Source organism: Syzygium oleosum, unplaced genomic scaffold (assembly GCF_021117445.2).
Source record: "Syzygium oleosum isolate NSW1041296 unplaced genomic scaffold, Sole_v2.1 Sole_v2.07, whole genome shotgun sequence".
NCBI lineage: Eukaryota > Viridiplantae > Streptophyta > Magnoliopsida > Myrtales > Myrtaceae > Syzygium > Syzygium oleosum.
The window spans coordinates 8882917-8953621 of NW_026607491.1; the positions used below are offsets into that span (position 1 = coordinate 8882917).

Consider the following 70705-nt stretch of genomic DNA (forward strand, 5'->3'; position numbering starts at 1 on the left):
CAAATATTTGATGGGATCATTCTCAGTTACGAGTAGGATCCGATGATGGAGTGTGTATTGGCGTAAGCGGTGTAATACCCACACCAAAGCCGCACATGTTTTTTCAACTCCGGGGTAATTTATTTCGGATGAAGTAAACTTCTTACTGAGATAGTATACCGCACATTCTTTGTCATCGCTTGGTCTCTTCTGAGCTAGCAAGGCCCCTAACGACTCATCATGAATAGTCAGGTAGAGTATTAACGGCACTCTAGGGACGGGTGGCACCAGGACCGGCGAATGAGAAAGATATTGTTTTATTTTCTCAAATGCCTCTTGACAATCAGTATCCCACTTAACTTTGGCATTTTTCTTCAAGAGCTTGAAAAAAGGTTTAGCCGTCTCAGACAATTGAGAAATGAATCTCGCCACATAGTTGAGTCTCCCTAGCAAACTCCGAATCTCTTTGACAGTTGAAGGAGGCTTCAAATCACAAATGGCCTTAACCTTTGACGGGTCAATTTCAATGCCTCGACTACTGACCATGAACCCCAATAGTTTCCCAGATTTTGCCCCAAACATACATTTGGCGGGGTTAAGTCTTAGCTTGAACCTTCGAAGTCGGTCAAACAACTTCCGCAACACCTCGATGTGGTCTTCTCCATGTTTGGATTTGGCAATCATATCGTCTACGTAGACCTCCACCTCCTTATGCATCATATTGTGGAACAGCGTGACCATTGCTCTTTGGTACGTTGCCCCGGCATTCTTCAAGCCAAAAGGCATTACCTTGTAACAAAAGGTCCCCCAAGGGGTAATGAAGGAGGTCTTACTTTTATCTTCTTCTTTCATCCGAATTTGATTATAGCCAGAAAATCCATCCATAAAAGAAAATAGCTCAAATCCCGCGGTGCTGTCAACCAACACATCGATGTGAGGCAGCGGGAAGTCATCCTTCGGACTTGCTCGATTCAGATCGCGGTAGTCAATACAAACCCTGACCCGACCATCCTTCTTCATAACGGGGACTACATTGGCGATCCAGTCAGAATAGTGCGACACTTCTATGAAGCCCACTTTCAACAACTTCATGACTTCTTCTTCGATCTTCTTGGATAATTCGGGCTTTGTTCTTCTGAGCCTTTGTTTCTTCGGCGGGATACTCGGATCAGTTGGTAGAGCATGCTCTACAATTTCTCTATCTAACCCCGGCATATCCGCATATGACCACGCGAACACATCTTGGTATTCTTTTAAAAGGTCAACCATCCTTCTAATCTCGATTTTAGAAAGGCCAGCTCCAATCTTGATTTCTCTAACATTCTCCGAATCGCCCAGATTTATTGTAATTGTAGGCTCTGCGGTCAATGGCTTAGACTCTTCATGCCGAGTCCAATCTTGTTCGATGGTTTTCCAATCACAGTCATCCTTGTCATCCTCGGTCCCAGAGGAATTTTCGTCGAGCAAATCCGACTCACATATACCCCTATCATGATCATGTGAAATGTTATGCCTGAGATGCCACAAAGAAGGTTAGTGATTAAATTGGCAAATGTTATTGCAACTAATGATATGCATGCGTTTTGAAATCATTTTGAAAGAGTTTTTGAAAATGATGGATCCGTCCTCATATCCTTGGACGTCCCTATTTGCAAATGATTTTGGAAATCAGGAAGCGTGCGGAAGTCCAGGCCTCAAAGCATCATCATCAGTCTGGTTTGGGTACTTCCACACGTTCTTAATAAAACATGACTATGATTTCATTAATAAGATAGGGCCGTTTACATGACTCAAGGTCCTGGACCGACGGCTCGCAGTCCAGGACTTTGATTACAAGGAGAAACAACACCTAGACCTAAATGAACTTCCCATGGAAAGGATGAACACGGACACAAACTAGACTAAACGGGAAAGAAAAGCAGCATCCCTACTCAAAAAGGTTGGCGGTGGCAATAGAAGGCTCGGCCTCTTCATTTTTTGTGATGGTACAAATGCACTCCCCCTCGAAAAGATCGACGAGACTAAGAATGGCCTCCTCTTCCTGTAGCAGCTTGGGTGGCCCCCGGAAGATTTCCTTCAACTCTGGCAGAAGTAGGCCCTTCTGACCTTCCCCTAATCCAAATAAACTTCCTCGACCTCCGCAACTTCCCTGATTAGCTAGGCCTCCGTAATCACCATGGTCTTTGTTGCTTGCCTGGCCGCTATAATTAGTATGGCCACCACGACCACCACGGCCTCCCTGTTGACCTCGTCCTCCGACACAGCCTCGTTCTCCATGGTTATCTCGGTCACCAGAATTGCTCCCATGATAACCCAGGCCTGTCTTCCTGCGCCACTTGGAGACCCGGAGGGGTTCTTTGATACCTTGTCCATATAATCCCAGGCCGGTTCCGGGGACATGACCATTTTCGAGCAATACCTTGCTCGACATGAGCGACGGCTTAACCACGTCTAGGTCTCGCATGATGGTCCCAACGGGCACATGGACCATCGAGACCAACTCCAGAGTTTGATAACTCGATTCAGCCTTGTCCTCGGGTTCTACATATGGGATTGCCGTGTCGTGAAAAACCTTAAAGTCAGTTTCCCCGTGAACAGTTACCAGCTTCCCGTCCACAATGAATTTAACCTTTTGGTGTAGGCTCGAGGGTACAGCTCCGGCGGTATGTATCCACGGTCGTCCCAGTAAAAAATTGAAGGCACTAGGAATATCTAGGACTTGGAAGCTGACTCGGAAAAGGACTGGACCAATCAGTAGTTCAAGCTCAACCTCACCAATTACTTCCTTTTTCATACCGTCAAAAGCACGAACGGTAGATTTGGATACTAGCATTTTTTCTTCATTTACCCCCAGACGACGAAGGGTAGCAAGTGGACAAATATTTAATGCCGATCCATTGTCAATCAATACTCTTGCCACCATCCTATCACGACACTTTACCGAGATAAGTAGCGCCTTGGTATGGTTGCGACCTTCAACGGGAAGTCTTCATCGGCAAATGAGATTTGATCTTTCAATAAAATGGACCCTACGAACTCCTCTAGCTGACTATCATCGATATCTTCTGGCACATGCACTTCATTAAGGACTTTCAGTAGTGCATTTTTGTGCTTCTCGGATGTTTTAAAAAGATCCAAAAGAGAGATCTGGGCAGGCATCTTTCTCAATTGGTTCACGACATTAAATTCGCTCGTTTTGACAATTGCCAGGAACTGCTTCGCCTCCTCGTCCGAGATGGCTTTCTTCTCGACTACCCCAGCAGGTGCATAGCAACGGCCTGAACGTGTGATGGCGTCAATCTCGTCCGTCTTATAACTCCAAGGGACTGCCTTGGGGTTGTAACTCGGGGTTTTCTCTATTATCAAGTCCTCTTCATCCTCAGGCGGGAGCTCAATCACGATTGGCTCCATGACACCATCACCGATCTCTAGGGTAGCAAACTCCCTGGCCATAAGATCGACGACTAGATGCTCGACATCTCCCTCGTCTGGCATCCATAAATCCTCCTCGACAGATAAATCAATTACCACAGGGGTAATCGTGCCAACCATTTCTTCGTTAGGCTCGAGCGGGTCGTCCATACCTCCCCACCCATCGGGAACGACATCCTTGGGATCGATGAAGAAACTAGGTGGCGGTGAATACTTCACAAGATAGTCCAATTTGCCGCTAGGCTGACCCAGTGTGTCAACCACTTCCCCTTTCTTACGAGCGAGTTTTATGAACTCACGATGCACACTGCTAACTTGAAGCCCAAGGTCAGCACGCGAGTTCTCTTCTTCACCGGCGGTTACGATTAGACTCTCCGACACACCCTCGTCGGTCGGCTCATTAGTTTCTACACGCTCAGCGGGCGTGTCCTTTGACTTCTCCTCAGCCGTGATGGTCGTCACATTACCTTCCTTCATACTATATATTACCCCCATGTCCACCATCCGAGCGATACATTTCAACTTTTCTCCCATCGGAATATCCTCCCCATCCTCGAAGTGTCCAGCTGACACTAGTATTTTATAGAGTCTGTGAACATCCACATTAAATGTGTGCTTACTCTCGCCACCCTTCTCAATAACCACGTTGACATTCTCAGCATGATTAGGCAACGGGTTTTGTTGAACATTAGGGGTCGGATCCTTAAAGGATAAAATGCCTTTGTCGAGCAGATTCTGAATCTTGATCTTAAGAGTGAAGCAGTTGTCCACATCATGACCTTTTTCGCCTCTATGGAACTCACAGGACTTTGACAAATCGAATCCGGGGAATCTTGGAGGATTATCCCGAGGCACTTCTTTAGCTATCATTCCCCTTCTCAACAGCATGGGCAACAACTTGGATAGTGGCCTAGGCAGGGGAGTAAATTGCCTCGGTGCTCTCCTTTTAAATTCAGGATTCTGATATGCCCTCTCTCGAAACACAGAGGGGCCTTGAGAGGATGAGGCAAGGGGCTTCGTCGTGACTGGCGCTTGTACATACGCAATCTCCACATCCTTTTCTTTTCTATTCGGGACCTTCCGACTAGTCCCTTCGTTCAATCTACCATCATGCATGGCCCCCTCTATCCTCTCTCCGACATCTACCAGCTGAGAGAAGGTCAAGCATCCAGAACCCACCAACTTTAAATAGAAATCATTAGGCAAGGCTTTGAGGAAAAGATCCAGTAGCTCCTTTTCACTGAGCGGGGGTCGAACTTGAGCGGCGAGAGTACGCCATCTTTGAGCGAAGGCTCTGAAGGATTCACTTCTTCTCTTTTCAGTTCGAGTCAACACTTCGCGTGTGGGGGCTATCTCGGTATTGTACTTGTATTGCAGGACGAATGCCTCAGCTAACTCCTCCCACTTCTCGAACTTCTCGGGCTCCGACAACACGTACCATTGCAATGCAGGCCCTGTCAGACTCTCTTGGAAAGTCTGAATCATTAATGGGACATTCTGGGCATACCTCGCCATCCTGTTCAAATAATACTTCAAGTGGATCTTTGGATCTCCAGTTCCATCATACTTAGTGAAATCAGGAATCTTGAACTTCTCAGGAAAGCTCATCTGTGCATATCGAGACAAATCCTCGATCATATGCTCTTCGTATCCTCGTAGCGCACGGAGTTTCTCTTCTATCTTCGCGAACCTTTTGTTGTGTTCTTCCTCCAAACGGGCGGTGACGGCTTCCGAAATGGGGTCTAGTTCAACCACTACGGGTGTAGAACCCAATGCCTCCTCAGTAACATTCCTTCTTGCGGGTCCTTCTACGGGCTCGGGAATAGCTTGAGGTGGGACTTGACCAAGCATTCGGCGCGCTAACGCGGTCCTCATATCATTAGCGAATTGAGTGAGCTGAGCCGCAAGATCATTGATCTTGTCATCGAGAGCAGCGAAACGGGCGTTTTGCTCTTCAATATTCATTTGCGTGGCCCTTGATCGTGTCCGAATTGGCGATTGCCTCGAAGCCGTAGTTTCGGCACCTATTTTTTTTTTATAAAATAAAACAAAAAGAATGAAATTAGTACGCGGTGAAGTGACAACACGAAAGTTGCATACCTTTTAATTTTATATTTTCTTACGATGAAACTGAGATAAGAAACTTTTTGCACAAGCTGCATCTCATGTAAACGGTTTCTTATAAAAATTTCACTGTAAGAAATCATACAATTAAAGGGAGTAACACATAGTGATTGATTAAAATGCCCATGTCATGTTCCATTCAACCTACAAAAGAGGGAATTTCACTAATTACATCAAAATTTGTGAAAGGAGATCCCTATACATCCGCTAAATAGTAAAAAGCATACCTAGACATTTGCCCTAAAAGTTCATGAAAAGAAAAAGCAGTATACATCAATTCCAAGATAATTAAAAGAACACCCTAAAAGAAACTAATAGAACATGACTAGTCTTGAATATAGGGCCTCTTCATAGCATGTTGCGGACGCGCTTGTAAGCTTTCTGCCAATGTTCTGCCTCAACCAGGGCTTCGTCCCTTTCTCTTATGATCCGCCCCATTTGAGTCTCCTTGGGGGTTGCAATCACGGGAAATTTTGGGATGGTGACGGCGAGCTCAGGCTCGACACGTCGCGCTATGTATTCCTTCGATGCATGGTGCTCCTTCATGGATCATTCTAAGTCGGTGGCTCGCTCCACATCCTTCGGTTGGCAGCGGTAAAGTAAATCGATGATTCGTTTCACCTCGTTCTTCAATTCCTCGAGTTGGTCTCCCTTGATAACCCCATTGCGAAAATCGAAACGAAATAAACCCGATTTTAGAGGAGGAGGGGTTTCTTGAAGCACATAGAATTGACGGGCGACTCTTAAAGGATAATAAGAAGTCGATCCCGTCAAACCTAAGAGTGGAATTGGGTCACTATGGCCGCTTGTAAGGCATACTTTAGGAAAATGAACCCAAAGGGCTTGCCAAAGAACTTGTTTAGGTGTAAGATTCTCGAGGAAGTCTACCCAATTACGAAAGGTCCAAGGACGAAGGAATTTTTCTATCTCTTTGAATTGGGTAAGGGGATTTATGTCCTTACTAACATGAGGAATGGCTAAGTTTCCACCGAATTGTTTCAAGTGAGACACAAACCAGACTTGGAGAATACCTAGAGGGGCTCTAAGGGCTACACGCTTGTCCTTCTTGAAACGATTGAGAGAGATGAACATTTCGGCAAGGATCATGTTGGTAAACCCTCTGAGGACGAGGATCCCATCGATAACATGGATGACAGTGGGATCCATTGTTTTTTGAGTGAAGGGAAAGATGACAAACCCGAAGAAGGCTAATAGGAAGACCTTAGCGGATTCGGCTCTAGGACTCGAAAGGAAGCTATGGAATCGTTGTTCAAGGAAAGCTAGTGGGAGACCCTTGGAGTTTCTATTGAGGAGTGTCCTAATTTCGGGCGGCGGGACCCCTAGAATTTGACTCAAACGAGGGACTGGATCCACGCCTAAAGAAGGATCGACGACACTAAGGAAAGGGACATCGCCTATGATGATTCGAATTTCCTCCAAAGTCGGGGTTAATTCGTGACGATCAAACACAAAGGTTGAGGTTTCGGGGTTCCAAAAGTGGGCCAAGGCCTTGATCAATGTCACTTGGGGTTCTATATGTAAGAGAGAAAGGAGGTGGCCGACCTTCTTTTCCACGTAGTTCTTCTTGCTTGGGTCGAGAGCATCCCACATGTCCGACAACACTCGCTTTGGGATCGGGAGGATCCGAAGTTCATCGAGGCCCATGATATCTAAGCCTAGGGGCATTTAAATCAATCACTATTTATTACGAAGTAAATTTAAATTCGCATGAAAAAAAAAGGGTTGCGATTATTGAACGCGAAGGAGGTACAAACCTTTACCCAAAAATGGTGGATATGTCAAACACAAAAACAAATCGCATGCCGACTCGTGAAGCTCACTAAAGGTGGGAGTTCTAAAGGCTAAAGGTCCCCATCCCAAATAGATCAAAAGAGTTTTTCCCATTCCGCACTTACGTCGGACAGTCCTCTTTATCACTATTTGAAAATGGGCGGAACCAAAAGGGGATAGCCATGGGTCCTTCCCCGCACGGTTTCCACACTTTTGGCACCTCCTATGGATTTCCTAAGGCGATCGGGGTTTTAGATCGCGGTTTGTGTGTGCAAGGTGTAGTGCTAAAGCAGGTAAAAGCATGCACAACAGTTGATATCAAAACAACACTTCAATTTTCATTCACATATACGTACACCCTTTACACCAACCTGCAAAACAAACATGTCAACAATCAATTCACCCCTTATAACTCCTAACCTACAAAACCATTTAACACAATGTTAGTGGACTTACCTTAGCCTTCACGAAGCGCTGTCACAAGACCACGTTAGTTAACAAACAATCAAGTTATATTAGGCCTAAGTCCTCAAGTCCCCAGCGGAGTCGCCAAGCTGTCGCGACCTCCCTAAACCGGCCCCGCCGCCTAAGGGGTTAGGCTAATGGATTACTAAGTTAAACCTAGCTCGAGCTCTCCCAAGCTCATACCAATTCGCGACTTAAGTTAAAGTTATTAACATGGAAATCAATTTCACTTAGGAGTCGCCACTAATCAGTTTTTGGTGGGTCGATTAGACACCCAAGCAAAGCAGGGGAGAAATGCTTTACTTCTACGAACCAGAGATTCAATGGGTACGGGGACTTGATTACACTAATTGACCAACTAGTGCCCTTTCGGTACCTAATCTTGCTCAATTCACCACCTAACGTGTTCACACTAACTGGGAGTTTAAAAAATTCATTCCTAACCAAGCTAAGGGAAGCAACAATCACTACATGAACCTAACATGCATAATCAACCACATGCGAGTTTAAATTAAACATGCAATTCAAAGCGTGCGAATCAAGCGAGGAGCAATCAAACATACGCTAATCACACAAAAAGGGAGAGAAAAGCAATTCTGAAACCCAATTTCCAATTTTTGGATTTTCGAAATTTTTCTATTTTTTTTTAAAATTTTCGTTTTTTATTTAAAAAAAATAATAATTCCCTAAATCGGCCTATGCTCGGTTTACGTGAACATGAAACAACTCAGAATATGAATATTACGAGAACCGGGCTCAAATCAACCGTTTCAAGATCGAAACTTGGTTTGGGCATTTCGTCGAGCATTTGGTGTGCATTAAAATGCCCCAAATGGCTTCCTCGAGCCATATTCGTGGCCTTCAATCTTACTCCGTGTGTAATATCAAGTGGAACCAAAGTATCAAGGTTATATTATCACATGCAAAGAACAAGATTAGCTAGAAATCACAACCTAAAACGCACGAGAACCAAGTTGGAATCGGCCTCCAATATGTGGGTTCGGGCTGCTTTTGCAAATTTGGGTTTAAACCCAGGTCAAGCAAACCTGTTGCATGCCCAGGTTTAAGCCCCGACACTCAACACGTGCAAGATCTATGGGAAACATCACTTCATTTGAGAGAATATACGTAACATATACTTTTAAATGAAACAAACATCATGGAGAATGATCAAGCGAACACGTCGAAACAACCCCCCCCAAGAAGCATACATGCATGGTTCATAATGACTAGCCATGAATCAATGTGGGTTAGCTTGGCTTTTGACTCAAGTTGCAAGCGATCTCATGGTTCACACGGGGCTTCAAAGACCAAACCAAGTGGATCTCAGCCTAATTTGTACACCCATATAACATTCATCAAGCTCACGAAGGTAGAAAATGCATGCAAAGAGGAGTATCAAGTCAAACATTTAGGGCTCATGAAGGAGCTAACACTTTAGAAAAATTCCAGCCTCAGAAATCAGTTCTCTGGGCTGGTTTTCTCTTGATTTTTTCATAACTGAAACATATTCAAAATTGAACAAAAATACATGTAGGATACTCACCTTGCTTCCTAGTTTCTCTTTGAAGTATCCCTTGGCCGAGGGAACCAAAAACCTGTCTTCCAAGGGCGAGGGGAACTAGGCTTCTTCAAACTGGAAAATGAGATCTGCAAAGAAGGAACTGACAACGAAGGTTTTTGTTGGTCTCCAAAACCAGAATCAACGACCTCCTTTTCTGACTAATTTGACACTAACACAAACTAGATGTATTCTAGTTTAATTTTCAAGTCACAGGTATCCTCATATATTCCTCATGTCTCTCAAAAACTCCCACTTTCCCTCACCAGTAACCGTCTGACTTCAACACTTCGAAGATTTCTGGGTTTCTCTCTTGACCCGAGAATGGGCTGCTTTTCGAGGGGATTTTGGGTGGCTTCCCGACATCCATTTGGGGCGTGCGACCTATGGTTGGAAAGCTCTTTGAATGTAGTTCCACTCTCTAGTTGAAGGTTTTGGCTAATTTTGGCTCGAAGTTCACGAAAATCTCACTTTCCTCTCCAAAAGTCAGTCTGGAACTTTTCTGGGTTTATGTTTTTTTTGAGTTGCGTCTGAGGGTGAGTTTTTCGAACGACCGTGAACTCCCTTCCTCTTGTCTCATCCCTTTATTTTTATCCCCCAAAATAACGTGCTTCAGAGAGCCTATCCATCAAATCCAACCCGATTTTTAGCCCGTGATTGCCCACTTACCAAGCCTGCAAACTGAGTCTCTTCACCAACTTTCTGACTCCAAAATCATCATAATTTGCAGCTGTTGAGTGAGCAGGTTTGACTGAGATTATCACGTGTCTTCAGCAGCTTATCCCTGGTAAATTTTTGTCCATTTGCACTCCTAATGATGGTCTCACACCTCGGCCAGAGTTCACGCTGATCGGCTGGCTGAGTAGGATATGGTGGGGCCACAAATTCGGCTACTCAGCAGCCTCGAATTGAGACCAAATCGTGGACCGGTTTTTGGAAGCTAATTTAAGTGCTTTAATCCATTCATTTGGTCGGAATTTTTGATCAGTTTGAAATTTGAAGTATATTAGTTTAAGATGATAATCAGAATTTGCAATTTTCCATGCCCAAGTTTGCAGGAAAGTCCCTCAAAATTAGCCACTTTCTTGTCCGAGAATGCCCGATTTGAGCCAATTTAGTCCTTTTGGCTTGATCTGATCAATTTTACCTTGCCCGTTTTCAATTTCAAGCTTGATTAGGGGTAAAATGATGATTTAAGGGCTTGGGGGCAAATTTTACAAATTTTGCGATTTGGTCCCCCAACTTTTGGAAATTGTATTTTGGCCCCAACTTGCTGGTTCATTTGCAATTTGATCCCTCAGGTCTCGGTTAGCTACACTCGAATCCTTGGCCCTTGCTCTTCCGTTTTTTTTTTTTTTATAGAATAATTCCAAAATATTTTTGTGGAAAAACAAGCTCCAATTTTTTTGAAAATGATTTTTGGGCAAAAAATTTAGGTGTCAACAATAAGATTGTGATTCAAGCCTTTGTCTTGTGAAATATCCTTAACGATCAGATTTCCCAATCTGATATTTCCTTTGCCGATTATCTTTCCTTTGTCTATTCCTGCGAAAGTGACATTTCTTCCATCTACTTGAGTAAGACTTTCAAATTTGGTGCTGTCTCCTGTCATATGTCGTGAGCAGCTACTATATAGATACTACTTGTTTTTCTTCAAAATCACTAGCAATCAAGAAGAATCTCATTTTCCCTTCGGTACCCACATATACTTGGATCCTTTCTATTTAGACTTTAAATTAGTATCAAATCTCCAATGAATCTTTTTGGGCTTCATTTGCTCATTTGGACATTCTAGTTTGAAATGACCATATTCATTGATGACTGAGCAAACGGGAAATTGTTTGCCAGTAGATTTTGTGAAATGCCTTGCATAATTATTCTTATAACGATGTACGTGAGGTTTTTGTTGTAATCTCTTTTTGGGAAAATGATTCTTCTCATTGTCATTTTTCTCGTATCTTAAACCACATTTGTTGTAGTGAGGAATCTGAATGGAGAGAATATACTGCAAGGTTTTTGAACCGAGGGAAAACTTGGTACTAATTTTTGAAATCTTTTCCTTGAGAGTGCTATTTTCAGCTTGAGAAATTTTATGTTCCCTCATTATGAGATCCATATATTTTTTCAAATCAAGAACAACTTTGTAAGAAACATTTTCAGTTGTAAGATCAAGGTTTTTTGGGAAAATTACCAAAAAAGTCCTAAACCTTTTGCAATTGTGCCAATTCAGTCCTAAACCTTTTTTTTTTGGCCAATTTAGTCCTAAACCTTTTGCAATTGTGCCAATTCAGTTCATCCGGCCACTTTTGGTCGGCGCTGATGTGGACGCCGGCCGACGCCGATTGGCTGACGTGGTAATTTTTAATAATTTTTATATTATTTTTTGAATTTTTTTTGAATTTTTTTCTCTTTCTTTTTTTTTTTTGCCTATCTTCTTCCCCGGTCACCGGTCCGGCGACCGGCGAGAGGCTGAGGCTAGCGAGGTCCACCTCGCCGGCCATGGGCAGGGTCAACCTCGCCCGGTGACGGCGAGGTCGACCTCGCCAGATCTGGGCGAGGCCTCGCACGGCGACAACAAGGCCGCCCAGATCTGGTGAGACCTCGTCAGGCCATGGCGAAGGCGAGGTCTCGCCAGATCTGGGTGGCCTCGCCGTCTCTGGGTGAGGCCTCGCCGTCGCCAGGCCGGGGGCAGCCTCGCCGTCGCCGGGCGAGGTCTCGCCCAGATTTGGTGAGGTCGACCTTGCCCGGCGACGGTGAGGCTGGCCCTCGCTAGTGCCGGCGAGGGCCAGCCTTGCCCATGGCCGGTGAGGTGGACCTCGCCGGCCTGAGCCTCTCGCCGGTAGCCGGACCAGGGAATAAGATAGGCAAAAAAAAAAAGAAAGAGAAAAAAATAAAAAAATTCGAAAAATAATAAAAAAATTGTTAAAAATTGCCACGTCAGCCGCTCGGCGCCGCCCGGCGTCCATGTCAGCGCCGGCTGGCTAAAAGTGGCCGAATGTACTGAATTGGCACAATTGCAAAAGATTTAGGACTGAATTGGCAAAAAAAAAAGATTTAGGACTGAATTAGCATAATTGCAAAAGGTTTAGGACTTTTTTGGTAATTTTCCAAGGTTTTTTTTATCAGAAATTTTTTTTGAAGCCTTTTTGTGTTCACCAAACATTTCCTTCAAAAATTCTTGCATTCATGAGTCAGTTTATAATCATTTACCTCATTCTCCTCTTCACATTTAGAATCGGGCATTGGGTAGAGATTTGCTTTATCATCAAGATTTGCTTCAAAGGTTATAGCTTTCTTACCTTTTCAGTTGCTTTCCTCGTTCATGTGCTCTGCTACATAAGACATCAACGTGCCTATAGCTTGTCCATTGAGGTGGGTTGAATCTTCATTGTTTCTCAAATTGAGGTCTTTATGTTACTACATTCTCTTGGAAGTGCTCTCAGTAGCTTGTTCACATTTTCTCCATTAGTGAGTGTTTTTCCATGGTTCGCCAGACCATTCACTATTTTAGTGAATTTTATGAACATCTGGATTATTGTTTCATCATATTTCATTCTGAATGGCTCATAGTTTCCAAGAAGAATGTTCATCTTTGTCTCCTTCACTCTATCGGTTCCTTTGAATGTAAGAAGGAGGCGATCCCATATTTCCTTAGCTATTACACAAGAGGAAATTCTCTTAAATTCAGATGCGGCCAGTGCACAATATAGATGATGTTTAACTTTAGTATTATGAGTAGCTCTTATTTGAACTTTTTCTGCAAGAGCAGTAGCAGCTGCAAGATCTTCAACTTGAGCTTCTTGTCCTTCTCGCCGAGCAAGAACTTGGGCTAACATTGCTATACCATTTTCAATTACATCCCACACGGCTAGATCTATTGCCTCAATGTAGGATTGCATTTTGCTTCCAATATCCATAGCTGGTTCCATCAAAGTAGGGCGGTTTGTTGAGAGCTTGTGAATCATTTGTAAAGAAACCACCAAAGTTTGCTATAAGAGAGGATCTTTATGCTCAGAAGAAATACAATTTAAATAACAAGCAACGAGATTCTGATACTAATTGTTAAGGCTAACAATACAACCTAAGGGGGGATGAATAAGTTGTTTCAAAAAACTTTGATAGCTTGGCAAAATTGGCAACCACTATTGAAAAATCAGGTCAAGTAGATGTTTTAAGTAAGGTGAGCAGATTGTGTGCTAAAACAAATATGACTAAGAGAAAGAGGAGCACACAATGCTCTATAGTGGTTTGGCTCTATCATAAATTTTACATCCACTGTCCATATTAACAGCCTCAAGTTGGGCTGCATTGCACTAATAATCTGCTAAACACATTAAAAAAAATGCTAAACAAGTTACAAGCGGCAAGCACTGATCCTATTCAATGATAGATCACTTTATCAAGATTCAGATGCTGCTATCACTCTTGTACACTTGATTTTTCACATGATTACAATACAGCAAGAACACAACAGTGAAGATCTCGAGAGAGTGAAGTAATATCAGCTAGGAGTTCAGCTTAAAACAATTTTTTGTTTCGATGTATTGCACGTCTAACATTCCGACCTAAAATATCTTCTCTTTTATAGACATCTTCATTCATTCTTCTTGTTGAGGTGTTTCAAAGAAGTAGATAGCCATTAGAAATTCGTTGGTGCGGATGTTCAAAGATGGGACTGCCCATACAGTCTTTTTTTAGTGAATACTTGCCGATTAGCCCAAAATAGATTCTACTGCTAATGTCTTGTTGTCGATGCCCTTGACAATTCTGAAAGAAGCCTTTTCCAAGTTCCTGTGACGATTTTGATTCTTCTGCTTCGGTTTCCAATCGACAACGGCTATATTTTGATTTCTCAACAAACATCTTTTGATGGTCATTATACCAACATCACCAATGACAAGATATCCATAGCATTCGACCCTAACATCGTCATCTGCCGATTTTTAAGTATGTTGGTGTTGTTTGTGAGTTAAACAGATTTGTGATTTTTTTCCTTTATGAAGATCACTTTTGTCTTTAATACATTGTCACAAACATCTGCAAATATCATAATAAACATTATACTAATGATTGTTTTGGGATTATCAAAATATTTTAAGATGTTTTCCCAACAAAATCTAGTAACTCAAAGCTTTTTTAACATGGTTGTTTTCCTTTAATTTCATTCTTTTGATGAAAAAACTAGCCTTAAGCTTAATCTCGGCGAACCCTTCTTTGAGCTATACACATGATAACCGCGCATAAAAGTGGCCGCGATTTTGTGCACACATTACTCCGATTATCAAAACAACATGTTCACCAAGTTCGTTTAGATTCCAAACCATATCACACTTTAAGGAAGTGTGGCCTTGTGCTCGGGTCGCAAAAGAAGACAACGTCCTGGGTATTACCCCATCGATCCCTCGTCCCTTGACTAATTATCTAATTGTGATGGAACATGAAGATGGCCGTAATCTGTGATATGACGAGATTGGTGGGATGTGAGAACGTTACCGAAGGCAAGCATATCTAAGTTACTAGCAGTAAGGATATTTAACTTATAATAACATTTTTCTAGCAAAAAAAACTTATAATAACAATTATATGTACTGGTTGTATGGAAAAAAATAAAAGAAAGAAGTCCATTAACGGCAAATATACCAATATAATTGATAATTGTTATTAGCTGGAAATCTGTACCACGAGCCCAATTAATAATTTCAAAATTAGATAAAAAGTACTCGAAATTTTGACATGTGGCTCTTGAGTCCAGGGAGGCAACCTTAGTAAAGTTATCAAGTAGCAGTCACCAGTTGACCAGAATTAAAAAAAGTAGGAGTCATCAGACCAAGGTACGGACCGCGGTCCTCGATCTCATGCCGCCCATTAAAAAATATTGCCCAACAAAAACGATTCCACGCTCACCATTTAATATTATGCGCTCGCTCGACATCGTCCGCAGGATCGGACCTCCCCTTGACGTGTGAACCCTCGTCGCCCCCGAATCCGACGGCCAGGAGATTTCCTTCTGGAACGGCGCGAATGAGGCGCGAGACACCGGATCCTCTCAGCGCCTCTCGCAAGTTAAGCTCAAAGCCCAAAGCCGCGGGAACTTCTTGGCGTCTCATTTTGACCGACGACCAACACGCACCCATACACGCACATTCGCATTCCTGTTCTTCTTGCTCGGCATGATCTTCTTCTTCTTCTTTAACTCTCTCTATATATAAAGCTCCTCCAGAACCACCTCCTCATAATATCTCACTCTTGCTCATCCTCTGTGTCCTCCAAGTTCTCTCATAAGCACACGCGCAGAAAGAAGAAGTGTGCTTCTGCTTCACCATGTGCATATAGATTCCTTCTTTGGGAGTTCAGTTCTCGTTCTTCAAGTTCTTGTTCGAACTCTCGTCCGAGAACTTCACCCGAGGAGTATTCGATACGGGTTTCACGTGTGATCCGGAGAGACAGAGGCGGGTTCGACAATGGCGGCGGCATTGGCCGGGGACGACCTCATGCGGCAGACGAGCAGGAGCAGCCGCGGCAGTTGGCGGTCCACCAGCGTGAGGGAGATGTGGAACGCGCCGGACGTGTTCCAGCGGAGCGTCCGGCAGGTGGCGGACGACGAGGAGGAGCTCCGGTGGGCCGCCATAGAGCGGTTGCCGACCTACGACCGGATGCGGAAGGGGATACTCACCCAGGTGCGGAGCAACGGGAGGGTGGTGCACGACGAGGTCGACGTGACCAACCTTGGGACGCAAGACAAGAAGGTCCTGATGGAGAGCATACTCAAAGTGGTGGAGGAGGACAACGAGAAGTTCCTGACGAGGCTGCGGAACAGGACTGACCGGGTCGGTATCGAGATCCCAAAGATCGAAGTGAGGTTCCAGAACCTGTGCATTGAAGGGGATGCTTATGTGGGGACAAGGGCACTCCCAACTCTGCTCAACGCTACCATGAATGCTATTGAGGTTGGTTTTCATGAGAATTGTTCACTTTCTCTGATGTTTCTTTTTCATGTTCAGTTGATCTTGAGCGTTGTTTAGTGAAATATCAGTGGCATACTCAAAAGATTTTGGTGTTAGTCAGGTAAGATTGCTTAGGTGACTAGATCGGGTAGAGGTCTATGGTTTCGTCTGGCTTTCAATTGTCTTAGAGACTTTAGGAGGAACCAGTTCTTGCGAGTTTCGTATATGTGGCTGCGATACCGCCTTTGACTATATCGAGTAGGCAGGTTCGGCAGGCATGAGATGAGGGAAGATATAAATTTGATTGCAAATATGCAGGCAATAAGAGGGCCTTTTAGTGATATGATGCGTCTTTATTGCTTAAGTAAGTAGAAAAAAGGAAAGCTGATGTTATGGGAAGCTGAAAGAGGTAGGGACGAGCTAACACAACCTAAGAGCGGTTCAAATGTTGAAGCACAAAGATCGATAAATCAATCTGTTTGTTTCTTTTCATGTCTTCCGGGTGACGGCAGGGTCCGCTTCCGTAGATGAAGTGAATTTCATATTTTCTATGCATCCTCAATAACAATATTTATGTCAACAGGGAGTTATTGGTATGATCGGACTCTCTCCATCGAAGAAGAGAGTGGTCAAGATACTTCAAGATGTCAGTGGCATAATCAAACCGTCAAGGTGAATTCATGGATCCTCAACTTGAAGATCCTAGTCTTACTGCTTACATAAACAAGTGCAGTTCTACGTGCTTCATTTGGAAGCTCATAAACATGAAAATATTCATTTTCAGGTTGACCTTGCTTCTTGGACCTCCTGGCTCTGGAAAAACAACACTGCTACAAGCACTTGCCGGAAAGCCTGAAGATGATCTCAGGGTTAGTGAAGCATTTGACCTATCTGGATGCATTTGCTTGCTTAGTGTCTTCAGGTTCTCTAGTTCTTAGCGTGAATTAATTTGTTCTGTTACAACGATACAGATAACTGGAAAAATCACCTACTGTGGCCACGAATTCAAAGAATTCGTTCCTCAAAGGACCTGTGCTTACATTAGCCAGCATGATCTTCACCACGGTGAGATGACGGTCCGTGAGACACTAGACTTTTCGGGCCGTTGCTTGGGAGTCGGAACTAGGTATGAGATGTTGGCGGAGCTGTCAAGAAGAGAGCGAGAGGCAGGGATCAAGCCAGACCCCAAAATTGATGCTTTCATGAAGGCCACTGCCATTACTGGCCAAGAAACCAGTTTGATGGCGGACTATGTCCTCAAGGTTGGTTTGCAGAATTTGTCCATTCAATCCTGCTTCAAATTCGATGTTTCATTGTACGAGCTTGTGTGGTAGGCTAAATCTCTAATGTTTTTGGCAGATCCTCGGATTGGATATTTGCGCTGATATCATGGTTGGAGATGACATGAGGAGGGGTATCTCTGGTGGACAAAAGAAACGTGTCACCACAGGTGAGATGTTGGTTGGACCGGCGAAAGCGTTTTTCATGGACGAGATATCGACGGGGCTGGACAGTTCCACCACTTTTCAGATTGTGAAGTTCATGAGGCAGATGGTCCATATCATGGATGTGACCATGGTCATCTCCCTCTTGCAGCCAGCTCCGGAGACTTACGATCTCTTCGATGACATAATATTGCTCTCAGAGGGTCAGATCGTCTACCAAGGGCCGCGAGAGAGCGTTCTCGAGTTCTTTGAGTACGTGGGCTTCAAATGTCCAGAAAGAAAGGGGGTTGCTGATTTTCTGCAGGAAGTGACTTCCAAGAACGACCAAGAGCAATACTGGTACAGGAAGGACCAACCTTATAGATACATCTCGGTGCCTGAATTCGTGAGGGCTTTCAATAGCTTCCATGCTGGTCAGCGGCTTCTCGAAGAGCTTAGAGTCCCTTATGACAAAACCAGGGCACACCCTGCTGCTCTGGTGAAGGACAAGTATGGAATTTCTAACTGGGAGCTCTTCAAAGCTTGCTTTGCCAGGGAATGGCTGCTGATGAAGCGCAGCTCTTTCGTGTATATCTTCAAGACCACTCAGATCACGATCATGGCCTTCATTGCATTCACCGTGTTCTTCAGAACAGAAATGAAGACAGGCTCAATAAGTGACGGGACAAGATTTTGGGGAGCTCTATTTTACAGTCTTCTGAATGTCATGTTTAATGGGATGAGTGAGCTCGCGATGACGGTGTTCAGGCTTCCAGTGTTCTTCAAGCAGAGAGATTTCTTGTTTTACCCTGCCTGGGCTTTCGCGTTGCCCATTTGGGTGCTCAGAATTCCCGTATCACTGGTTGAATCTGGAATTTGGATCATCCTCACTTACTACACCATTGGGTTCGCCCCATCTCCTGTTAGGTATGACCACTTTTTCTGCTCTCTCATAAGTTGGCCCTTCCTGTTTTGATTTATAAGCTACTAACACCAGTGCGACGAAAATAATCTCTGGTAAGTCCTCTTGCTGACAAATCTCGGTGATTTCTACTTGTGCAGGTTTCTCAAGCAACTCTTAGCTTTCTTTGGTGTGAATCAGATGGCTCTCTCGCTCTTCCGTTTCATAGCGGCTGTGGGAAGAACACAAGTCGTCGCCAACACACTCGGGACCTTCACATTGCTGCTAGTATTCATCCTTGGTGGTTTCATTGTCGCGAAAGGTTAGAAATGTTTTTTTTTTTGGGCGCTTGGCATTGTCATTCTAAACAATTGCTGATAACGGCGTTCGGATACCTCATGTTTCACACCTATGGATTGTTTTTGGTGATAAGCTTCTAAAAATTAACGTGCCCGATGGTGGACAGATGACATTTCAAAGGGGATGATCTGGGGTTACTATGTTTCTCCCATGATGTATGGGCAAAATGCCATTGCTATCAATGAGTTCCTGTCCGAGAGATGGAGCACGGTAAGTTCTCTACAAGGCTTAGGATACGATGGAATTTCAAAAGTCTTCTGAAGATGTTAATATTTCAGGATACATCTAAACTAACTTCTTTTGATGTTGCAGCCTTTGCCCTCCAACTCCTCTGAACCCACAGTTGGAAAGGCCCTTCTAGCGCAAAGAGGTCTTTACAGGACCGAGAGCTGGTATTGGATCAGTATCATGGCACTTTTCTCGTTCTCTATTATTTTCAACATTCTCTTCACTGCTGCATTGACATTCTTAAATCGTAAGTAGATGCTCTCGTCTGGATTTCTTTTTGCAAAGTAAAATGAAAAGTATGTACTGATTTATTGCTTTCCGACTGTATCTCAGCTCTTGGTGATAATAAAGCGATACTCGCGGATGACGATTCCGAGAAGAGGAGACAATCTAGATCAGAAGGTATGTAATTTGTTGTGGTTAGGACTGTCAACTGGATTTATAGAAAAATAGAAATCTGGGATGATGCCTCAAAAAGTATCATGTGCAGATGCTTATATAAGACTGGAATTTTATGACAGGTACTCCTATGCAAGTAAGAAATGCCCGAGCAAACAATGGTATTGTCAGTGAAAGCACCCAGGCTAGGAGAGGAATGGTTCTGCCTTTCCAGCCCCTTTCACTTGCCTTCAACCATGTCAATTACTATGTGGATATGCCTGCGGTAAGTCCAATCATCCCTAACTTAAAACTCCCCAAGTTCCGTGCAGCGATGAAATGACACGAGCATGCCCTAACACAATGACAGTTCTTTCGTAATTTCACATAAAACTTTAGATAGAAACGAGTGACTTGTCAGAAAGCAAAAGGCTAGGGAAGATCTGGTCATTAAAGTGTTTGTTTCAAATATATTTATCAGAATGCAAACTGTAAAATACCTCCACCCAACGAAATATTCAGAAATAAATGTCTGTTTTGGTGTGCTTCAGGAAATGAAAACTCAAGGGGTTGAGGAAAGCCGATTACAACTCCTAAGAGATGTCAGTGGAGCTTTCAGGCCGGGCGTTTTGACTGCATTGGTTGGAGTCAGTGGAGCTGGAAAGACCACACTGATGGATGTCTTAGCAGGAAGAAAAACTGGTGGATACATTGAAGGAAGCATAACTGTTTCCGGTTATCCCAAGAACCAAGCCACTTTTGCTCGAGTGAGCGGTTACTGTGAGCAGAATGACATTCACTCGCCATACGTCACCGTTTACGAGTCTCTCTTATACTCAGCTTGGCTTCGTCTTGCTAAAGACGTAAATAAGGAAACGAGGAAGGCACGTAACTGCGATACTATCTTCTTCATCAACATCTCCTTCAAGCAAGTAAATTGACCTGGTGGAAATTTTGACTAAACGCGAGTTTTCTTGGTTTTGCAGATGTTTGTTGAGGAAGTCATGGATTTAGTTGAGCTTCATCCCTTGAGGAATGCTCTAGTTGGGCTTCCAGGAGTTGATGGACTGTCGACCGAGCAGAGGAAGAGGCTCACGATAGCCGTTGAGTTAGTTGCTAATCCCTCGATTATATTCATGGATGAGCCCACATCAGGTCTCGATGCCAGAGCAGCTGCAATTGTCATGCGTACTGTGAGAAACACAGTGGATACTGGGCGTACTGTTGTGTGTACGATTCACCAACCGAGTATAGACATTTTTGAGGCTTTTGATGAGGTACGGTCAGGATAATTGAAATCTGTGTTCCTTTCATGCAGTTTTAGGATTATCTCTTCAAGATATCCCTGAGCTGATGATGTGTGTTCTCCTTGCAGCTTCTTCTGATGAAAAGAGGAGGGCAAGTCATTTATGCAGGGCCTCTCGGTGAACAGTCTCACAAGCTCGTCGAATATTTCGAGGTGCTCATCTTTTCACTTCAATTAAGAAACACGCATGACTGAAAAATCCATGACTACACCTACCAATGAGGCTGTGTGGTTTAACTTAATAGAGTTTAATTTCTGAAAACCTATTGCAGGCTCTTCCCGGTGTCCCCAAGATCAGAGAAGGCTACAATCCTGCAACATGGATGTTGGATGTCACTGCTACTTCAGTCGAAGCTCAACTGGACGTGGACTTTGCAGAAATCTATGCCAATTCTGACCTCTATAGGTGAGAGACGCGCACTCCTTTTAATTTCTTCAAATTCCAATCATTAATGTGCACTGAACTCGGCGCCTCATTTCCCCCTTTTTTTTTTTTCAGGAGAAACCAGGAGCTCATCAAAGAGCTGGATACTCCACAGCCCGGTTCAAAAGACCTTCACTTCCCCACCCAATACTCCCAGGGCTTCCTAACTCAATGCCATGCTTGCTTCTGCAAACAGAACTGGTCCTACTGGAGGAACTCCCGGTTTAACGCCATTCGTTTCTTCATGACGGTCGTCATTGGTCTTATGTTTGGCTTCATTTTCTGGAACAAAGGAGACAAAATGTAAGCACAAACTATTGCATTCGAAAGATCATTTTCTTTTTGCGAAGGTCGAGCCGCTGCTATTTCCTTGAAGTGTTTGCTCACATGATGTTTCTGTTCCTTTTATCCTGATAGATATAAACAACAAGATTTAATCAATCTACTCGGTGCCACCTATGCTGCTGTTCTCTTCCTTGGAGCCACTAATGCTTCAGCAGTCCAATCTGTGGTGGCAATCGAAAGAACCGTCTTCTACCGTGAACGAGCAGCTGGGATGTATTCGGAGTTGCCTTATGCATTTGCTCAGGTATGATCCTTTTTGTCCATTTCGAATAATTAGAATCTCATTCATTTCATTACAATCATATTTTCTTGTTCTGTCGTTGATTGGTGTGCTTTGTGTATCAGGTGGCTATTGAAACAATCTATGTGGCGGTTCAGACAGTTGTTTATTCCCTCATGCTCTACTCGATGATCGGTTTCGAGTGGAAGCTCGGCAAGGTCTTGTACTTCTACTACTTCATATTCATGTGCTACACCTACTTCTCGATGTACGGCATGATGGTTGTCGCGCTCACTCCTGGCCACCAGATCGCTGCCATCACAATGTCGTTCTTCCTCAACTTCTGGAACTTGTTTTCGGGCTTCCTCATTCCCCGACCTGTAAGTCACCTTACCTCGGTCCTAATTCTAGTGTTCATTCATTTCTCATCGAGAGCATCATCCTCTTTTGTAAAAATGTCATATTGATGCGAAGAATGCTCTGTTGTTGCAGCTGATCCCTGTGTGGTGGAGATGGTACTACTGGTGCTCGCCCGTCGCTTGGACCATCTATGGCATTTTCACATCCCAAATCGGCGACAAGAAGGAAGATCTTACAATAGATGGAGTGGGAGCACTACCAATAGATGAATTCCTGAAGGAGAGCCTGGGATTCGATTACGACTTCCTCGTGCCTGTGGCTTTGGCCCATATCGGTTGGGTCTTGGGTTTCTTCTTCATCTTTGCCTACGGCATCAAGTTCCTGAATTTCCAGAGGAGATGAGAAACTGCATCTCGTTTCGAAGAAGTACAATTTTTGAGCTTTCTTCTCATAGGATTGCTGACTGTATAGCAATATGGTCAAACACATATGGAGATGAGCAGAAAACTGTTCCTCCTCTCTTTCTTCCCAGTACAATTCTTTTTTCTTCTGTAATTTTGCTTGGCTTGATTTCTCATTTTTTGTTTCTGTGATATTGCTGTACGTATAGCTCTTTTTATCCTCGCAAATCTGCTTTTGTACCATCGTATGAGAGATAATGGAAAATATAATCCTTTTACTTCATAAATTACATTTCTGCTACTCTCTTTCTTTTTCCGCTTTAATACCATGCAAAATTTTGCGGGACAATTTTCAAATTATCTCGAGGATTGAACCGTTAGAATCCAAGCAAACATTCACGCAACAAAGACAGCACCAATGCAATTCTCACCCATGAAAACTTATCATCACCTTCTACACCAGCCCAACAAGATGAGAAAGAAGGATAAAAGATCACCCAATGACAGAAGTATTTATATCTTCAATAACAAACAGAGAAAGAGCATCATAGTCTGTGAAAAAAATGTTAGGCAATGGGAAGATGGTACAAAAGAAACCCGAAAAACACAAAACAAGCTTCTTATATATGGGCTCGTACATGACTGGCACGAATCAACAATGAAAACGCTCGACCCATGTCGTGTCATGAAAGCAAACGTTGCATATTCTGGTGGATTCTTCTTTCCTTTTGCATCTGATTTTGCTTCTCTGAACAACCACGCCTGTATATCCCACACAATCTTGACCTCCAAGCCATCTTCAAAAGCCTTCCGCATTGCCCTGAAGTTCCGATGCAACTTCCTCACCTTCAACACTATCCCCATCCTGATATGAACGTACGACACTGGATTCTTCTCCAGATCCTCCGTCTCCATTCCTCTGCATTGTATCAGAGCATTGTCCAATGGCCCATTTCTGGTGAGCCGAGCCTCGATGCCATGGAGTCTTTCGTGTTCTCAGGCCAATGTACACTCTGCTCGCGAAACGAGAAAGATATCGAGCGCTCGGAACACCGTGGTACACTGTTTCGGGACGTCCCCGAGAAGAAGAGCTGCTTGTGAGTCCACCCGGACCAGAAGGAAGAACCTGTGGACGGGTTGCGGTCCTATGTCATCCTGAACTTGAGAGAAATCCCGGATGACTGCTATTTCGGATCTCTCGTACTTAAGTGAGTTCTTGGCCTGTGTTGTGCGTCACGAAATGAAGAAGATGAAAATTGGGGAAGCTTTTGTGTTCTGTATGTATCATCTTTACATGTACAGGACTCAATTTATAATACAATGTATGGACAATAAATGGAAAGAATAAAGAAAAGATATACGAAATCAATTCTAATCCTTTAGATAGATTTATTCAAACGCTCTAGAATGGTAAACATACCTCCAACACTGTGCCCAGAGACTTTGTACTTGAAGTGAGTTAATGGGTCATGGCCACCGATGACGCGAAGACTTACAAGAAGTTCGCGACTACCGGCGGATGTTGTGTACCAGGAGAGGGTGGTGGTGATTGAGAAGGGCGGTTTCATAAACAAAATCGATCCGAGTTCGAAATGAAGAACTAGGGAGGGAAGTAGGAGTAGCAAGAGAAGTAATACGACGATCATTTTCGAGCGAAGCGGGAAAAAGAGGAACAAGAGAAGCCGACGCATTCGGGATTCCAAGGAGAGACGGAGGCGCGTCTTGAAGCCGAAGTGCGAGAACGCAAATGATTGAAGACAGCAATCGCGTCCGCGTCCTTGCAGGACCGGGAGAACTTGCGTTTCATCGTCGATTTTGAAGTTTTTCATGGAGAAATTCTAAGAGAGAGAGAGAGAGATGGATCAATCGGAGCTAGGAGAAGCTATGTTATATAGAGAAGAGAGACTACTGAAGAAGCTAAATGATTTCAAAATCTCTTCCGACAATCATCTCTTAATTAATACGGATTTAACTGCGCCTCATGAACAGCTTCGAAACACCTGCTTATATGATGGAAGGTTGGTAACGAACTTGGTGGGTTACTCTCTCTCCATGACGAGAGACGTGAACTTGGTATCCCACGGTAGTCCGAACTCAGTTTAGTACATGCGTTAATTTAAATGAATGACTTCACCACCTTGATGGGTAAGCGTTCCGTCGAGTCGGCTGACATGTAAGGATACGATTTCGATTTGAATCCAAACTTACGCTAAGTCTCCACTTATTTCGTGGAAAACAAATAATTGAAAAATATTTTCTTAAAAATAATCGCTCGTAACGCTTGAAACGTTAATCAACGAAAAATATTTACATTACCGACAAGAATTTGTTTTAAACATTTTCATGAACAATGAATTTTTTTTTTTCATTTATCCATTTCTGTGAGCAATACGAGCAATCATTTTGAAGAAAATATTTTCAAAATCGTCTATTTTCCACCAAGCAAATGCATTCTAAACTTATAATGCATCGTCTTGGGATAATCTATCAAATTAGAGATCATCATGTTGGATTAGATCAAACTTTGGGGATTAAATGATTAACCGATGGATTAACCGCTTGCTTTTAATTTCTTGTTGGAGGTCTCTCCTTTTAGCGGATAACTTGCGAACTTACTCGACAAGTGTGGGCTAGGTCACTTTTCAGACTCTTTTCCTCTACTGTAGAACAGACTAATAATGTGTTACTGATAATGTCTTCCGTTTTCATTGTCCTAATTGAACAGACCCCAACTTGAAATTTTCCTATAACAGCTTCTGAAGGTGGGTTATAGAAAACATGATCTTTTTGTACCTTTTGCTCTAATGAAATTCTGCAAATTCCGGAGCTGAAATTACAAATTTCGAGTCGGGATTGATACTTTAGAATCTTTCCGATGGGTGAAAGGATTAAGTTATTTCAGTAGATACACTTAACCCACTCCGGTCCCTGTACTTGTTAACCATTCATTTTGAACAAGGAAGACCGGTTAACCTAGTCCGGCGCGGCGGCGTCTAAACGTGTTAATGAATGACGAGATTTGTAAAATCGTCTGCAATCTTAACAACAAATGATCTAGGCACGTCTTATCTTTTCTCTCTTATTATATAAGCACAGGTTTCCTTTCACAAAATTGAATTATTCGCTTTGTTGTTTAGTTTGAGTTTGAGAAATAGTACTTAAATTCGACTTTGGCTTGCCATCCTCATTGCACAAAAATAAAAAGGCGAACGTTTAGCTATTCTTTTACCACACATTTCATATATATCTCACTCAAATAAAGAATTCAATATATGTCAAGACTATACCAGTGAGCCTATTTACAAACCTTTGTACAGAATCAACTACATCATATACAAAGTGGATCTGAATCAATCAATGGTCCAGGTCCACAATATCTGTGTCACCCACTTAAACTCAAAATGTCTGTGCGGATGTCCATTTGAGTGTCTTTGAAAGGATGAAAACCTTGTCGAGTTCATTGTAGATAAAGATTAGAAAGGTTCCGACCAAAAAAACAAAAAAAGATTAGAAAGGTTGAAACTTGTCTCCTTGACAAGGAGAGTCGGTGCTTTTATAGTATGTAGGATGTAGCTAGTTAGCTTACATCTACGCATTAAACTCGTCCTCATTTTCTCAAGAGTTCTTTTGTTTTTGGTTTTGACCATGTAAATCAAAGAGTCTGGAAAAGATAAAGAACCGGATTAGATTCGTGAAACATCATCCCAAATGCACTGATTCTGTTGTCAATCGGCGATGCAGCGAAATGGGATCATAACTTTACAATTGAGTCGGTAGCTATAAAAAGCGATAGGGAAATAAAATGAGGAACGATTAAAGGATACGAAAAATTTACGTGGTTCGATCCGAATGTCGGAACTTACGTCAACGAGGAGAGCCAACAAATAATTTATTAATAAATTAGAGAATTACAAAGTTTACAATCATTCACATACTTGAGTGTTACTCAATCCTAGTATATACCTAGCATCCACAGTGTTTAATAACTCAATTCAATGGACTCGACTCCGCACAAATCTCTTCAAGCTCACGGCTTTGTTCGTCTCTTGAGCTTTCTCTTCTCTCTGCATCTCTTCGTCCTCTACGATCCTCCTTTTATAGGAGAAAGGATGGAGAAACAAGAGGAAATGTCGCCGCCGTGCGTCTCCGTGCAATTAATGATGACATGACCATCATGCACCGACATAAGAAAATAAAGCACATAGCTTTAACCGTCCCTCTTTCTTCTATTTATTACAAAAGACAAACTAAGCCCAGAAATGATACAAAAGAGAAAGAGTCAATCGGCGCCCAGAAAACAAGTCTTCGAAGAAGCAACGACGCCCATCAATTTCCATGGGCATGCATTAGGAAAGAAAATGGACGTTCAGCTCCTACGGACAAAGCAGGAGCAATGGGCATGCATTAATGAAGGTGAAAATGATGGACTTGAAAGAAGTGCACATCTTTGACTTAAAAGAGGAAAATATACGCATGTGCAAAGGACGTTCATGCTTTGTTTCATGATTGTCAATTTTGTGCAAGACTTTGAGCAATAAATGATCTACATGTGTGTCGGGTCTCGGACTCAAACTCGAGATATGATTTAACAGGAGGTTTCTCCTCTTATTTATGCCTCCAACTCCATAAATTATGCCAGCAAACTAGCAAATCCAAATCTTGGTCCACCATGTCAAGTCACGGTTTCGCGAAGATCAAAAGTTTTTCTGTTCTCCAAAATGTTGTGCCAGCTTCTTCATCACTGCGCTCGTATCTTCCTCTTGCCTCTTCCTGATTGTCGCACTCAGTTCCTTGGCCCTTCTCTGGACTTGCTCGCCTTCTTCTCGAACCACCACTTGCTTGATCGCTTTCACCATCTCCTCCCTCCGGGATCTGCCGTCCTCTCTCCGGACCTCCACGCCGACCCCAATATCCGCGACCAGTCTGGCATTTAAGGGCTGATCGAGGTGCATCGGCATGGCTATGATGGGTATGCCGAAGACTATTGCCTCCAATGTTGAGCTCCAACCACAGTGGCACACAAACCCACCTGTTATTTCACCAATTATGGTGTCGATATATTGAATAAATATCCAAGCAAAGGAAAATAAACGTGGGATGACAGCACAAACAATATAGAATCAGTGTACAAAAATGCGACGCTGACAACTCTTGTTTGGACGTTTGAGTACGACCCACTTTTTCAAGTGTGTTGAGTTGCATAGTTTTTGTAAATCGATTTTAAACGGGTGAAGAACACTAGAAGTGCCAAAACTTGTGTACGGTGCTCACTTTAGTGTCAAAAGTTTGTTTCGGATCACTTAAGTGCCACTTTTTTGAAAAAACGATCACTTAAGTGCCACTTTTTTGAAAAAACGATCACTTAAGTGCCAACTCCGATTTGGGTCGTCGGAATCTGATGTGGCCATATTTTATTAATTTCTCAGTCTTACGTGGCATGTCGGCGCTGACGAGGATAATATTTAATAATATTTTAATATTTTAAAAAATTTTCTGATTTTTTTTTTCTGTTTTTTCTTTTTTTCCTTTTTTCTCTTCTTTCTTCTTCTTCTTCTTCGTTTGGCCGGTGACTGGACACCGGCCACCGGCCATGGCCGGCCGCCTGGCCTCGCCCGGACGAGGCCGTCGTCGCCCGCCACGGGCGAGGCGAGGCCGCTGTGGCTCGGGCGAGGGCCGGCCGGCCTCGCCTCGCCGGGCTTGCCCTTGCCTGTGCGAGGCGAGGCCCGGCGAGGTGAGGCCGGCCCTCGCCAGCCTCGGCCTTCGCCCAAGCCACGGCGGCCTCGCCGGAGTCGCCTTCCCCGGGTGACCGCCGCGAGGCCACCGTGGCCTGGGCGAGGGCCGGCCCGCCGGATCGGGCGAGGGCCGGCCTCGCCCAAGCCACGGCGGCCTCGCCGGAGGTCGCCTTCCCGGGCGACCCCCGGCGAGCCGGCCATGGCCGGTGGCCGGTGTCTGGTCACCGGCCAAACGAAGAAAAAGAAGAAAGAAGAGAAAAAAGGAAAGAAGGAAAAAACAGAAAAATAATCAAAAAAATAATTAAAAATTCGAAATTTACACGTGAAAATGCCACGTAGGACTGAGAAATTCAAAATATACACGTGGAAATGCCACGTAGATTAAAATTTTAATTTAAAAAGTCACGTATTAATTTGACCGGAATTTCTCGCCGTTGGCACTTAAGTGATCGTTTTTCTTCGATTTTGGCACTTAAGTGATCCGAAACAAATTTTTGGCACTAAAGTGAGCGCCGTACACAAATTTTGACATTTCTAGTGTTCTTCTCCCATTTTAAACTATAGCATTAGCTTTGTTGGCACGAAACACCTGTGCTCAGGTGCATGAGGATCTTGGCCCGAGGAGCCCATCCTTGGACCTCCATGCCTCTGTCCTTCGTCCTCTCCAAGAACCCTTCAGGCAAAGCTTCAACAAAACTCACAGTCTGTCTCCTCCAGGAAACCTCACCACCAACACCAGCCCCGCATCAACGCTCGCGAGCTCCAGCCTGCGTGCCACCACCTCCATCTCCTCCTTCGATAGGAAGCACTCGGCTCCCGAACGTTACGAAGACCACCGAGCCGCTTTCTCTCTCCTCCAGAGACCCCATTATCTCCCCTTCGTCATCTCTAGTTCACCTCTGGCCGGTTCTTGAATCAGACCCAGTCCAGCGAGGTAGTCCACGAACTTGCCCTCGATATCTCTGCATGTCTTGATCAGGATCTCGCCCTCGGACCTCCTGATGCTCTCTAAGACCCAGTTCATGTCTCTCGTGCCATTGGCCTTGTCGTGCATGAACCGCATGATCTTATCTCTCTTTGGTATTAGAGAAAATATTCAGTGATTAAAAAATGTGACGTCAAAATTTTCAATAAAATGTGTTTCTTGTGTTATGTGTAGTAAAAATTCCTTATATTTAATAAGTGTCTCGAGGATAACCGTAAAAGTCGCTTTGCATCTTCGGTCGAGTTTTGAATATTCTTCTGTCGACCAATTTAACCATAAAGATGGTCGTTTCATCTCTTGTTGGTTCGTTTTTGTCAAGGCATGCACGTCTAAAAAGAAAAGTCACGCACGCTGGCGGCTTTTGAACGCATTTGGGTATCTTTGTCTTCGGTGGTATTGATGTTGGCAATTGTGGACTTTTCAACTTTCAAGTGCTTTGAAGTTTCGAATGGATAAAAGAACCTTCCTTTACGTACTTTTACATGAGACCAACATATGTCATGCATCGGACATTAAATGTTCAGAGGCACAAACCAAGTAACTCAAAAGCTTTCTTAACATGGTTTTTTTTCCTTTAATTTCGTTCTTTTGAAGTCTTAAGCTTAATCTCTGCGCGCCCCTTCCTTTAGCTATACCCATGATAACTAGATAAAGTATTGAATAGAGCTGTGATTCCGGCGTGGCAAAATTCGAGTCCATTCACCGGGCAATACGTGTCGTCTGCCGCCCGGACCCACCGCGTCAGACAAGAGAAAAGAAAAAATAGATAACTGTGCATAAAAGTAGCCACGATTCTGTGCACACATACCAAATCAGATCGCACTTTAAAGAAGCGCTACCTTGTGTTCGAGTCTCAAAAGAAGACAATGTCCTAGGTGGCCCTCGCTCCTTAACTAATTATCTAATGGGCTTTGCTAGTATAATAGTTTTTGGCCTACGCTGAGAGCAATAACATGTTGTGAGTCACAAATTCTTGAAGTAGTGAATCCCACGACAATTTATAATTATTTGTTATTTATTTTTTTGTGATCCAGAACAAGCTGTTAATCTCACAATAAATTAAGGATTGTCACATAATTATTTCTTTTATCTAATTGTGATGGAACATGAAGATGGCCGTGATCCGTGATAACGTTACCGAAGGAAAGCATAGCTAAGTTACTAGGAGTAAAGGATACTTATAACTTGTAAGACCATCTATAAGTACTGATCATACGACCAAAATAAAAAAAAAAGGAGTCCATTAACGGCAAATACACCAATATAATTGATAATTGTTGCTCCGATTCCCTTGGAAATGATGAGATCGAGCCCAATTAAAAGTTTCAAAATTAGATAAACAATTCGAAATTTTGACAAATGAAGGATTAGGGGATATTAATCGTGCATGTGTAGTTATCGAGTGTAGGAGCCATCAGATCAGGTACGGACCGGTGTCCTCCATCTCAAGCCTCCTCATGAAAATATTACCCAAAAGAAACGATTCCACGCTCCCAAGATGCGCTCGCTCGATATAGTCCGCAGGATCAACCCTTCGTCGCCCCGAATCCGACGGCCAGAAGATTTCCTTCCGGAAGAGTACGACTGAAGAGCGAGACACCGGATCCGGGGCTTTGAATCTTCAACGACTCTCGAAAGTTAGCACAAGTCGCCGGAAGGTAACGACTCGGTTGTCACGTGCGTTCATGTTGTTGACCGACGACCAACACATACGAACACACACACACACACACACACACACACACACACACACACGTACTCATTCATGTTCTTGCTCGGGATTGATCTTCTTCTTCAACTCTCTCTATAAATGAAGCTCCTTCAGAACCACCTCTTCAAAATATCTCTCTCTTTCTCATTCTCTGTGTCCTCCAAGTTCTCATAAGCACACGCACAGAAAAGAAGAAGCGTGCTGCTGCTTCACCATGTGCATGTAGATTCATTCTTTGGTAGTTCAACTCTTGTTCTTCAAGTTCTTGTTTGAACTCTGGTCCAAGAACTTCACTGAGGAGTATTTGATTCGGATTTCACGTGTGATCCGGAGAGACAGAGGCGGGTTTGACAATGGCGGCGGCGGCATTGGCCGGGGACGACCTCATGCGGCAGACGAGCAGCCGCCGCAGTTCGCGGTCGGCGAGCGTGAGGGAGATGTGGAACGCGCCGGACGTGTTCCAGCGGAGCGTCCGGCAGGTGGTGGACGACGAGGAGGAGCTCCGGTGGGCCGCCATCGAGCGGTTGCCGACCTACGACCGGATGCGGAAGGGGATACTCACCCAGGTGCGGAGCAACGGGAGGGTGGTGCACGACGAGGTCAACGTGACGAAGCTTGCGGCGCAAGACAAGAAGGTCCTGATGGAGAGCATACTCAAACTGGTGGAGGAGGACAACGAGAAGTTCCTGAGGCGGCTGCGGGATAGGACTGACCGGGTTGGTATCGAGATCCCGAAGATCGAAGTGAGGTTCCAGAACCTGTGCGTTGAAGGGGATGCTTATGTGGGGACAAGGGCACTCCCAACTCTGCTCAACGCTACCTTGAATGCTATTGAGGTTGGTTTACATGAGAATTGTTTACTTTCTCTGATGTTTCTTTTTCAAGCTCAGTTGATCTTGAGTGTTGTTTCGTGAAGTATCAGTGGCATACTCAAAAGGGTTGTAGTTAGTCAGGTAAGATTGCTTAGGTGACTAGATCAGGTAGAGGTCCTTGGTTACGTCTGGCTTTTAATTGTCTTAGAGACTTTAGGAGGAACAAGATCTGGCGAATATCTCATATGTGGCTGCGATACCGTCTTTGACTATATCGAGTAGGCAGGTTCGGTGGGCATGAGATAACGGAAGATATAAATTTGATTGCAAATATGCAGGCAATAAGAGGGCCTTTTAGTGAAATGATGCGTCTTTATTGCTTAAGTAAGTAGAAAAAAGAAAAGCTGATGTTATGGGAAGCTGAAAGAGGTAGAGAAGAGCTAACACAACCTAAGAGCGGTTCAAATGTTGAAGCACAAAGATCGATAAATCAATCTGTTTGTTTCTTTTCATGTCTTCAGGGTAACGGCAGGGTCCGATTCCTTAGATGAAGTGAATTTCATATTTTCTATGCATCCTCAATAACAATATTTATGCCAACAGGGAGTTATTGGCTTGATCGGACTCTCTCCATCGAAGAAGAGAGTGGTAAAGATAGTTCAAGATGTCAGTGGCATAATCAAACCGTCAAGGTAAATTAATGGATCCTCAACTTGAATATCCTAGTCTTACCGCTTACATAAACAAGTGCAGTTCTACGCGCTTAATTTGGAAGCATATACACATGAAAATATTCAATTTCAGGTTGACCTTGCTTCTTGGACCTCCTGGCTCTGGAAAAACAACACTGCTACAAGCACTTGCCGGAAAGCCTGATGATGATCTCAGGGTTAGTGAAGCTTACTTGCTTACAGTCTTCAGGTTCCCTAGTTCTTAGCGTGAATTAATTTGTTCTGTTACAATGATACAGAGAACTGGAAAAATCACCTACTGCGGCCACGAATTCAAAGAATTCGTTCCTCAGAGGACCTGTGCTTACATTAGCCAGCATGATCTTCACAATGGTGAGATGACGGTCCATGAGACACTAGACTTTTCGGGCCGTTGCTTGGGAGTCGGAACTAGGTATGAGATGTTGGCGGAGCTGTCAAGAAGAGAGCGAGAGGCAGGGATCAAGCCGGACCCCGAAATTGATGCTTTCATGAAGGCCACTGCCATTACTGGCCAAGAATCCAGTTTGATGGCAGACTATGTCCTTAAGGTTGGTTTGCAGAATTTGTCCATTCAATCCTGCTTCAAATTTGACGTTTCATTGCATGAGCTTGTGTGGTAGGCTAAATCTCTAATGTTTGTGGCAGATCCTCGGATTAGATATTTGCGCAAATATCATGGTTGGAGACGACATGAGGAGGGGTATCTCTGGTGGACAAAAGAAACGTGTCACCACAGGTGAGATGTTGGTCGGACCGGCGAAAGCCTTCTTCATGGACGAGATATCGACGGGGCTGGATAGTTCCACAACTTTTCAGATTGTGAAGTTCATGAGGCAGATGGTCCATATCATGGATGTGACCATGGTCACCTCCCTCTTGCAGCCAGCTCCCGAGACTTACGATCTCTTCGACGACATAATCTTGCTCTCGGAGGGCCAGATCGTCTGCCAAGGGCCGCGAGAGAATGTTCTCGAGTTCTTTGAGTACGTGGGCTTCAAATGCCCGAAAAGGAAGGGGGTTGCTGACTTTCTGCAGGAAGTGACTTCGAAGAATGACCAAGAGCAATACTGGTACAGGAAGGACCAACCTTATAGATACATCTCAGCGCCCGAATTCGTGAGGGCTTTCAATAGCTTCCATGTCGGTCAGCGCCTTCTGGAAGAGCTTAGAGTCCCTTATGACAAAACCAGGGCACACCCTGCTGCTCTGGTGAAGGACAAGTATGGAATTTCTAACAGGGAGCTCTTCAAAGCTTGCTTTGCCAGGGAATGGCTGCTGATGAAGCGCAGCTCTTTCTTGTATATCTTCAAGACCACTCAGATCACGATCATGTCTGTCATTGCATTCACCGTGTTCCTCAGAACAGAAATGAAGACCGGCGAAATAATCAACGGGGCAAGATTTTGGGGAGCTCTATTTTACAGTCTTGTGAATGTCATGTTTAATGGGCTGACTGAGCTCGCGATGACGGTGTTCAGGCTTCCGGTGTTCTTCAAGCAGAGAGATTTCTTGTTTTACCCTGCCTGGGCTTTCGCGTTGCCCATTTGGGTGCTCAGAATTCCCGTATCACTAGTTGAATCTGGAATTTGGGTCATCCTCACTTACTACACCATTGGGTTCGCCCCATCTCCTGTTAGGTATGACCACTTTTTCTGCTCTCTCATAAGTTGGCCCTTTCTGTTTTGGTTTATAAGCTACTAACAATAGTGCAACGAAAATAATCTCTGGTAAGTCCTCTTGCTGACAAATCTCGGTGATTTCTACTTGTGCAGGTTTTTCAAGCAATTCTTGGCTTTCTTTGGAGTGAATCAGATGGCTCTCGCTCTCTTCCGTTTCATAGCGGCTATAGGAAGAACAGAAGTAGTCGCCAACACACTCGGTTCCTTCACATTGCTGCTGGTATTCATCCTTGGTGGTTTCATTGTCGCGAAAGGTTAGAAATGTTCTCTTTTTGGCGCTTGGCATTGTCATTCTAAACAATCCCTGATAACGGTGTTCAGAAATTTCATGTTTCACACCAATAGATTGTTTTTGGTGATAAGCTTCTAAAAATTAATGTGCGCAACGGTGGACAGATGACATTTCAAGTTGGATGATCTGGGGTTACTATATCTCTCCCATGATGTATGGGCAAAATGCCATTGCTATCAATGAGTTCCTGTCCGAGAGATGGAGCACGGTAAGTTCTCTACAAGGCTTAGGATACGATGGAATTTCAAAAGTCTTCTGAAGATGTTAATATTTCAGGATACATCTAAACTAACTTCTTTTGATGTCGCAGCCTTTGCCCTCCAACTCCTCTGAACCCACAGTTGGAAAGGCCCTTCTAGCACAAAGAGGTCTTTACAAGACCGAGAGCTGGTATTGGATCAGTATCATGGCACTTTTCGCGTTCTCTATTCTTTTCAACATTCTCTTCACTGTTGCATTGACATTCTTAAATCGTAAGTAGATGCTATCATCTGGTTTTCTTTTTGCAAAGTAAAATGAAAAGTTTGTACTGATTAATTGCTTTCCGACTGTATCTCAGCTCTTGGTGATAATAAAGCGATACTCGCGGATGACGATTCCGAGAAGAGGAGACAATCTAGATCAGAAGGTATGTAATTGCTGTGGTTAGGACTGTCAACTGGATTTATAGAAAAAGAGAAATCTGGGATGATGCCTCAAAAAGTATCACATGTAGATGCTTATAAAAGACAGGAATTTTATGGACAGGTACTCCTATGCAAGTAAGAAATGCCCGAGCAAACGACAGTATCGTCAGCGAAAGCACCCAGGCTAGGAGAGGAATGGTTCTGCCTTTCCAGCCCCTTTCACTTGCCTTCAACCATGTCAATTACTATGTGGATATGCCCGCGGTAAGTCGAATCCTCCCTAACTTAAGACTCCCCAAGTTCCGTGCAGCGATGAAATGACATGAGCATGCCCTAACACAATGACAGTACTTCCGTAATTTCACATAAAACTACAGATATAGACGAGTGACTTGTCAGAAAGCAAAAGGCTAGGGAAGATCTGGTCGTTAAAGTGTTTGTTTCAAATATATTTATCAGAATGCAAACTGTAAAATACCTCCACCCAACGAATATTCAGAAATAAATTTCTGTTTTGGTGTGCTTCAGGAAATGAAAACTCAAGGGGTTGAGGAAAGCCGATTACAACTCCTAAGAGATGTCAGTGGAGCTTTCAGGCCGGGTGTTTTGACTGCACTGGTTGGAGTCAGTGGAGCCGGAAAGACCACACTGATGGATGTCTTAGCAGGAAGAAAAACTGGTGGATACATTGAAGGAAGCATAACTGTTTCCGGTTATCCCAAGAACCAAGCCACTTTTGCTCGAGTGAGCGGTTACTGTGAGCAGAATGACATTCACTCGCCATACGTCACCGTTTACGAGTCTCTCTTATACTCAGCTTGGCTTCGTCTTGCTAAAGACGTAAATAAGGAAACCAGGAAGGCACGTAACTGCGATACTATCTTCTTCATCAACATCTCCTTCAAGCAAGTAAATTGACCTGGTGGAAATTTTGACTAAACACGAGTTTTCTTGGTTTTGCAGATGTTTGTTGAGGAAGTCATGGATTTAGTCGAGCTTCATCCCTTGAGGAATGCTCTAGTTGGGCTTCCAGGAGTTGATGGACTCTCGACGGAGCAGAGGAAGAGGCTCACAATAGCTGTCGAGTTGGTTGCTAATCCCTCGATTATTTTCATGGACGAGCCCACATCAGGTCTCGATGCTAGAGCAGCGGCAATTGTCATGCGTACTGTGAGAAACACTGTGGACACTGGGCGCACTGTTGTGTGCACGATTCACCAACCGAGTATAGACATTTTTGAGGCTTTTGATGAGGTACGGTTAGGATAATTGAACTCCGTGTTCCTTTCACGTTTTTTTCAGGATTATCTCTTCAAGATATTCCTGAGCTGAGGATGTGTGTTCTTCTTGCAGCTTCTCCTGATGAAAAGAGGAGGGCAAGTCATTTATGCAGGGCCTCTCGGTGAACAGTCTCACAAGCTCGTCGAATATTTCGAGGTGCTTATCTTATAACTTCAATTAAGAAACCCGCATGACTGAAAAATTCACGACTACACCTACCATTGAGGCTATGTGGTTTAACTGCATAGAGTTTAATGTCTTAAAACCAATTGCAGGCTGTTCCGGGCATCCCCAAGATCAAAGAAGGCTACAATCCTGCAACATGGGTGTTGGATGTGACTGCTACTTCAGTCGAAACTCAACTGGAAGTCGACTTTGCAGAAATCTATGCCAATTCTGACCTCTATAGGTGAGAGATGTGCACTCCTTGTAATTTCTTCAAATTCCAATCATTCATGTGCACTGAACTCGGTGCCTCATTCCCCCGTTCTGTTTTTTATTTTCAGGAGAAACCAGGAGCTCATCAAAGAGCTGAGCACTCCACAGCCCGGTTCAAAAGACCTTTACTTCCCCACCCAATACTCCCAGGGCTTCCTAACTCAATGCCATGCTTGCTTCTGCAAACAGAACTGGTCCTACTGGAGGAACTCCCGGTATAACGCCATTCGTTTCTTCATGACGATCATCATTGGTCTTATGTTTGGTGTCATTTTCTGGAGCAAAGGAGACCAAATGTAAGCACAAACTATCGCATTCAAAAGATCATTTTCTTTTTCTGAATGTCGAGCCGCTGCTATTACCTTATAGTGTTCGTTCACATGATGTTTCTGTGCCTTTTATCTTGATAGAAAAAAACAACAAGATCTGATCAATCTACTCGGTGCCACCTATTCTGCTGTTATCTTCCTTGGAGCCACTAATGCTGCAGCAGTCCAATCTGTTGTGGCAATCGAAAGAACCGTCTTCTACCGTGAACGGGCAGCTGGGATGTATTCGGAGTTGCCTTATGCATTTGCTCAGGTATGATTCTTTTTGTCCATTTTGGATAATCAGAATCTCATTCATTTCATTGCAATTGTATTTTCTTGTTCTGTCGTTGATTGGTGTGCTTTGTGTATCAGGTGGCTATCGAGACAATCTACGTGGCGGTTCAGACAGTTATATATTCCCTCATTCTCTTCTCGATGATCGGTTTCGAGTGGAAGCTCGGCAAGGTCTTGTACTTCTACTACTTCATATTCATGTGCTTTACCTACTTCTCGATGTACGGCATGATGGTTGTCGCGCTCACTCCCGGCCACCAGATCGCTGCCATCACAATGTCGTTCTTCCTCAACTTCTGGAACTTGTTTTCGGGCTTCCTCCTTCCCAGACCCGTAAGTCACCTTCCCGCGGTCCTAATTCTAGTCTTCATTCATTTCTCATCGAGAGCATCATCTTCTTTTGTGAAATGTCATATGAATGCTAAAAATGCTCTATTATTGCAGCTGATCCCTGTGTGGTGGAGGTGGTACTACTGGTGCTCGCCCGTCGCTTGGACCATCTACGGCATTTTCACATCCCAGATCGGCGACAAGAAGACGCCGCTAGAACTAGATGGACTGCCATCAGTAGCAGTGGATGTATTCCTGAAGGAGAGCCTGGGATTCGATTACGACTTCCTTGTGCCCGTGGCTTTGGCCCATATCGGTTGGGTCTTGGGCTTTTTCTTCATCTTCGCCTACGGTATCAAGTTCCTGAACTTCCAGAGGAGATGAGAAAGTTACATCTTGTTTCGTAGAAGTTGAATTTTTGAGCTTTTGACTCATAGGATTGCTGACTGTATAGCAATATGGTCAAATACATATGGTGAGGAGCAGAAAATAATTCCTCCTCCCTTTCTTTCCAGTATAATTCTTTTTTCTTCTGTTATTTTGCTTGGCTTGATTCCTCATTTTTGAGTTTCTGTGATATTGTGGTAATGTATAGCTGTTTTTTTCCTTGGAAATCTGCTGTTGTACCATTATATAAGAGATGCTGGAGAATAAAATCCTTTGATTACTTCATGAATACATTTCTGCTACTCTCTTTCCTTTTCCACTTTGATACCATGCAAAATTTGTGTAACAATTTTCAAATTATCTGAAAGATTGAATCGTTATGATCCAAGCAAACATTACGCAACAAAGACAACACCGATGCAATTCTTACCCATGAAGACTTATCACCACCTTCTACACCAGCCAAACAAGATCAAAAGAAGGATAAAATTCTTCTAATGATAGAAGTATTTACATCTTCAACAACTACCAGAGAAAAAGCATCATAGACTATGCAACAATGTTTGGCAATAGGAAGAAGTACAAAAGAACCCGAAAAACACAAAACAAGCTTGGGACAGGAATAAGTATCATCTGTTCATGCGAATCAACACTGAAAAAAGCTGGATCGATGCTGTGTCATGAGAGCGAACGTCGCAAATTCTGGTGGATTCTTCTTTCCTTTTGCATCTGATTTTTCTTCTCTGAACAACCAAGCCTGTACATCCCATGCAATCTCGACCACCAAGCCATCCGCCAAAACCTTCGTCTGCATTCCCCTGAAGTTCCAATGCAACTTCCTCACCTTCAATACAGGCTCCTTCCCGATATGAACGGACAGCACTGGATTCTTCTCCAGACCCTCCTCCGTCTTTATTCCTCTGCACTGTATCAGAACATCGTCAAATGGTCCATTTCCGGTGAGCCGAGCCTCGATGCCATGGAGTCTTTCGTTTTCGCAGGCCAATGTACACTCTGCTCGCGAGACGAGAAAGAAATCGAGCACTTGGAACATGTCGGTACACTGTTTCCAGATGTCCCCGAGAAGAAAAGCTGCTTGTGAGTCCACCAGGACCAGAAGGGAGAACCCCTCGACCGGTTCCAGTCCCGTGTCATACTTAACCGGGGAGAAATCCCAGACGACCGCTATTTCGGAGCTCGCGTACTTGGTTAGTTCTTGGCCTCTGTTCTGCTCAGAGACGCTGGGGTTTATGCAGACTTTGTACTTGAAGTGAGTTAATGGGTCCTCGCCGCCAATGACGTGAAGGCTAACAAGAAGTTCGCGGCTACCGGTCGGTGTTGTGTACCAGGAGAGGGTGGTGGTGAGGTGGTGGTGATTGAGAAGGGCGGTTTCGTAAACCCAGTTGTTTCGAGTTCGAAGCGAACTAGGGAGTGGAGTTGGAGGAGCAAGAGAAGTAATATGGTGATCATTTTCGAGCGAAGCGGGAAAAAGAGGGACAAGAGAAGCGGACGCATCCGGAAGCAAAGGAGAGACGGAGGCGCTTCTTGAAGCCGTAGTGCGAGCACGCGAAGGATTGACGACAGCGATCGCTTTCGCGTCCTTGCAGAAGCAAGAAAACTTGAATTTCATCATCGACGTTCAAGTTTTTCTCAGAGAAATTGAGAGAGAGAGAGAGAGAGAGAGAGAGAGAGAGAGAGAGAGAGAGATGGATCAATGGGAGCTTGGAGAAGCTATGTTATATAGAGAAGAGAGACTCCTGAAGAAGTTAGATGGTTTCAAAATCTTTTCCGACAATCATCTCTTGATTAACACGGATTAAAACAGGGCCTCACGAACAGCTTCGAAACACCAACTGCTTACAACGGAAGGTGAGTAACGAATTTTTGAATTTTGGACAGTGGTCGGAGAGCTAAAGAGGAAGTAAGGCGAGTATAATACGGTGAGGTGTCGACTCTCCATGAGGACCCCCCATGTTCACTCTCTACTCCGAGAAACTAATCGTTTACATGAACTTGGTGGGTCCCACGGTAGTCCAAACTCGGTTTAATATACGCACCATAACGGAGTGCTGGATCGGTCGGCTCGAGATAGTTGACATGTAAGGGATACGATTGCAATTCGAATCCAAACCGACACTAAACTTTATAACGCATCGTCTGAGCCTCTGAGGATGATCTATCAAATTAGAGATCATCGTGTTAGACTAAGACCAAACTTTGGAGATTGAATGATTACCGGATGGATTAAGCCCACTTGCTTTTTAACTTCTCGTTCAAGGTCTCTCCTTTTTGCAGATAAGTTGCGAACTTACTTGAGAAGTGTGGGCTATAAGGTCACTTTTCAGATTTTTTCCTTCTACTGTAGAACAAACTAATAATGTGTTACTGATAGTGTCTTTCGTTTTCATTGTCCTAAGTCAATAATAGATCACAGCATGAAACTTTCGTATGATAGCTTCTGGAGATGGTTTATGAAAGCATGCATGATCCTTTTGTACCTTTCGCTCTCGCGAAATTCTGCAACAGCCGGAGCTGAAATTACAATTTTAAAGAGTTGCTCGAGAACCAAAAAATGATTAAGTTATTTCAGTAAATACATGTAACTCACTTCGGTCCTTATAGTTAATAAAATCTTGAAAACCATTCATTTTGAATGAGGAAGAGCGATTAATCTAATCTGACATTGGAGTGTCTAAATGTGTCCATAGATCACAAGATTTGTAAAATCGTCTGCAATCTTAACTGGAAAAGACCTAGGCGTATCTCATCTTTTCTCTCTTGATGTATAAGCACAGGCCTCCTTTTACGAAATTGAATTTTTCGCTTTGATTGGTTTGAGTTTGAGGAATAATACCTTAAAATCGATTTTGGTTTGCCGTCCTCCTAAATTGCACAAAAATGAAAAGGCAAACCTTTAGCTATTTTATACCATACATTTCATATCTCAGTTAAGCAAAGAAATCAATATATGCCAAGACTATACCAGTTAGCCTATTTATAGACTTCTGTACAGAATCAACTGCATCATATACAAAGTAAATCTGAATCAATCAATGGTCCCGGTCCACAATATCTGTGTCACCCCCTTAAACTCAAAACATTTGTGTAGATGTCCATTTGAACGTGTCTTTGAGGTTGAAAACCTTATTGAGTTCATGGTAGATCAAGATTAGAAAGGATGAAACTTTGTCTCCTTGGTAAGGAGAGTCATCACTTACATAGTATGTAGCTAGTTAGCTTACATCTATGTAGTCAACTCGTTTTGAATGTCTTTACAGCTTTCTTGCGTTTTTTTGTTTTGTTTTGACCATGAAATCGAAGAGTTCGGAAAAGATGAACCAGATCAGATTCGTGAAACATCATCCGAAAAGCATTGATTCCTCCTCTTATTTATGCCTCCCACTATATAAATTATGCCAGCAACTAGCAAATCCAAATCTTGGTCCATCATGTCAAGTCACGGTCTGGCCAACATTGAAAGTTGTTCCTCCAAAAAGTCGTTCCAGCTTCTTCATCACTGTGCTCGTCTCTTCCTCTTGCCTCTCCCTGATCCTCGCACTCAGTTCCTTGGCCCTTCTCCGGACTTCCTCGCCTTCTTCACGTACCACCACTTGCTTGATCACTTTCGCCACGTCCTCCCCCGGGAACCTGCCGTCCTCTCTCCGGACCTCCACGCCGACCCCAAGATCCGCCACCAGTTTGGCGTTTAGGGGCTGATCGAGGTGGATCGGCATGGCTATGATGGGTACGCCGAAGACTATTGCCTCCAATGTTGAGCTCCAACCGCAGTGACTCACAAACCCACCTGTTATATCACCAACTATGGTGTCACAAGATTGAATAGATGTCGCAACACAGAAAAATATATGTGGCACGGCAGCACAAACAATACAGGATCAGTATACAAAATGCGTGACTCTGACCCCTTTTGTTTGGACGTTTGAGTGGGACCCGCTTATTTATGTACTGAGTTGCAATTTAACACGTAGTTTTTGTAAATCGTTTTTAAACTCTATAGCATTAGTTTTGTTGGCACGAAAAGACCTGTGCTCGGGTGCATGAGGATCTTGGCCTGAGGGGCCCATCCTTGGACCACCATGCCTCTGTCCTTCGTCCTCTCCAAGAACCCTTCAGGCAAAGCTTCAACAATACACACACTTTCTGTGTCTCCTCCGGGAAACCTCACCACCCACACGAACCCCACTTCTTCGCTCGCGAGCTCCAGCCCACGTGCCACCTCCTCCATCTCCTCCTTCGATAGGAAGCACTCGCTCCCGAATGACACGAACACCACCGAGCCGCTCTCTCTCTCCTCCAGCCACCCAAGTATCTCCCCTTCGTCGTCTCTGGCATCACCTCCGGCCGGTTCTTGAATCAGAGGCCCGATGGCGATGACCTCCTTCCCAACAAGCTCCGCGAGGTAGTCCACGTACTTACCCTCGATCTCTCTGCACGTCTTGATCAGGATGGCGCCCTCAGACCTCCTGATGCTCTCTAACACCCGGTCCATGTCCCTGGTGCCAATGTCCTTGTCGCGCATGAACTGCATGATCTTATCACACTCGCTCCTCTTGAACCTCAGCGGCGGGAAGGGGTACTCCCCGTCCGGGTCCATGCTGTGGAGGGTCAAGAACGACACTGCCGCCGCACTGCAGGGCAAGAAGAGGGACGCAAATCCAGGGAGGCCGTGGTCGCGGGCTGCTCTCGGGGCCCAGGGCTGGAGGAGGTCGTAGACAACCGAGTCAGGTTTGAAAGCGTCGAGGAGGTCGGAGAAGGCCGGGCCAGCCGCGTCGAAGGCGGACTTGAGGGAGGGCATGAGGTGGGGAGGGAGGTAGCGGGTGGTGTGGAAGCTGGGAGGGAGGGCAGGGAGCGGAGGGGGCGGCGGTGGGAGGTGGAGCTCGACGAGCCGGATCGAAGGGGAGAGATGGGGAGGGAGGAGTGCTTGGAGGGAGGCGAGGTTGACGGGGGTGGAGCAGAAGAAGATGAGGAAGGGGCTTTGGCGTGAAGAAGAAGAAGAAGAAGAAGAAGAAGAAGAGAGCAGCTTCTTGGCGAGCTCAAGGAAGGGAGAGATGTGGCCGTGGGCTAACCAGGGCAACAGGAGGATACTTCGCCGTCGTGGACCGGTGATCGGCGAGTTGGGTGTGTCCATGGCCGTCGTGGTGATTTGATGTGTGAGCAGCCGGTGAGGAAAGATGAAAGATCTCCTTATATAGTAGGAATGCATGACCAGATATATATATAAAATAAATTTCTTCAAAAAAAAATTATTCCCTCATATTTTCAAGGGCTAATATCACGTAAAATCACAAATTAATATATATGTGACAAATTTACTCTCCATTAGTTTCCGTTAAATTTTACTATCAAATTACTGAGTTGGATAACAAGTGGCTCTTGACGGTTGTACCAGTTTGAGATTTTATCATACATTTGTCACAAGCATACCACTTTGTGGTTTTTCTGGCATTAATTCAATTTAACGGAAAATAACGGAATATAAATTTGTCATAAGCATACCATTTTGTGGTTTTTTGTTATTAATTCAATTTAACAGAAAATAACGAAATATAAATTTGTCACAAATATACCAATTAGAGATGTGGTGAATTTGTCACATTTGTACCGATTTGAGATTTTTTGTGGTCAAAAAATTAATTTGAGGTAAATTGTTACATGTATACCAGTTTGGGTTTTTCATGGTATTAACCTATTTTCAAACGAGTTAATTAGGGTCACAACTCATATGGCCACATAAACAATCGCAGATTTCTTAAGCTAATTACGCCATTTTGATTTCAATTTAAAATAAAAAAATTTAAAAAAACGGAAAAAACTATATCCATTTTGATTTGAATATAAAATAATAAAAAAATCAGAAGTAAGAGTGATTAATTTAAGGGCTTTGTTTGTATTGTGGAAGCTTAACCAGGCCCAATACGCATAAAGCTCCTTGGCCCGTCCGTTTCTCCGGATAAATACTTTGCCTCGACCCGGGTCGTGCTGACCCGATTTCCTCCTTCAGCTGGCCCGGAGGCAGCCGAACGCACCCCGAAAGACATGGACGGCGACGGCGCCGCCGCCGAACCGGAGGAGCGAAGCTCGAGCCCCGGCGGCGGAGGCCCCGCGTCCGGCGGGCGGAAGCCGAAGGTGGTGGTCATAATGGGCCCCACCGGCTCCGGCAAGTCGCGCCTGGCCATCGACCTGGCCGCCCACCTCCCCGTCGAGGTCGTCAGCGCCGACTCCATGCAGGTCTACCGCGGCCTCGACGTGCTCACCAACAAAGTCCCCCTCGATCAACAGCAAGGTGTTCCCGGAAACCCTCTTGCCTTCTGAGGCTTTCTCCTCGCGCGCGCCGGGGTGTTTTTGATCATGGTCCGTTTCGGAGCTGTTTTTCACGAATTTGGGTGGATGTTGCGCAGGAGTGCCTCATCATCTTTTGGGCACCGTAAGCCCGAACGTGGAGTCCACGGCCAAGGCGTTTAGGGACTCTGCTGTTCCTGTGGGTTCGCCTTCTTTAAAATCGACGATGACATGTTGAATTTCATTAACTTTGTCTTGATGGGATTGAAACTTTTGCGTTTTTCCCGAACTTCAGCTCATTGATGAGATCTTGTCTCGGAATAACTTGCCAGTCATAGTTGGGGGTACAAATTACTATATCCAGGTAGAGTACGCGGTACTTCTTTTTCATTTGCTTGAATAGCCTGCGGCTTGTTCTTTGTGTTCGCACTTTGCAGTAGCTACTCTGTGAATTCACTAACGGGGGCTGTAGTGTTAATTCAATCGCACCTCATGCTCTAAATTCACGCAAGATTGTAACGATGAGTTCGCTTAACTTCTGTCACTTTAAAGTCCATCCCTTGTCAGAGTCAACTTGTGAATTTTAGTTTCCTGACTAAATGTGAGTGACTCAGCTTCTGGACTATGAGATTATTTAGTTGCCAATGCCTGATAAAGAATAGCTATTTGATGTCTCTACATGTCCTGCATAGTTTTTGTACTTATGATGCTCTATCTGATCCTACCATGTAAATCTTCAGTAAAGTATCTGCTGCTGGAAAACGTAATTTAGATCACCTTCTTACTCAATTTGGATCTATAGTAATAGGTATATCCTGGGAGAAATTTGTTCTCTTTGGGTGCTTGGTTAATTTTCTTTTATCTCTTTGTTGCTAACTAGGCTCTCGTGAGTCCGTTTCTTCTGGATGATTCGATGGATCACATGGATGATGGCCACTTAGATGAAACTCCTGGTAATTGTCATTATCTTGCTTGTGCCCCTGTGGTTACTGTACATTAACGAATGCTTTGTTGACTCTCAGGTGACGAGCATGACGATTGTGAAGTTGACTTCAATAGAGATAGGAATGCTCTCACCTTCGATCGCTTGAAAGACATAGATCCAGTTGCTGCGCAAAGAATTCATCCGAATAACCAGAGAAAAGTATGAATGTTGTTAGCATAGTTTTCATTCAAGATACAATCGTTAATCAAAATCTGGAATTTATGAATTTGGTGAATATATTGATTCATATCACTGAAGTAAATTCAATAATGAACTTATATATTTTGACTTAATTTAGGATTAATTGTTCACTTAAGAAAACTTCACATTGTTTGGGCTGTTAACTGAATCAAAAGATTCAGTTGCGAATCTGTAATGCACGCAGACAGGGGTTGTCAATGAATTGATTTGCTGTCACTTCAATTGCACTTATCCCTGTTCAGCGTGTTATATTTCATATACATTTAGGTCTATACACATTAGCAGACTCGTGGTCATGGAATTTCATCATTTCTGCCTATTCAGGAGATCAAATAGTTCATATTACAGAGCAGCTCATAGATGCCACTATGGAAAAGAAATTATTTTCCTGGTGTTGCCTGCAAGAACTTTGCGCTAAGCAATTTTTAGATGACTTTCAAAAGCTCCTATGCATTTCAATGGGAATTCAACTCAAAATCTGTCCCAATGACAATAGCAGCATGCCCTGCTGCAGATATTCCTATGACAGAGTATGATAGGGAAAGTCTGATATCGAACGAGACTTTTGGTGAGGATTGGTAATGTTTTCTGAATACCACTGTATTCACAGGTGATTAGCATTGTTGGATCATGTCTCTGTATTCTCTGTTTATGCCTTTTCCTCTTGTTTTGACAAGGTGTAATTATTGTATACCTTCTTTTAGAATTTCCTGGTTTTCTCTAACTATAAATTGAATCACATTAGCTGAAAGATATTGTTTGACTGAAGCTCGTGGTGCTGGATCCTTTGCAGATCAATCAATATCTAAATTTGTATGCTCAATCTGGTCTCCTCCCGAGTGAATTATTTCAGGGCACAACTTTAGAGGTTGGTGACATTTGTCGGTCTGGTCAACTTACTTATTGTTTTCGACCAAAAAAAAAAAAAAAAAAACAAACTTATTGTTTTTTTTTGGTAAGGATCAACTTGCTTATTGTTTGTATTTAGGAAAATCTAGAAATTTTGTCTCACTATCCACTTAAGTAGCTCAATCGGTTGGTCTTGAGGTTTCTTTTATGCCTTCTTAAACATGACATATTTGTAGCGGCATTAACTTGAAGCACCATAGGGGCAAACGTTTATGTTGGCAATTTTTATTTCTGTAGTTGATTTTCTGAGAATCTTGAACTTCCACTTTTCTTTTGATGAAAATATTTGTCAGTATCTCATTTTGTTGATGAACTATTATTGTATCTGTGAGTGATGAAGAACTAGGTAGTTGACCTCAATTAGGTATTAGTTATATGACTTATTAAATCTGTGTTTACCTCGGTCTGCTTCTACACTGTAACATCCTATAAAGGTTTATTGCTATCCTAGGAATGGATATGTTTAAGTTAAGTGCAAGTAAATTTTCTCACACATCATGTATTAATAGCTTCTGATGCGAATATGATCTCTGGATTCTGGAGCTTGTAATAATTTGAAATGATTCTTCATAAGAAAATTTAGGGTTTGCTTGTTTTGACCTCTCCAAATTAAAAAGTAATTATTTTGATTTTCCCGCAAAATTGAAATATTATTGAGCTTTAAAAAATTGTGAAAATAATATATATGAGTTACCGTGTCAACATCTATATATTGTGACAATTTCAAGCACCCAAGATGGAAAAAAATCAAGATGCACGTGCGGAAAGATTTGAAAAAGCAAAAAAGTCAAGTAAAATCCACTCTAGACACACTCCCCAGAAGTGCTTACTAAAATTTTTATCCTCATACATCATAGCACTAAGCTAGGAAGGGATACCCTTTCCTTTCATTGTGGCAGGGCAGAACTGGGGGCGTATTGAGAATTCCAAGTATGATTGCTGTTTTATATGTGTGGATGCATGTCTTCCTGTTCTCGATCGATATGTGGAGGATAGAGTTGACTGCATGGTGGAAGCTGGATTGCTTAATGAAGTCTATGACATCTACTGCCCAAACTCAGATTATACTCGAGGTCTGCGCCAGGCAATTGGGGTACGAGAGTTCGAGAATTTTCTGCGGGTTTACATTGCAGACGTTGGGGACTCCGAAACAAGCCGTTCTCATGATGAGTATAGGTTGAAAGAAAACACTGGGTTGACCTTGGCATCCCTTCCAACAAACCAACTAAAAGTATTACTACAAGAAGCCATTGACAAATTTAAACTAAATACTCGAAGACTTGTACGTCGACAGGTGAGTATACTGTAGTGAAGCATGAAGTACTGTGATCCATATTCCAATAAGTTTGGTACATTTTCCTTTCAGGCTATCCCCTCTACCTAGCGAACGGTGCCTATGCCTGAACCTTGTACTAAAAAATATATGCCGTCATATTCATTCAATACATGCTATGAAACTCTGTTACAACCTATGATAACCTTCAGTTTGTCGAATTGCTGGAAGGCAGATGCTTTTTCGCAAATCTCCTTTTTTCTCAATGAGGTTTATTCACTGTTCAAGCAGTGGAGGTTGTTGCTTTCATCTTTTCAAACGGGGATCCCCCTTCTCTCATGTCATTCTCGAGGTGCAGATGTTTATGTGATTGCTTGAGAACTGAAGCGTGCAAAGATTTAGATCTTTCAACTTCCATTTTCTAGCTTGAAATGGCTGTCTCTGCTTTCTAGTGAGACAAAGCTTTCTGTTATTTCACAGAAAAGGAGGATCCGTAGACTGCAGACATTGTTTGGGTGGAACATCCATTATGTGGATGCAACAGAAGCTATTTCAAGTATAATAATCTCATTTCTTAGCGATTTTGTTTTGCTGTCAATTTTTCGATTCTCAAGTTTCTTATAATGTTCTCATGATTTAGGTCAGTCAGAAGACTCCTGGATCAAGCAAGTAGTACAACCGTCTGTGCAATGTGTGAGATCTTTTTATGAAGATAGGGTGACAATCATGCCCCATGTAGAAGCCCCCAAAAGCTCTGCTACTGAGTTTCTGCAAAGAGACTTGTGGACTCAATATATTTGCAAGGTAAGCGAACGCCCCAAGTGTCGTGTGGAGTTCTTTTTTCTTTCTTTTTTTTTTCCCTGAATTTGACCTGTCCTTCAACTCGTCCTGCAATGGTGTTTTTCATAGTCTTTGACATGTTTGAGCCGAATCCTTACAGGCCTGTGGCGATCGTGTGCTTAGAGGAGCACATGAATGGGAACAACACAAGCAGGGCCGAGCTCATCGAAAACGAACTGCACGGCTCAGAAAGTCTCTAAATCAAAGCTTGGTCACCTCAGTGGAACAACAATGGTAGCAATTGTAGGAGTCCTTATACGGGGTTGGTTTCAAAGAATTACAGCAATGTTTCATATGGCTATTCATCATTAGTAATGAGAGTGTTTATAGTCTACATCAGGTCGTTGATGTAGTGGAAATACGTTGTAAGCTACAGCCTTCAGGCTTTAGGCTCCCTTTAGTCCATTATTATTGTCTGTTACGTTTACCTTTGACTGTCTATTGATATGCACGGTGAGGATCCATTTACACAAAAGTCTCATGAAATAGTTAAACACCAGCTTGCACATCTCTGTATTTTTCACGTTCCAGACATGATTTCGCAGTGTCATTTTCTCCTCCAATGAACAACTCCCCATCCAATGAAAATCAGTGAGTGTTGTTTCAACTTTAAAAGACGTCATCAGGTCAAGACCTTTCCTTGTTTGTTAGATAAATGTCTTTACATTTGTCGACAAATTAAATGTATTAGGACCAAATAATCTTGGGAGTTTTACTTATACGATAGAAGGGCATTGATCACAAGTCTAAGTTTCAGACTTCCCTAGAATTGTGATACGGAAAAATTTTAAGTTGGGCCTAATCTACCGTGCCGAGGGCTATACCATGGTAAAGGTGACGGGCCTCACACGACGGACCACCATTGATTGATGATCCAACGAGTGAAAATATCTTCAATTTCATCGTTGGTTATCCATGAGCTCATAAAGATGCTGACGAGCCTTGAAATTTATGAAGGCCCTTTAGGTTATGGTGCGGAGAAGTTCGAGTCTCGAAAGCTAGAGTCATTATCCAAGATCAGTGCTACCCTTTTCTAGATACATGCTTCGTTCATTTAGTCTTGTGTCACTTCAACATGCGCATACGATGGAATGGATTAATATTGTTTGTATCCACCAGGACAAGGCGAACACCATTACTTGTTTTTTTTTTTTGCCAAAGGTGAGCATTCATTTGAATCAACTAAACTTGCAGTACACTTTTTGAAACGCGGTACGGATGGATGTCAATGCCAGCCGCCTCCTCTAGTGAAACATGTGAACGTAGAAAGAACAATTTTCAATGCACAACAAAAATTATTGAACTACACTATTTTCTTAGTACTTTGTCTCCAAGAAATTATCGGGGCCAACTGCTGCGAATTGACTTTGGGAGGAGGGTCACATTTTGAAATAAGAAGGGAAAGAATCAAAGGAAGAGGAAAGTCGTAAGACGGTATATAAAGCCCATGATCAGGCCAGTGCAGCGACACAAGATGCAATGAAACTGCCGATGCCATCCCCGTTCAAATCAATCTCTGTATTTTTCCCTGCTATTTTGAAATTGATCTTTAGAGGTGGCCCTCCCCCCCAAGGCACTCCTGTGCGCTTGCCGAGAGTCGCCGAGCCTCTCCACCCCCCCCACTTCTGTGCCCGTGTGGCCCTTCTGATCAACTCCTGTGTGCACGCCGAAAGTTGCTGAGACCCGCCCTCACCCTGGCCTTGCCAAGGAACCCCAGGCCACAACTGTGGCCTGCCGTGCATGCAACGTTTGTAGCAACAAGGTGTGTTCTTATCGCTCGAAGGGCAATTGTCCGGGGAAGGATCACCCATTCCATTCCACAGCTATGGTTCCTTGTGCTATCATTCTTTATTTATTTTCGCCTTTCAATTCAACAAGGCGTGTTCTTATTTTGCTTGCTTCGCTCTATTCGGACTCCATTCAGTCCTTGTACGTCGCCAAGTCTGTTTGCTGTTGTTATTTGCTTAATAAATGGGCCTGTTGATTAAAGCCATCTGTAACTTCAATCACGCTGTGACTGATACATTGCAGATTTGCTATCTGTCTAGATGCTGCACCTTTCCTGTTTTGATAACCTTGACCTAGATTTGTTTCGGTCGAGTGCCTGAACGTCTCCATTCTTGTCATTGTAAATACTGCTATGTAGACGAATTGCAAGCTCAATCCAAGCTAAAATTAATAGATAGCTGACTCAATTTGGAGTGGATAAGACCTGATATGGGCATGGACAAGGACAGTGCTTTCGTGTAACCGTCGATGCTAGATCAACAGAAATAAGAAACAGTAATGAAAGCTGAAGATGGGAATGCGCTTTTAAGCTACAAGAATGAAAACACGAGTTTAGGGCGTATCTTTCTTTCGATTTTGAGGGCCAACCCTAAAGCAAATTCCTCCACATTCATTCGAACTTTGGTGATGGCTTTTGGTCTGGTGAAGCACTTAATCCTGGGCTCTTAGAAAACTGCCATATAAACAATGTACCCATGTTCTTACCCAAAAAAAAAAAAAAAAAAAACAATGTCCCCATGATCTTCGGTTGCGAAAAATGCCTCATTTTGATGCTACATAATTGTCGAGGCTCATGACATGCATGGGTGGAAAGTAGTTTTTTGGGGTTGATATCACAAAAAATCTCAAAATAGTACACCAGTATCACACTTACCCCAAACTAATTTTCATTTCACAAAATATTGCAAACTGGTATAATTGTATCATATTTATTTCAAACTCTTTTTCTCGCAGGAGTTCTTCGAGATGCCTCAGGAGTTCTGATAGATTGATTTGCTAAAAAAATCCCAGCTTCCTCGCCCATCCAGGTGGAAACCCTCGCTCTGGTGGAGGCGTTGAAGCACTTCAGTTCGAGAAGAAACGAAGTATTGTACTTGGAGACCGACAGCGTGAATCTCTTTGAAACCGTGCAGGAAAAAACTCACGAGCCGTGGGGGATGGAGGCGCTCATCTTGGATGCTCAAGCCCAGTTAGCCTATTTTAACAACATCACCTTGGCCCACTGTGGAAGAGTCACAAATCAAGTGGCTGATTGGGTAGCTAATGCCCGGAGATTGAATACTCTTCCTTCCCCTTGGTTATCCCAGCCCCCCAACACCTTTGAGACCTGTTGTGTTTTGATGTCCCTTCTTTGGGCGTTTTGTCTATTACTTCTTGATGATAAATAGAACTTCTTTTCAACCAAAAAAAATTGACAAAATTAAAAGGGTTAGGATTTAATTGACAAAAGTGCAATAGGTTTAGAACTTTTTAGATAATTTTCCTGGACACTACTACTTGACGGTGACATCTTGTGCTCCTCATCATCGACCAAGTTAGTCTTCTTCATTTATCGACTCCTCCTTCTAGCACTTAAGCCATTTTTTGTTGACATCTCTGTTAACTAAAATCGAGTCTACTTGACATGAGCCATCTTAACAGGCTTTCGATCAAGCTATCGACCAAATACTAGGCATTTTTGGTGTTTACACTAGGTAAGCAAGTGATTTATTCAAATAAACTGATATATGCAGGGAGTAAGCCTAATAGAAAACGATTACATCAATCCCCAAATATTGCAATCAGCTATAGCTATGAGAGAGGTCAAAGCTCATATTTTTCGCACCAAGAACATATATAATTGTGACATACTTTTTTACTCAAACTTCTATTGTAAGTAATTTAAGGAAGGTGTGGAGTAGGTCATGGACATTATCTTCTAGAAATTGCTAGCAGGTGAAGGACGATCTAATCTTATGATTGATGCACATGGCTGATGAAAGAGTTTATCACCTATTTAAAATCACGTAACACACAAGGGGGCGGCTATGTTGACTTAGGAAACTTTCGAATTCAATTGAAAAATATGCGGATCGCCGTTCAGTGTTCACACATTATATACTATATTAACTTTGATGATAGTTGATGCTTGAGGATGACTTAGTAAAATCACATTGGCACAATCACATTGGCGCAATTGGTTTTTTTCTTGAGACCTAATATGAATCCCATTATATTTTAATCAAGTGATTGGAATAATTCATTATAACAAATCTATCCAATTACTTACGGACAACTGAATTATTCCTCTATCGGAATGCTTTGTCACTTCTTTTAATAATTGCTCGATACATGTGCCGAGAATTAGGTGAGTCAGAACAAATTTGAGACGCCGTGCGTGTGAGCAAACTACAGGGAACGACCCGGCCTTTGTTTGTTTCTCATTATACTAGATGAACTACCCGGTCTTTGTCTGTTTCTCACTAGACTTGCTTGATTGCACGTGGAAATTCTTCATGATTTTTCTTAATGTAATTATTAATTGGAAAGGATATAAATTAAATTGGTGGGCAAGATGCTTAATGAAGACACATTTCAATAAATTTTCTTAAGTCGGATGCTATTATATATATATAAATTCAGCAAATAAGAAAGTCTTATGTCCAAAAAATCATATTTTATGAATATTAGCTACCTTTATTTATATTTAATTAGATTTGCATGTAAGTAATGTTCGTGACTTTAACCCACAAATCAAAGACATGATTGAATGAGAGAGAAACGGAGGAATGTATTGCTTTTCTTGTGTACAAGGAACTTTAACCCACGAATATAATTTCCTTTTCGTGTCCGCCGCTTCCCAATCACAATTAACGGAAGATGAGTTCATGGAGAGCGATGACGCCTCGTTCATGCCAAATCTACGTTCTCTATGACAAGAGCTATTTGACTGCATGTGCATGTAAGTATATACGAGGATGGAAACCTGTTTATTCATCATTAAACTTCTTAAACCACCCTTAATACAACAAACCAGAAGATTTTGTGTAACTTTTTGCTCTGATACCATAAAAGATTTTATGTGATCACCGTCAATTGACACAAAAGTTTAAATTGATGGACAAACGTAATTTGATATTATATTGTAACAAAACCAACCAAACGAGTACAAACAGCCACCGAGTAGTCACCAAATAGGGCACACAAGATCAACACCAAGATAACAAGTGCGGAAAAAATGGGAACTAATAAACGCTGGAACAAGAGTGACTTACTGTTTGACCGGGGGGGGGGGGGGGGGTGGGGTGGAGGGGGGTTGCAACAAAAGATGATTATTGTCCGAACGAGGAAGAAAAGCAAGGACACCATTCCTAAGGACACCAAACCGTGCAAAATCCTTTAGTTAGCACTCTTCCGAGCCGTCCTTTCTCTTTCCCCTTTTCGAGCAGTCGGGGCGACGGGTGGCTGGCAAGCAAGGACGAGGGCTAGGGAGAGCGAGGCCGTGGATTCCCGAAGCCTGTCACGGAGGTGTGAGGTGCTCTTCCTGTACCAAGAATTACAGCCTTGCGCTTTGCAGCCTTGCGCTTCTTTTTGCACCAAACCTGACAAAGGTCATCAGTTTGAAACTGGTTCGCATTGGCCAAGGGTGATTCCGGAGCGGTCAGTGTGGTGAAAGGCTCCTGGGATTGGGAAAACACGTCATTCACTTTGATTTTAGTCTCTCCCTGCGACTCACGGGGAAGCTTTGGGAACAGCCCGAAACACCTCAACAAAAACGCTTCCTTGAGCATGTTCAGCATGTTCAGCATGTTCCCCACGATCTCACCAAACATGCCCTTGGCTCTCATGGGCAATTTGTCGGACATTTCCCACGCATTACCATCGCCCCCGTTCTCCAATGTTTCCTCCTCGTCAACATGAACTCCGTTCGTCGTATCATCATCAACACTGGCTCTGCCCGTAGGCTGAGGAACGATGGTCTCAGAGTCGAAGACCTCGGAGGTCCCACGGCTCTTCTTCCTGTTCTGGGTCTGGGAATCCGACAGAGACATAGCGGGGATCGAGAGTGAATGGCTTTGTGGCGGTGGACGAATTTGGGAGTCGGGTTCCTGGTGCCTAAATACCGACCAAGAAATTATTTTGAGGGACTTCGTTGACTTGCAAGAACCTCGAATTCACCGGAGAAATTAATTGTAAAAGATTTAGATCTCTGTTGACTGTTCTCATCATATACTATATTCATTTTCTGCATTAAATTTCTTTGACAAAGCTTCAAAAGGGACTGAACCAAATAAAATTTACTGAAGAAGATTGGATGCCCATGGTTTGATGGTGGTTTGATACTTGAGCATGAATTGTATATTTGCTGCACAATCACACGGTGCGATGGGATGGACTATCTTCTTTTAGAGCTATCATTTCCTTCACATATGCTTCTTTTAGTTAGACGTGTTACTTTAACATGTGAACATGATGGAATGGACTATCTTCTTTTAGATCAATAAGAGGGGGAGCGGCACTGGCGCACTTATCGTTGTGAAGTAAAAATAAGAGTCTCACATTCTTTATAGGATATTCCATTTAAGTAATAATTAGTCAGTGATGGAATGAAATTGATTATTTGTGTTGTAAAAACCAAGTCAATTGAGGAGCGTTAACATTTCTCGGAAAGCACAATCATTTTATTCTAGTTTTTAATCATGCAATTTCCTATTATCAAGTCTGAATTAGTCTAATACAATGACTAAATACTACTTTACCGATAGAATGTTAGGACATCGGTTGCAAGATACTCTTAAGCATCACGTGATAGCTCTCCAAAGTTTATAGAAGGTCAATTTAAAAAATAATAATAAGAGAAAGAATAGAGTGCGATCACACCTGATGTAACTGATGTAGCTAGCGAGGATCACCTAGAGGGGGTTGAATAGGTGATTTAAACAATTCTGATCAATTTATAGCGGAAATGATAGATTATAGTAGAGTCTGAATAAAATTCAGATTCAAAATAGTTTATATAGACAGTGCTCTTGATGTGCAGTATGTAAAGTAAGAGATAAAGGATAGAAAAACTGTACACAAGTTTATAGTGGTTCGGTTTATAGCAAGCCTATGTCCACTCTCCCATACTGATAGCCTACTGGCTGGATTTCACTATGTAATCAAGAGGAATTACAGATTATGAGTGACAGCACTCTTGTGTATGATAGGACTCTCTATCTTACACAATCACTCTTACAAAGTATCCCTCAAGATTGTAATGTTTAGCTCAAGAAAGACAAGAGAAAGGATCGGAGTATGCTCAGACTTTGGACTTGTTGATTCTCGATTTCGTTCTACTTCTTATGCTCCTCGTAGATCTCCTTTTATACTCCTCCACTTTCAAACTAGCCGTTGGACAGTCTTTAGAGGATCATCTTCCAATCTTCATCTTGAACAGATTTGTATAAAATGGATTGAATAGCCGTTGATTGACAAAATCTGAATCCCGCTGATTCTGGTCGTCCATACAATTAGAATCTTGATTTCCATAAGTAGAGCTTTATTCGTTATAATGCATACTTGTCATAATGTTTGATTGTCAATTAATTATAGCTTTAGACTGAGACAATCAAAACCTTCTTTTTGTGAAATCCATGCCAAATCACTAGCTGTTGTGATTCGTTCTGAATGAGTTTTGCTTCTGCGTCTGAAAAACTTTTGCGTCTGCGTGTGCATAACTTCTGCGTCTGTGTCTGCGTTTCTTTCAGAACTTAGATTAGTGGGATTCTTTTAATAAGATATGAACCTATTTCTCATATGGTCTGAAGTTCTTTGAAGACTTAAAAAGAGTTTGAATGACTTTTATGGTAAAGTCTGAACTTCTCATTTTGAGTCTGAACTTTTAGTTCTGAGATCTTGTAAAGTCTGATATTTCCTTCTGAACTTCCAGAATATATTAACCTGGAATGAAATGCATGTCAGATTCACAAGATAAATATAGAAAGTTTTGTCAGCTTCAAAATTTATTAGGAGTTTTCCTCAATAATATCCCCCTTTTTGATGGTGATAAAACTTCCATGCAGATTCAATCAATGTCAAATAAATTTGAAGAAAATAATCATATTAAGCGCATGAAACACAGATAAAAAATAAATATGCAAACTCTTAAGATTTGTGTATTTCTCTTCCTTTGAGTATAACCTGCATATTGGAATGTTAGTACGGCAATATCTGCATAATCTCTCCCCCTTTTTGTCATCAGCAGAAAGAATAAATCAATAATAAGCAGAATAATGCATTGATATAAACCATCCAAACAGTCTAATAAAGGCAAATGTTAAAAAATTACATAATCAGTTTAGAAATAAGAATGGTTTAAAAAGAGGGTATGAAAAGCAGGCTATTTCTTTGATGGGGTTCGAACAAGCTGAAAGTTCTCTAGGATAGAAACAGCTTCCTCAATTTTGGTGGAACAATGACCCATAGCTTTTTCCATATTTGTTTCTTTGATGGGGTTCGAACAAGCTGAAAGTTCTCCAGGATAGAAACAACTTCCTCAATTTTTGTGGAACAATGACCCATAGCTTTCTCTATATTTGTTGAACATAGAGCAATAGCTTTCCTAATCTCTGCTTTGTCTTTTTCTGCCCGAAGACATTGAGTCTGATTGTTTTCCTCAATAATTTTATGAAGATTCTTCACGTCCTCTTCAAGTGCAGCTTGTTTCTCTTTTATTTCCAACAGAAGGGTCAGAATGGTCATATTGTCTGAGGTCTGTCTTTGAACATTATATGGTGCATTCTGTTCGAAATCATCCCCTGTCTCTGTTGAAATCTCCCCTTGAAAATCTGCCTGTCTTGCAGTAGTATTTTCATTCAAATTCTTTTCAGGATTAAGTGGAGATTGACTTACATCTGTCCTCTATGGAACATCGTCCTGTTGCTGCAGATGTGAGTCCCCATATACTGGTTCTGAAACCTTCTCAGCAGGTGCTTGAACATGTTCTGGACCAACATTCTATCCCGTTTCAAGGTGTTCTGATTCATCATCTTCATCTCTGAGAAGAATTTTTCTCTTCTTGCTGTACATCCTTAATGGACTTGAAGACACAGTCTGCTTTCTTGCTTTTTCTTTTGTCTGTACTTGCTCTTTCCTTTTTATCATCGAATTGCTTAATATTCATTTTGGTAAGCATATTTTCTCCAACAAACATCAAAGGAACAGAAGTTTTGCATAAATCATCAGGAATAGGAATGTTTAAAAAAGTAAAGATTCTAGTGATGAGTGTACTATAAGGAAGTTGTCCCTTGTCCTTCTGGAGAGTTTTGTAGTTTTTGGTGGAGACGATGGTTGTGGTTCTTGTGGTGTCGTTTCTAAAGGATCTTGGTGGTGGTCCGATTCTGTGTCTGATGAATCAGAAATCTCCATGAACTCTGATTTCTCTGACGCCTTTGTGTGTCTGTTAAGGATTCTTGTTGATCTTATCTTGTAAGGCATTGTGATTCACAGAGGCAAAAAGATTTGTTCTTGGAGAAGGAGGAGAAACAGACTCTGAAGGTCGAGATGATCGGGAGTGAATGGGTTGGTACTGTTAGGGTTTTATAAAAAGAAAAAGACGGTTTTTTAGAAAGAAAAACCGCTTTTAGAAGTTATAAAAAGTGATCCTATTATTTAGGAATTTTGGAAATAGAGAAAAATATTTCAAGCACACTTAATCAATAAGATAAATTAGAATACATACCTGATTTGCTTCCAAAAGTAACATGTACCAAAATATGCTGCCAGAAATGCCAAAAATATACCTGCCAAAATTTGAATTAAGGACGTACCTTTCATTTGAGTCTGAAATGGACATTCAGACGGAGATTATTTGAGTTTGAAAAATTCCTGTTTAACAAATACTTCAAGAAAATGGGTAAGTAATGCATAGTTTATTTCTAATATATTCAAATGAAGACTTATCAAGAGGTTTTGTGAATATATTAGCTAATTGATTCTTAGAATCAATAAATTGAATATTCACATCACCATTATAAATATGGTCTCTAATAAAGTGATGCTTGATTTCAATGTGCTTAGCTCGTGAATGAATAATTGGATTCTTGGTCAAATTGATAGCACTTGTGTTGTCACATTTGATTGCAACACTTGAATCTTCAATAGCAAAGTCTCGCAACTGTTGTTTCATCCACAGAATCTGTGCACAACAACTTCCCAAGGCCACATATTCTGCTTATGCTGTAGAATGTGCAATTGTGCGTTGTTTCTTTGAGTACTAGGACACCAACATATTTTCAAGTAATTGACATGTTCCTATAGTACTTTTCCTGTCCACTTTTACAGCCAGCTAAATCAGCATCAGAATAACCAGTAAGAGTAAAATCTGATTCTTTGGAATACTAAAGACCTAACATTGGATAAGTTCCAATGTATTTGATTATCCTTCTAACTGCAGAGAGATGTGATTCCTTTGAGTCAGATTGAAATCTTGCACACATACAGACACTAAACAATATGTCAGGTCGAGACGCAGAAAGATATAACAAAGATCCTATCATGCTTCTATAAATCTTCTGATCAACCTTTTTACCATTTTCATCTTTGTCTAGTTTAGATGAATGAGACATAGGAATGTCTGTTTTCTTGTAGTTCTGCAATCCAAACTTCCTGACAATCTCCTTTGCATATTTTTCTTGGCAAATGTAGGTTCCATCCTTGGTTTGTTTCACTTGTAGTCCAAGAAAGAATATCAATTCACCCATCATATTCATCTCGAACTCATTCTGCATATTATTAGAGAATTCTTTGCAAAGCAGTTCGTTAGAGGATCCAAAAATAATATCATCAACGTAAATTTGAACAAGTAAAAAATCCTTACCTTTTCTCTTAATGAACAAAGTTATATCAACCTTATCTTTGGTAAAATCATTTTGCAGAAGGAAGTTACTTAACCTCTCATACAAAGCACGAGGTGCTTGTTTTAGACCATAAATGGCCTTTTTGAGTTTGTAAACATGATCAGTCTTCCTTGGTTCTTCAAAACCAGGTGGTTGTTCCACATATACTTCTTCTTTGATATAGCCATTCAGAAAAGCACTTTTCACGTCCATCTGAAACAATTTAAAGTCATGGAAATAAGTATAAGCTAAAAGTAGCCTAATGGCTTCTAACCTGGCAACCGGTCCATAGGTTTCATCATAATCTATGCCTTCTTCTTGTGAGTAGCCTTTTACTACAAGCCTTGCTTTGTTTCTTGTGACTTTCCCTTTGTCATCCAGTTTGTTTATGAATACCCATTTTGTTCCAATTACAGGATGATTTTTGGGTCTTGGCACAAGTTCTCATACTTTATTGATTCTGAACTGCTGAAGTTCCTCTTGCATAGCTTCGATCCAGCTTTCATTTGATAATGCTTCACCAATTTCTTTTGGTTCTATTTCTGATATTAACGCCAAGTTGCTAATGTTTTTCTTGTGTTTAGATCTAGTCTTGATGCTATCTTCTATATTTCCAATGATGAGGTTCTTCGGATGACTGGATTTATGTTTCCAGTTTCTGTCGAATCTCTCCTTCTTAATATCATCAGATTCTAAAGGTTCTGATTGAGTCTGGATTGAATATTCTTTTCCTTCTTCTACAAAATCAATGATCTTTGGAGATTCTTGTTGAGCTTCAGATAATTCTTGAATATTGGGAGATGGTTCAGATTCATCTTTGTGAGTCTGAACATTTTCATCAAACCTCACATTCATTGTTTCTTCCACAGTCTGAGAATTCTTGTTGAAGACTTTGTATGCTTTACTTGTTGTAGAATATCCAAGGAAAAATCCTTCATCTGCTTTCTCATCAAACTTACAGGAGCGGCCATTTGGATTTTTGAGTATAAAGTATTTACAACCAATTACAATAAAATATGAAATACTGGTTTTTCTACCTTTGTAAAGCTCATAGGGGGTTTTGTTAAGAATGTGCCTAAGAAAAACTCTGTTAATAATATAACAAGATGTAAAAACTGCTTCTGCCCAAAAATGAAAAGGAATCTTGCTTTCAATCAAAAGAGTTCTTGCCATTTTTTGCAAAGAACGATTTTTCCTTTTTACAACACCCTTTTGTTTTGGTGCATAAGGAGTAGAAAAATTGTGTTGAAAGCCATTTTCCTCACAGAAATCTGAAAAACTTTGATTTTCAAATTCTCTCCCATGATCAGTTTTAATGCTGGAAATGGGCAAAAGGACACTATAAGTGCCATAACTTGTGTACGGCGCTCACTTTGGTGCCATAACTTTTTTTCGGATCACTTTGGTGCCAAGTCGGAGGAAAAACGATCACTTAAGTGTCATAACTTTTTTTTGGATCACTTTAGTGCTAAAATTTTTGAAAAACGATCACTTAAGTGCTAAAATTTTTGAAAAACGAACATTTAAGTGCTAAAATTTTTGAAAAACGATCACTTAAGTGCCAATCTCCGGCGAGACTCCGGCGAGCCACGTCAGCTTCAGAAATTAATAAATGCCACGTCAGATTTCCGGCGAAAAATTATGTACGGCACCGGAGTTGGCACTTAAGTGATCGTTTTTCCAAAATTTTTAGCACTAAAGTGATCCAAAAAAAAGTTATGGCACTAAAGTGAGCGCCGTACACATGTTATGGCACTTGTAGTGTTCTTTTGCCGCTGGAAATGGTATAACCCTTTTTATTCTAAACTCTCATTGCAAATCTTGAAAAATATGAAAATGCTTCATTTTTATGAGCAATGAAGAACACCCATGTAAATCTTGTGAAGTCATCAACAATAACTAAACAATATTTCTTACCGCTAACACTTTGTGTTATGATTGGTCCAAATAGATCCATATGTAGAAGCTACAAAGCACGATTAGTGGAAACATGATGTATAGACTTAAAAGAACTTCTTACTTGTTTTTCTAGAGTGCAGGCATTGCATAACTCTGTTTTCTTATACTTCAAATCTGGCAAACTTCGAACCAATTTCTTGTTTGAGATTTGTTTCATACTAATATGCCCCAATTTTCTGTGCCATAGATCTTCATCCTCTTTGATTGAGATCAAGCAATGAGTGGAGTTAGGATTGACATCTAGAAGATAAATATTGCCATGTCTTCTTCTTGTGAATGTTTGAGAAGAATCTTTGCTTGTTCCTGAGCATGTATTTTCTTGAAAGTTGATTCTGAAGCCTGTGTCGCATAGTTGGCTTTGTTGAGGAAAACTCCTATTGATTTTGAAGTTGACAAAACCTTCCATGTTATTGTAAATCTGATACTTATTCTGAACTAATTTATTCCAGGTATGTATATTCTGGAAGCTCAGAAGGAAGTTATTCAGACTTTACAAGCTGGCAAATATCTTATTGAAGACCCACATAATCTTAGTTCTGAGATTCATACGAAGAAATTATTCAGATGCAGACGAAGAAATTATTCAGAAGCAGACGCAGAATTCAGAACGAAACAAAATAGCTAGTGATCTGGTATGGATTTCACAGAAGGAAAGTTTTAATTGTTTCAATCTAAGGCTATAATTGATTGGCAATCAAACACTACGACAAGTATGCATTACAACGGATAAAGCTTTACTTATGGAAACCAAGATTCTGATTGTATGGGCGACCAAAATCAGCGGGATTCAGAATCTGTCATCAAACGGCTACTCAATCCTTTCTATACAAATCTGTCCAAGGTAAAGATTGGAAGATAATCCTCTGAATGCTGTCTAACGGCTAGTTTGGAAGTAGAGGAGTATTTAAGGAGATCAACGAGCAGCAGAAGGAAGTACAGAATCAAGAATCATCAAGTCCAAAGTCTGAGCATACTTCGATCATTTGTCTTATCTTTCTGAGCCAAACATTAAGATCTTGATGGACACTTTGTAAGAGTGATTGTGTGAGATAGAGAGTCCTATCATACACAAGAGCGATAACACTCAGAAGTTGTAATTCCTCTTGATTACATAGTGAAATCCAGCCGGTAGGCTGTAAGCGTGGGAGAGTGGACGTAGGCTTGCTATAAGCCGAACCACTATAAACTTGTGTGCAGTTTTTCTTTCCCTTATCTCTCACTTTACACACTGTACATCAAGAGCACTGTCTATATAAACTATTTAGAATCTAAATTTTATTTAGACTCAACTGTGATCATTCATTTCCGTATAAATTTATAAAAATTGTTTAAGATCACCTATTCACCCCCCTTTAGGTGATCCTTGCTAGCTACATCAATTGGTATCAGAGCAGGTTGCTCATTTATTGAAGTGTTTTACTTCTGAGCTAACGATCTACATGGCTAGCTTTGGTGCTCCAGGGCTCATTGAAGGACAGAGCAACAACAGACCACCATATTTCGTTGGCAAGGAATATAGTGTCTGGAAGAATAAGATGAAGGCATTCATAAAGTCAATTGATCACATGCAATGGGATGTTATCATCAGAGGAGTCAATCCAAAATCTTCTGATTCAAAATAAAAAGCAGATGCTAGCAAAGCAGCAGATCCTCCATTATCTCAGACTGAGATATCCAAAAGAGAAACCTTAGATTCCAAAGCAATTTATTCCTTATATTGTGCTTTATCTCCCGTTGAATATAAAAAAATTGCTGCTTGTGAATCAGCTAAGAAATCTGGGATACTCTCCACACTACTTATGAAGGAACAGATCGAGCCAAGGAAACTCAAATCAATCTTTTGCTTGGTCAATATGAATCTTTCAAAATGACGCCTGAAGAATCAATTGCTGATATGTATGACAGGTTTACTGACATAGTAAACGGTCATGCATATCAAGGACAACTAGTCCCAGATACAATGAAAGTCAGCAAACTACTGAGAGGACTGACAAAGAAGTGGGATAATATCAAAACATCTCTTCGAGAGACACAAAGGATCAAGCCTCTATCAGTAAATGAGTTGATTGGAACTCTTCAATCGTATGAGATTGAGCATCGGAATGAGGAGAATGAATCCAGAGGTAATAAGTCAATTGCATTAAAAACTAATATTGATTCTGATGCAGATTCTGAAGATGAAGATGTTGACAATGAAGAACTAGCTCTCTTCATAAAGAAGTATAAGAAAATGAAGATCAAAGGAAGAAACCTCAAAGGTAAGAATCCTTTTGAGAAGAAGAAGTCTTTCGATGAAACAGAGAGATCAAAAGATGTTATATGCTTTCACTGTAAGAAACATGGACATATCAAGCCAAATTGTCCACTTCTGAAAAAGAAGACCAAATTTGAGAAAGCAAAGAAGGCCTTAAAAGTAGAAACCTGAAGTGATACAGAGTGTGAAGACAGTGATGAAGATATCTCTAATTTCTGTCTAATGGCTAAGTCAGATTGAGACTCAGATTCAGATTCTGATCCTAAAGTGGAAATTGAGGTAAAGCATCCTGATATGCCTATTGAAGTATCAAATTATATTGATGAATTATGTTTTGAATTTAAGACTGCTCTTAAAAGAATCTCTTCTTTGAAAAAGGAAAAATTCATCACTGAGGCAACAAGATGTTTTTCAAAAAGAAAAAATCGATTTCCTTCAAAAAGAATTTCATCAAATCAAGGAAAGTCGAGATTTTCTTTCCAAAAAAAATGCTGTTTTGAAAAAGGAAGTTTTAGAAATTACTTCCAAGTTTTCAAAAGATTCAGAAACCTTGAAGCATATCCTTTCTATCCAAATCCCTTACTATAACAAATCTGGTCTCGGATTTGTGAAGGAAAGTGATAGCTTGATTGATTTTCCAAAGGTCAAGGAGAGATTAAGACAAAGACCTCCTCGACAAGCTTATAAAAATCATTTCAAAAGAAATTTTGTTAAACCTGTTGGCCGAAGTGCTCTTAAGTGCTCAAAATGTGGAGATCCACAACATTTTGAGAATGAATGTCCTAAGGTCTGGAGACCTGTTCGAAGAGACTTTGTTAAGACAGCCTATACTAATCCTCAAGGACCCAAACAAATTTGGGTACCAAAGAAAACTTGAGATGTTGTAATTTTTGCAGGTTACCATGAAGAGAAAAACAAAGTGGTACCTAGACAGTGGATGTTCTAGACATATGACAGGAGATCCGAGCATATTTGTTGAACTACAAAACCTGAATGGTGGAAAAGTTTCCTTTGGAGGAAATAACGAAGGAAAAATAATTGGCAAAGGAACGGTTGAAATTGGAGGACTCACAATCAATGATGTTTCATTGGTAAAAGGACTCAACTACAACCTCATCAGCATAAGTCAACTATATGATACAGGTTTCAGAATCAACTTTCAAGAAGATACATGCTCAGGAACAAGCAAAGATTCTTCTCAAACATTCACAGGAAGAAGACATGGCAATATTTATCTTTTAGATGTCAATCAATACTCCACTCATTGTTTGATCTCAAACAAAGAGGATGAAGATCTATGGCACAGAAGATTGGGGCATATCAGTATGAAACAAATCTCAAAGATCTCAAACAAGAAACTGGTTCGATGTCTACCAGATTTGAAATACAAGAAAACAGAGTTATGCAATGCCCGCACTCTAGAAAAACAAGTAAGAAGCTCTTTTAAGTCTATACATCATGTTTCCACTAATCGTGTTTTGCAGCTTCTTCATATGGATCTATTTGGACCAACCAGAACACAAAGTATTGGTGGTAAGAAATATTGTTTAGTTATTGTTGATGACTTCACAAGATTTACTTAGGTGTTCTTCCTTGCTCATAAAAATGAAGCATTTTCATATTTTTCAAAATTTGCAAAAAGAATTCAGAATGAAAAGGGCTATACCATTTCCTGCATTAAAACTGATCATGGGGGAGAATTTGAAAATCAAAGTTTTTCAGAATTCTGTGAGGAAAATGGTTTTCAACACAATTTTTCTACTCCTTATACACTAGAACAAAATGGTGTTGTGGAAAGGAAAAATCGTTCTTTACAAGAAATGGCAAGAACTTTGTTGATTGAAAGCAAGATTCCTTTTCATTTCTGGGCAGATGTAGTTTTTACAGCATGTTATATCATTAACAGAGCTTTTCTCAGACCCATTCTTGAGAAAATCCCCTATGAGCTTTACAAAGGTAGAAAGCCCAAAATTTCATATTTTCGTGTGTTTGGTTGTAAATGTTTTATTCTCAAAAATCCAAATGATTGCCCAGGTAAGTTTGATGAGAAAGCAGACGAAGGACTTTTCCTTGGATATTCTACTACAAGTAAGACATACAGAGTCTTCAACTAGAATTCTCAGACTGTGGAAGAAACAATGAATGTAAGGTTTGATGAAAATATTTAGACCTTACAAAGATGAATCTGAACCATCTCCCAATATTCAAGAGTTATCAGAAGCTCAACAAGAATCTCCAAAGATCGTAGAATCTATAGAAGAACGAAAAGAAGATACAATACAAACTCAACTAGAACCTTCAGAGTCTGATGATAGTTAGAAGGAAAAATTTGACAGAAACTGGAAACATAAATCCAGTCATCCGAAGAACCTCATTATTGGAGAAATAGAAGATGGTATCAAGACAAGATCTAAACACAAAGAGAACGTCAGCAACTTGGCGTTGATATCAGAAATAGAACCAAAAGAAGTTGGTGAAGCATTATCAGATGAAAGCTAGATCGAAGCTATGCAGGAGGAACTTCAGCAGTTCAGAATCAATAAAGTATGGGAGCTTGTGCCAAGACCCAAAAATCATCCAGTAATTGGAACTAAATGGGTATTCAGAAACAAACTGGATGGCAAAGGGAAAGTCACAAGAAACAAAGCAAGACTGGTAGCAAAAGGCTATTCTCAAGAAGAAGGCATAGATTATGATGAAACATATGCACCAGTTGCCAATGTTAGAAGCCATTAGGCTACTATTAGCTTATGCTTGTTTCCATAACTTTAAATTGTTTCAGATGGACGTGAAAAGTGCCTTCCTGAATGGATATATCAAAGAAGAAGTATATGTGGAACAACCACCTGGCTTTGAAGAACCAAGGAAGACTGATCATGTCTATAAACTCAAAAAGGCCCTTTATGGTCTGAAACAAGCACCTCGTGCTTGGTATGAAAGGTTAAATAAATTCCTTCTGCAAAATGGCTTCACAAAAGGTAAAGTTGATACAACTTTATTTATTAAAAGAAAAGGTAAGGATTTTTTACTTGTTCAAATTTATGTTGATGATATTATTTTTGGATCATCTAACGAACTGCTTTGCAAAGAATTTTCAAAGAATATGCAGAATGAGTTTGAGATGAGTATGATGGGCGAATTGACATTCTTTCTCGGCTTACAAGTGAAACAAACCAAAGGTGGTACATTCATTTGCAAAGAGAAGTATGCAAACGAGATTGTCAAAAAGTTTGGATTGCAGAATTGCAAGAAAACAGACATTCCTATGTCTCATTCATCCAAACTAGACAAAGATGAAAATGGTAAAAAGGTTGATCAGAAGGTATATAGAAGCATGATATGATCATTATTATATCTTACTGCATCTGGGCCTGATATATTGTTCAGTGTATGTATGTGTGCAAGATTTCAATCAGACCCAAAGGAATCACATTTTTCTGCAGTAAAGAGGATAATCAAATACATTGGAACTTATCCAATGGTAGGTCTTTGGTATTCCAAAGATTCATATTTTACTCTTACTGGTTATTTTGATGCTGATCTAGCTGGATGTAAAGTGGACAGGAAAAGTACTACAGGTACAAGTCAACTGCTTGGGAATATGTTGATATCCTGGTACTCAAAGAAGCAAAGCACAGTTGCACTCTCTACAGCAGAAGCAGAATATGTAGCCTTGGGAAGTTGCTGTGCACAAATTCTGTGGATGAAGCAACAGTTGCGAGACTATGCTATTGAAGATTCAAGTGTTGCAATCAAATGTGACAACACAAATGCTATCAATTTGACCAAGAACCCTATTCTTCATTCACGTGATGTGAATATTCAAGCATCATTTTATTCGAGATTATGTTCAAAATGGTGATGTGAATATTCAATTCATTGATTCTAAGAATCAATTAGCTGATATATTCACAAAACTTATTGAAAAATCTTCATTTGAGTTCATAAGAAACAAACTGTGCATCACTTATCCATTTTCTTGAAGTGTTTGATAGACATGAATTTTTCAGACTCAAATATTCTCAGTCTGAACATTTTTCAAACTCACAAAGAAAGGTACGTCCTTTATTCAAATTTTTGGCGGGTATATTTTTGGCATTTTTGGCAGGATATTTTCATAATCGTTACTTTAGGAAGCAAATCAGGTACGTATTCTAATTTATTTGATTAATTGTGCTTAATATATTATCATGAGTGTTTGTGCTTCATGAAGTATATTTCCTTCCTACATTTTTGGAATCTCTTTTTATATTTTCTAAAAATAAGTTTTCCTTCCAAAACCTATCCTCCTCCTTTATAAATCCGTCCTTTTCTTTTCAAAACCCCATTGTACGAACTTTTTCTCTCCAAAACCTTTCAATACTCAGAATCGCCTTCTTCTCTTCGTTATCCAAAAATCTAATCTTTTCACTCCAAAAGTGATCAAAATGCCATTCAAGATGGTGGCTCGTCGAAGATCTTCACGTATTCTCGACCAAGACTCCAAGTCTACAGCACCGGCGGAATATATAGAGGTTTCAGACTCAGAATCCGACCATCATGAAGACCCTTCTGAAGCGACACCACCTCAGCGATCGTCGCCACAGAAATCGTCTGGTAAAACTGATTTTCGCTTTCGAAGCATCAAACTTGTGTGGAAAGTTTATCAATGGTTGAAAAGGAATAATGCTTCTGCGTCGATCCTTCATGAATGTCTGAAAGACAACGGTTTTCAATCTGAAGCACATCTTGTGAAAAATTATTCTTTTTTTTGCTCTAAATCTGATCAAGTTCCAGCCAGCTCTACCCCAAAAGAGCATTCTTCCAGAAAGGGCAAGGAGAAAGTCGGAGAATCATCGACTCCTTCTGAAAAGAAATCTGTTCCTATAAGCCCTAAGTCCATAAGTGCCTCAAAATTTGTTGTTCCTGATGATGATGCTCGATTTTTTGATATTTTTGAAATGAAGGTGGGAATAGCATCTGGTGTGCCAGGTACAGGAGGATTATTCAGAAGTACTGAGCATCATGTCTGTTATAAGTTGTTACTTGCTCGAGGGGTCATGAACAATAGGTCTGTGGATTTCGACTATCTAGAGAAGGCTGGCATTTTAGTAAAGCACCTGTTTGAGAAGTTAGGGATTTATGAATTTTGCCTTCAATCTGCCAATGTTTATGCTGAATTGACTGCCTACTTTTATTCCAATCTTTCAATTCTGTCACCCAACTGGATTCAATTCACTATTGGTGACAAGAAGATTGACTTAAAAGCGCATGAGTTGGCAAGGATAATTGGAGCCACACATTCCAATTTTACTTCATTGGCAGGGAATCTTGAAGAAGCTTCACAGGTGGCTTCTGAAAATCCAAACTTTGCTCAAGGATCCAAGCACCATCTTTCCTACTCTGACTTATCCAGACGATCTGTGATCTTGCATAAGATCATAATCAACTGTTTGAAGCCTAAAGCTGCCTCAAAAACTGACCTATTAAAATCAGAAATCAAGCTCATTTGGGCTATCTTAAAAGGTCAATCCTTTTCTCTCCCTCACATCATCATATTCCATATGTACAGAGCATTACAGAAGGACAAGGGTTAACTTCCATATGGTGCACTTATCACTAGAATCTTCATGTTCTTGAGGATATCTATTCCTGATGAGTTGTGCGAAAACATTATACCTTGCATGTTTGTTGGAGAAAAAATGCTCTAAAAAATGAAGCAGTTTGATGATGTAAAAGACAGAGTAAGAGGAAAAGAGGCTCAACAGTCGGCGGCAAAATCTGTTGGAAAGAAAATTGAGAAAGAAAAAGAGCAAAGGAAAAGAACCAGTTCAGCCAGCAAGCAGCCTGACTCTCCTACTCCAATCAAAGTGTACAGAAAGAAAAGAAAAATTCTTCTGCATGATGAAAATTATGAAGCAGAAGCAGATCACTTTGAAACAGGAGGCCCAGAACATGTTCCTGAACAAGTTCCCAAAGTTTCAGAACCAATTCATGAAGAACATGTTTCTGAAGATCAAGCACCTGTTCAGGGGGAGAATCAACCAGAATCAGCTACAGGGTACAATCAGTCTGAGGAAGCTAATGTCCAAGGTCAGCCATATGAAAATTAGAACATTCTTTCTATTCTGCTCGAGATTAAAGAAAAGCAAGCTGCTCTAGAACAAGATATGAAGAATCTGCAGAGAATTGTTGAGGAAAACAACAAGACTCAGCGACTTCAGGTAGCAGCAGATAAAGCAGAACTTGAGGAAACCATTGCCATGTGCTCATCCAACATGGATAAGGCTATTGGTCAATGCAGTTCAAAGATTGAGGAGGCTGTCTCTATTTTGAACAATTTTCAACTCATTCGTACCCCTTCTAAAAAATAGCCTGCTTTTTAACATTTCTCTCCAAATCATCTATTTTTATTTTGGTCTGTAATATTTCTAACAATCCTTGTTAGATTGATTTGATTGCTTAATATCAATGATTTATTCTCTCTCTCATTATTATTTTTGCCGATGACAAAAAGGGGGAGAAATTATATGCAGATTTGCAGGTTATATACAAAGGAAGAAAAAGACACAGATATAAACAGAGTTTTCTCTTTCAATCCGTGCTTTATGAGCTTAATATGTTTATTTACTTTCAAATCAATTTCAAAATAATTCAATCTGCAGGAAAGTTTTGTCACCATAAAAAAGGGGGAGATTGTTGAGGAAAACTCCTATTGATTTTGAAGTTGACAAAACCTTCCATGTTATTGTAAATCTGATACTTATTCTGAACTAATTTATTCCAGGTATGTATATTCTGGAAGCTCAAAAGGAAGTTATTCAGACTTTACAAGCTGGCAAATATCTTATTGAAGACCCACATAATCTTAGTTATGAGATTTAGACGAATAAATTATTCAGATGCAGACGAAGAAGTTATTCAGAAGCAGACGTAGAATTTCTTCAGACGCATAATTCAGAACGAAACAAAACAACTAGTGATCTGGTATGGATTTCACATAAGGAAAGTTTTGATTATTTCAATCTAAGGCTATAATTGATTGGCAATCAAACACTACGAAAAGTATGCATTACAACGGATAAAGCTTTACTTATGGAAACCAAGATTTTGATTGTATGGGCG

The 70705-nt window shown here is 41.6% G+C and overlaps 5 protein-coding genes and 1 pseudogene across 5 annotated transcripts; 3 read left to right on the forward strand and 3 right to left on the reverse strand.

Annotated features, from left to right (window-relative positions):
- The first annotated feature begins 15606 nt into the window (after positions 1-15606).
- Positions 15607-22797, forward strand: LOC115664814 (pleiotropic drug resistance protein 2-like). Its single transcript, XM_056313208.1, has 18 exons — positions 15607-16299; positions 16880-16968; positions 17081-17165; positions 17268-17558; positions 17656-18647; positions 18783-18943; positions 19088-19191; positions 19294-19456; positions 19543-19611; positions 19731-19873; positions 20139-20471; positions 20574-20864; positions 20963-21046; positions 21166-21299; positions 21393-21620; positions 21735-21906; positions 22008-22262; positions 22375-22797. The coding sequence occupies exons 1-18, from the start codon at positions 15814-15816 to the stop codon at positions 22642-22644; spliced, it is 4350 nt and encodes a 1449-aa protein (XP_056169183.1). The 5' UTR covers positions 15607-15813; the 3' UTR covers positions 22645-22797.
- A 4540-nt stretch (positions 22798-27337) lies between these two features.
- On the reverse strand, positions 27338-29438 carry LOC130138644 (beta-D-glucosyl crocetin beta-1,6-glucosyltransferase-like; annotated as a pseudogene).
- A 1812-nt stretch (positions 29439-31250) lies between these two features.
- On the forward strand, positions 31251-38396 carry LOC115665066 (pleiotropic drug resistance protein 2-like). The gene is made up of 18 exons (XM_056313490.1): positions 31251-31907; positions 32487-32575; positions 32688-32772; positions 32854-33144; positions 33242-34233; positions 34369-34529; positions 34672-34775; positions 34878-35040; positions 35127-35195; positions 35315-35457; positions 35722-36054; positions 36157-36447; positions 36547-36630; positions 36750-36883; positions 36981-37208; positions 37323-37494; positions 37596-37850; positions 37962-38396. The coding sequence occupies exons 1-18, from the start codon at positions 31425-31427 to the stop codon at positions 38229-38231; spliced, it is 4347 nt and encodes a 1448-aa protein (XP_056169465.1). The 5' UTR covers positions 31251-31424; the 3' UTR covers positions 38232-38396.
- Positions 38397-38880: 484 nt separating this feature from the next.
- On the reverse strand, positions 38881-39867 carry LOC115665065 (uncharacterized). The gene has a single exon (XM_030586945.1). The coding sequence runs from the start codon at positions 39865-39867 to the stop codon at positions 38881-38883; it is 987 nt and encodes a 328-aa protein (XP_030442805.1).
- Positions 39868-41593: 1726 nt separating this feature from the next.
- Positions 41594-43433, reverse strand: LOC115665064 (UDP-glucosyltransferase 29-like). Its single transcript, XM_030586944.2, has 2 exons — positions 42279-43433; positions 41594-42039 (listed from the first exon to the last, which is right to left on the reverse strand). The coding sequence occupies exons 1-2, from the start codon at positions 43381-43383 to the stop codon at positions 41687-41689; spliced, it is 1458 nt and encodes a 485-aa protein (XP_030442804.1). The 5' UTR covers positions 43384-43433; the 3' UTR covers positions 41594-41686.
- A 789-nt stretch (positions 43434-44222) lies between these two features.
- On the forward strand, positions 44223-49164 carry LOC115665063 (tRNA dimethylallyltransferase 2-like). The gene is made up of 10 exons (XM_056313529.1): positions 44223-44538; positions 44654-44733; positions 44830-44898; positions 45415-45487; positions 45557-45678; positions 46514-46588; positions 47534-47923; positions 48383-48458; positions 48543-48706; positions 48843-49164. Exons 1-10 carry the CDS (start codon positions 44292-44294, stop codon positions 48978-48980), a joined length of 1434 nt encoding a protein of 477 aa, XP_056169504.1. The 5' UTR covers positions 44223-44291; the 3' UTR covers positions 48981-49164.
- The last annotated feature ends 21541 nt before the right edge of the window (positions 49165-70705 follow it).

Excerpts from the sequence above, each read along its gene's own strand:
- LOC115664814 (XM_056313208.1), top strand. The coding sequence starts at position 15,814 with ATGGCGGCGGCATTGGCCGGGGACGACCTCATGCGGCAGACGAGCAGG. Across the intron at positions 19,192-19,293 it reads TGTCCGAGAGATGGAGCACG|CCTTTGCCCTCCAACTCCTC; the intron begins GTAAGTTCTCTA and ends TTGATGTTGCAG. Across the intron at positions 19,874-20,138 it reads ACTATGTGGATATGCCTGCG|GAAATGAAAACTCAAGGGGT; the intron begins GTAAGTCCAATC and ends GGTGTGCTTCAG.
- LOC115665066 (XM_056313490.1), top strand. The coding sequence starts at position 31,425 with ATGGCGGCGGCGGCATTGGCCGGGGACGACCTCATGCGGCAGACGAGC. Across the intron at positions 35,196-35,314 it reads GAGACAATCTAGATCAGAAG|GTACTCCTATGCAAGTAAGA; the intron begins GTATGTAATTGC and ends TTTTATGGACAG. Across the intron at positions 37,495-37,595 it reads TGCCTTATGCATTTGCTCAG|GTGGCTATCGAGACAATCTA; the intron begins GTATGATTCTTT and ends TTTGTGTATCAG.
- LOC115665065 (XM_030586945.1), bottom strand. The coding sequence starts at position 39,867 with ATGATGAAATTCAAGTTTTCTTGCTTCTGCAAGGACGCGAAAGCGATC.
- LOC115665064 (XM_030586944.2), bottom strand. The coding sequence starts at position 43,383 with ATGGACACACCCAACTCGCCGATCACCGGTCCACGACGGCGAAGTATC. Across the intron at positions 42,040-42,278 it reads CCTCATGCACCCGAGCACAG|GTGGGTTTGTGAGTCACTGC; the intron begins GTCTTTTCGTGC and ends GTGATATAACAG.
- LOC115665063 (XM_056313529.1), top strand. The coding sequence starts at position 44,292 with ATGGACGGCGACGGCGCCGCCGCCGAACCGGAGGAGCGAAGCTCGAGC. Across the intron at positions 46,589-47,533 it reads TTCAGGGCACAACTTTAGAG|AACTGGGGGCGTATTGAGAA; the intron begins GTTGGTGACATT and ends GTGGCAGGGCAG. Across the intron at positions 48,459-48,542 it reads TGCAACAGAAGCTATTTCAA|GTCAGTCAGAAGACTCCTGG; the intron begins GTATAATAATCT and ends CTCATGATTTAG.